The sequence below is a fragment of the Mustela nivalis genome (genome assembly GCF_964662115.1).
Source record: "Mustela nivalis genome assembly, chromosome: 8".
Lineage (NCBI taxonomy): Eukaryota > Metazoa > Chordata > Mammalia > Carnivora > Mustelidae > Mustela > Mustela nivalis.
The window spans coordinates 108,006,423-108,078,511 of NC_139027.1; the positions used below are offsets into that span (position 1 = coordinate 108,006,423).

The 72,089-nt window shown below is 39.9% G+C and overlaps 1 protein-coding gene across 3 annotated transcripts; it reads right to left on the minus strand.

Moving 5' to 3' along the window:
* Window positions 1–21,449: 21,449 nt before the first annotated feature.
* Window positions 21,450–57,068, minus strand: BTBD3 (BTB domain containing 3). 3 transcript variants are annotated; one of them, XM_082743739.1, is made up of 5 exons: window positions 56,913–57,068; window positions 30,719–31,019; window positions 30,106–30,196; window positions 29,407–29,525; window positions 21,450–25,962 (listed from the first exon to the last, which is right to left on the minus strand). In XM_082743739.1, the coding sequence occupies exons 2-5, from the start codon at window positions 30,859–30,861 to the stop codon at window positions 24,930–24,932; spliced, it is 1,386 nt and encodes a 461-aa protein (XP_082599865.1). In that variant the 5' UTR covers window positions 30,862–31,019; window positions 56,913–57,068; the 3' UTR covers window positions 21,450–24,929. The 3 variants fall into 3 exon arrangements, with proteins under 3 accessions (XP_082599865.1, XP_082599866.1, XP_082599864.1); XM_082743740.1 differs by having other exon boundaries at window positions 56,815–57,054; XM_082743738.1 differs by lacking the exon at window positions 56,913–57,068 and having other exon boundaries at window positions 30,719–31,527.
* Window positions 57,069–72,089: the final 15,021 nt, after the last annotated feature.

Below are 72,089 nucleotides of genomic sequence, written 5' to 3' on the forward strand. Positions count from 1 at the left end.
AAAGGAGTAAAATGGAGATGCCTAGGATGGGTCTTCAACACAGGCATGCAAATTACAGATGCTTATGCTGGCTCTGGAGCTTGGTTTTACTATTCTGTGGTGGGTCCCTAAGTGCTATGATCCAGGCAGGTGGCTTTAAGCCAAAGGTTCCAACCTCACAAGACTTTCACCTTAATCATAGGCCAAGTGCACACCAAGGACCAGCCCACTCTCAGTGGCCTAAGAAGCAAATACTATCCTGGACTCTGCAGCGAAAAGTCTCAGGAAAGGTAGGGCTGCATGGGTGGCCTTAGCAGGATGCTGATAGTTATACATAGCTTGTTCCAGGAGAACATCTGTGAGTCCAAGGACCACTTAGGGAAAAGACTTTGATGCCCATAGTCCAGTAGCACCCCACTGTATCAGTTATCTGGTGCTATATAGCCAATGTGAAAACTTGTGGATTAAAATAGCTGCTTATTGTTTTTCATGAGTTATGAGTAGATCTGCTGATCTGGGGCTGGTCTTGGCTTATCTCGGACTGGCTTGCTCATGTGTCCATTGTCTGCTGACCAGTCATCTGGGGGCTGGCTGCTCTAGGATGGCCTCAGCTGGAATGACTTGCTTCTGTTCCACTTGTTTCTCAGGTGCCTCCAGCTGGTTAGTCTGGACTTGTCCCAGCAGTAGCAGGGATTAAGAACAGGAGGAGAAATATACATGTGCTTTTCAAGTCCCTGCTTGTGTCTCATGTGCTACCATCCCCTTGGCCAAAGCAGAGCACATGGTTGAGTGCAGAGCCAGTGTGGACGCTTACTAGAATCAAGATATTCCTGCCACTGACCTGCCCGCCAAGGCAGGAGGACTTTTTAACCAAAGGGCTTTCATTTTGTTGAGTGGGGAGGCAGCTGGAGCTTACAGTGAAGAATTTATGACAACCAAGAAGAGATTAAGAACCTTCACCAGTGGGTTCCCACTCTCCCTTCTTCCTTAAACAGGTTCTTTTTTTTTACTTTTTTTTTTTAATTTAATTTTATTTTTTCAGTGTTCCAGGATTCATTGTTTATGCACCACACCCAGTGCTCCATGAAATACATGCTCTCCTTAATTCCCACCACCTGGCTCACCCAAACTCCACCACTCTCCCCTCCAAAACCCTCAGTTTGTTTCTCAGAGTCCACAGTCTCTCGTGGTTCATTTCTCCCTTTGATTTTCTCCAACTCCCTTCTCCACTCCTTCTCCCAATGTCCTCCATGTTATTCCTTATGCTCCACAAGTAAGTGAAACCATATGATAATTGACTCCTCTGCTTGACTTATTTCACTCAGCATAATTTCCTCCAGTCCCGTCCATGTTGATACAAAAGTTGGATATTCATTGTTTCTGATGGAGGCATAATATCCCATTGTATATATGAATCATATATTCTTTATCCATTCATCTGTTGAAGGGCGTCTTGGCTCTTTCCAAGGTTTGACGACTGTGGCTATTGCTGCTATGAACACTGGGGTACAGATGGCCCTTCTTTTCACTACATCTGTATCTTTGGAGTAAATACCCAGTAGTGCAATTACCGGAGCATAGGGTAGCTCTATTTTTAATTTCTTAAGGAATCTCCACACTGTTTTCCAAAGTGCATCAACTTGCAATCCCACCAACAGTGTAAGAGGGTTCCCCTTTCTCCACATTCTCTCCAACACATGTTGTTTGCTTTCTTGTTGATTTTGGCCATTCTAACTGGTGTAAGGTGGTATCTCAATGTGGTTTTGATTTGAATCTCCCTGATGGCTAATGATAATGAACATTTTTTTCATGTGTCTGTTAGTCATTTGTATATCTTCTTTGGAGAAGTGTCTGTTCAGGTCTTCTGCCCATTTTTTGACATGATTATCTGTTAAACAGACTCTTGATGGTGACCCCATATTTGCATAATATCACATTGAAGGAAAGACGTTAAGAGTTGGCCCCAGTGTCCACGTGTCTTGGTCCAGAGCTCGCTGTCCTCTGCCCAGGCCAGAGTCATGAAATCCCCTGTGGCGTACCTGAGAGCAAAGGCCTTGTAGATGAAACACCCTGGATCCTATGCGAGTTCTGACCTGACCTACTTAGTGTCTTCAAGTTCAAGTCCCTCTATTACAAAAGGGAAGAAAAGCATAATGGCATGCACTCAGTAAGTACTCAGTAAGTGATTGTATTTCCCATTATTATTATCTGGGAAGACAACACAAATATTTCTTAAGAGTGGATGGTATGGGGGCACCTGGGTGGCTCAGTCAGTTAAGCATCTGCCTTCAGCTCAGGTCATGATCTCAGGGTCCTGGGATCAAGTCCTGCATTGGGTCCTCTGCTCAGCAACAAGTCTGCTTCTCCCTCACCCTCTCACTTTTGCTCTCTTACAAATAAATAAAACCTTAAAAATTAAAAAAAAAAAAAAAGAGTGGATGGAATGAAAAAAAGAGCGTGGCAAGGAGACCTTATTAGCACTGACAAGTATTAATGGAGCAGATTCATTGACATGGGAAGAACTTGATGACTATGTAAGCCAACAGTCTTTACTGGAATGAAGAGACACTTTCAGGGAGGAGAGGAAGCACATGCATTTGGAAGATGGCAACCTAGGGAAGGAATGGCTGACTGGTTGATCTGAGACAGATGCTGACGCTTCCCTTTTTATTGTCATGTCCCCAGGAGAGGCTTGATAGAAAGAGACCTCAGGAACTGGGTCCTTAGGCTTGGAGGCAACTAAGGGGCAATGATATTCCAGGACCACTTTTTCCTTAATAAGGAAAGCTTATTTACCCTAGAAGACGAAACAGCCTGAGAAAGTAGATACACAGCTTCTGAAATTGGATAAAACTTGTATCAATCCAATTAACAAATGACGCAAGGGAATTAAGTGCAGGGATGCCACATATAAAGGTGTATATTGTGCCTGGCCAGAGAAAGCCATTTATACCATAGATCAGTGATCTCTGATGTGCAGTTTACTAGCTACACAGCTGTACATGGTCAGCCTGCTTAGGCAGACACTTGTAAATTATTAAGCTAAGGTGGAGATTATCAGACATTCTTTGTTCTTAGTCCTTTGTCTTTGAAACATTGGCAACTTTCTCGATGGGAAAACATTGGCAACTTTCTTGACGGTGCTTAACACAAACTGAATGTAACATTTGGGATAGTTTTTCGATCAAACTAATTTTCCCTCCTGAGAAGTAGGGCCGATCTGAGTTTCTGTATGATTTCCCATGCTCTTTGAGAATATTTCCATCCACGTTTGATTTCCCATCACAGTGGAATGAAAATGACACCCTGCACCTTCCAAGTTGGATCACAGGATTTCACGCTTCTGTTGATACTAATCCCGTACTCTCAACCTCGTGCATCTTGAGTTCAAGTCAATCAAATATGTTCCTTCTTATTCTTCATTTGAACTTGCTGAAGTCTGGTTATGACCTGTAGATGAAGATCAGAAGAGTGCTTCTGATTTAATCAACAAGGGATCTCTCCTAGGAAGTTCTTATGTTACTTGTCTAATGCTTCATGGCAATTCAGGAGCACAACTGGGTCCAGAAGCTATATCCCTGGGCTTCTTCTCAGGGTTCTTTCCCTTGGAACTCAAAATTATTAATATATCATCTAGCCAGTGGTAACCACACTAAACTTTATACATCCACTTACTGTTTAAATGTACGGTAAATAGACATTCAACACTTGAGTGAGATATGTCCCAAGGCTCTTCATGAATCCACCAATCTTCAAATGCTATTAAAGCTATTAATTCTCAAATTGGCTAAGAAGGATGTGAGTTCAATGTCCCTTAAAATTTTTTCTTGAAATCATGAAGGATTGTATTTAGTTTAAGAAAAGCATATTCAATATACCGTTAGTATTTTTAACATAAGCCATAGAACACAAAGGTCAAGAAAACTGTGGCAGAAATAGAAAATAAACTGAGAGAGCATTTCAAAAGACATAATTTAAAAAAAAAAAAAACAGCCTGAGTAACTGTCTACTAAAACATGTAATTTTTTCCATGAGAGACAGTAAATTATAACTGAAAATTTTAAGTGACCCATTCAGACTCCTGAGTATTCCATAAATATAGGATTAAAGTTATAGATGTGAACTTCTGTTGAGTAAGATATTTTGCTCTTTAATTTATAGTTAACTTTGATTTTCTGACTAAGAACTGTCTCCTACATATCTATGCATTCTTTTCATCAAAGCACTAGTAGCTGACTTTTGGGGAGGAGGTACAATTTTAAAAGAGAAACAAAGTATTGTTCTGTTGAATTGCAGTTGAATTTCTCCAACAAGAAAATTCCAATCACACAGGCTGGAATGACATCAGCATTTACTGGCTTATGCATCTATAAAGTCTAGGGGGTGGTGGATTGATCCAGATGTCCACAGGATCATGAGAGCTGGGACACATTTCTTCTGCAATTCTTTTGGTTCTGTCTTCCCTTGTATGCTGTCCTCATCCTCACACTGGCTTCTCTCGTGATAAAAAGAAGGCTGCAAGTAGCTCTAGGGGCTTCCAACCATTCCTTGTTCATATCCAGAAGTGAGACAAAGAGAGTCTTGGTCTTGACATTTCACCCTGACCCTGGGAGATGGATGGTAAAAATGGCCCCAGTTCTCCACCTCCCAGATACCATGCCTTTGTCAACTGTGAGCTTACACTTCCCCTCAACATGGAGTCTGTGTCTCTACCCCCTGAACATAGGCTGGTCTCATGGCTCCTTTTGCCGATAGAATAAGGTAGAAGTAACAAGGTGCCAGTTTGGGGCTTGGGCCTCAAATGAGTAGAACATTTTCCCTCTCACTTGGAATCCTGCTCTAAGAACAAACTTTGGCTATCCCAGTGGGCGATGAAAGACCACATGGAGCAGGAGCAAGCTATCTCGGTTGAGCCTGACCTACATTAACCTCCAGCCAGCCTAACTCCACACACATTGGAGAGCCCACCCTGGAGTAGCAAAGCCACATGCAGACTTGAAGCGGGCCACAGACACAGAGATAAGCCCAAATGAGATCAGAGAAACCATACAGCTGACTTGTAGAGCTAAAAGCAACTCTGAATTTTGGGGGTGGATGTTACATAGCAAGAGCTAAAAGGTGCCCAGATTTTCTAATGTTGCCTTGATTACATTGTTTTAAGCCACATGGTCGTTCCTAAACCAATGACAATGGTTGGATCTAATCCAATCAAGGCTCACATTGAGTTGTCATGGGGAAGCAGAAGGAGAAACTTGAAAGAACACATGAACTATTAGGAAGTGGAGAAGAATAAGGTGGGGTCAATGTCTTAGGAGCAAACAACATATCTGCGTGCATCACTGCAAAAGACTTCCCAGCTGGGTTATGGTGGAATAAGATGAGTATGATGAGGTGGCCCCGTTGATGAAGCCTCTTACCCTTCACAGCACATTCAGATTAAAAGTCCTGCCGCAACAAAATTACAAATCACGAACTTCCCTGAAATTTCCTTAAAATTCTCAAAACCACAAGGTCAGATCCACCGAAGTCAATGTATTAAGCACTAATGGTCTCATGCACTCCATGTGAAATATATTAATAGATTAAACCCCACGCTTTTAAGCTCAGATAGCCTTCAAAGAAGAGAGCTGACAGCACAAAGTAGGGCACTTTTTCCCATGAGTATCCACTGCAGGACCATAACTCATACAGCTTTTTCTCCAGGTGCTTTCTACAACAAGGGATTCCCCCTACAATACACACAGGGTAATGAAACCACTTTGTAACTCTGTTTGGAGGTAAGTTAGTACACCAAGTTTTGCTTAAAAATGCTGTTAAAATTTCATGGTCTAAAATCTTTCTGAAATGCAACTGGAAAGGGATGAAAATCATCCTTAAAAAAAAGAAATAAGAAAAACCATATGCCATAGAAACATACTAACCAACAGGTAGAAATATTGCAAAAGAACCATCGAATATAAAATGAGTAACGGCAGTTAGACTTCAAAGAGCAAAGAGCTACTACTAAGGGAAAGGGAGTATTCAATGAGGGGTAAAGATAATCATGGGTTTCTGCTAACAAACATCCCATGCTCTGCATTTTTTCATTCTTTCTTTCTTTTTTTTTTTTTTTTAAGATTTTATTTATTTGACAGAGAACACGAGTGCGGGGGGGGGGGAATAGAGGGAGAGGGAGAAGCAGGCTCTCCACTGAGTGCTGAACAGAGAGCCAGATGGGAAACTCAACCCCAGGCATCATAACCTGAGCACCAAAGGCAGACACTTAACCAACAGAGCCATCCAGGCAACCCCCATGCTTTGCATTTTATTATTATTATTATTTATTATTTATTTGAGAGAGAATGAATGAGAGAGAGAGAGAGAGCATAAGCAGGCTCAAGAGAGAGGAGAGAGAGGGAGAAGCAGACTCCTGCCAAGCAGGAAGCCCAACCTGGGGCTCGATCCCAGACCCTAGGATCATGACCGGGGCCGAAGGCAGCTGCTAAACTGACTGAGCCACCCAGGTACCCCTGCATTTTTCATTTTTATTTATTTATTTATTTATTTTTGAATCTCCCTTCTGCTTTTGTAAGGAAAAGAGCCAAGGAATATAGGTGCTTGGTGAAGTGATCTGCAGTTCTTTAAAACCCCAATTTTTTTTTTTTAAAGATTTTATTTATTTATTTGACAGACAGAGATCACAAGTAGGCAGAAAGGCAGGCAGAGAGAGAGGAAGGGAAGCAGGCTCCCTGCTGAGCAGAGAGCCCGATGCGGGGCTCGATCCCAGGACCCTGGGATCATGACCTGAGCTGAAGGCAGAGGCTTCAACCCACTGAGCCACCCGGGTGCCCCTTAAAACCCCAATTTTAACGACACTTAAAAAATAGTATTTGTAAGCTGTCAGGTTTTTATTATTAGATAGACTATCAAAGCTTAGGGGAAGCCTCTGGCAACCAATAAAAGAAGGTAACTGCACACAAGAGATATTTTGTGTGAAAACCAGCCGGATACACTGGGGAGACGTGAACACTGAAAATTTTGTGTACATTTAAGAAACCATTCGTTAAAACTCAAGGAAAATCGGGTTAGATTAAAGAGCTGTGGAAAACAAGGGCATGTGACCAAGGGGGCCGTCATCTTGAAAATATTCCTATAACTTGACATATTTAAAGCAACCTTCCTGGATTGTTGTGGTACATTAACTGTATGAATAGCCCCTGTTTATCACAACTGCCTCACCCATGCCCTTGAGTATCAGCCTCCCAGGTGATTCTGCGCTTAGACATGTGATTCTCTTTGACCAACAGGACAGTAGCAAATTTGACTCAAGTCCAGGCTTGAAAAATGCTTGTGTGTTTTTTCTTTCTCTCTTAGATTCCTGTCACCCTCCTATTTACAAGCCCGGGCCAGCCTTCGTCAGTCATGTGAAACTTGGCTAAGTCAAGCAGTCTAGAGGGGACGGAGCCCATGAGAATACTATAGCCATAGAATCTATGAGAAGACACATTCTTAAAATCTTTAAACGATCTGTTGTCTGACTTCATTTCTGGTGCCAACTCTGTATTCGCTCTCTCTCGGGGCATAAAAAATTACCCTAAAATGTGAAGGCTTAAAGAACTATAAGCATTTATTATCCTGTGCACTTTTTGTGGGTCAGAAATCTCAGTGCAGCTTAACAGGGCTGTTCTGGTTTGGGGTCTCTAAACTGGTGAAGTCATGATGTGCACAGGCTGTAGTCAGCTAAAAGCTGGACGGGGGCTGGGAGATCTGCTTCGGGATGGCCCACTCACAAGGCTATTGTCAAGACCCTTCGATTCCACACCATTTGGGAATCTCCATGGCCTGGCTCGAGTGTCGTTCTCACATGACCCGTGGCTGCGCATAGTGTGAATGATCCAAAACGTATCCCAGAAGCTATGACGTATTTTATGACCTAGCAGCTAAGATTATTACCTAGCAGCACCATTATCTGTGTGACAGCCTATTGGCTTCACAGGACAGCCTATGCAATGTGTGCAGAACCCCACAGTGCTGTGAATAGCGGGACCCGGGGATCAGTGGAAGCCATCTTGGAGGCTGACTGCCACAAATAATTTTGCAGATTTAGATCTACAAGTTAGTGCTCAGAGAACTATTTCCTTCCAGATCAGTCTTTTATTTCATCTGAATTTCCTCTTGCCCCCCAGCTTGCTGCTCCCAGGGAATGCTACTTCAGTAGTCTCTCCTAACGTCCATAGGTTCATTGACTACCACAGCCAAATGGCAGGATCTCAGCCCACCCCTTTCCTGGTATTTCTCTAGCAGTCACCAGGGTTGGAAGAGGCTGGTTTTATTTGTTTCAGGTTTTATTCCTTGCAACCTCCATTTCCGTTACCTACAGTTTTACCTCTCCTAGTTCACTAGTCCACACAGATATTTCTATGGGAACCTCTCCTGGGCACCTTTCCTATCTGAATCTACTGCTGTTGATGTTACTGCATCTGAAACTCTACCCCCAGATGCCTCCAGATGCCCTGGTGTTGAAGAGCCTTCCCAGAAGTACCACACACTCCATGAATTTGGGTGTTGAACTCTCCAGCTAATTGGAAGGAATTCTCTTTCTGCTCACGTGTGCATGCACACATGGGTGTGTCTGTGCTCACAAGTGGATGAAGATGCACAGTCCCTTAGTGAAATGTATTTTCCCATTTTAGGCTAAATCTCCCTCCTTACCATGGTGCAGAGGAACCCACACCCGTTAGAACTTTCACACTAATGTAACACTTTTGGTCCCCTCTCCCAGCCCATTCCCACTACTGAGAATGAACACTAACCTTCATTACAGTGATTTTGTTTTCCCTCTTGACCCCAATGCCACTTCCCGCAATCTGACCTCAAGCATCCCACCCTTCAGGTCTATCAGATGTATCTCTGTATGTTTGAACTTGATTGTGGCTCATAAATTCTTATTCTCTTTCTAGTGCAAGTAGATCTATCTATTTGATAGAGAGATCTTAATACTGAAAGTTCTTTGGGAAATATTTTATAAAACTGTTTAAAGCAACTGAGTTCTGGGGTGTTTTGTTTTGTTTTGTTTTTGTTTTTGTTTGTTTGTTGTTTGTTTTATTTTTACAAGCAATAACTGAACTAATACACAGATCTCCTAAGAATGAGCTTATATTCTAATGTCTTATTTTATTGTCCTTCTTAGCCCTGGATTATTTCTTGGATAGGGGGCTTTTAGTTTACAGGCTTATTTAAAATGGGAGATTCTCCCTCAACACATGCATTTTTCCTTTCATGTGTAACTCTCACTGTCTACACTACAGTTGCCTCCACCTGGATCTCCACTCACACAAGTCAGAACTCTATCTCAGATGGTGGTACAGAGCCAGTGGTGGCTTGGCTCAGCTCTTGATCTCCAGGAGGTATCTGTGTCATCCTCTCCCCCATGACTTTGTCAGGAGCTATAATCAGAGGCAGTAGTGGGGTGGTCCTTTTCCACCTCATTTTAGGACTTTGGAAGACCACATCCAGCCTATACTTCAAGCAGGGGTCTCCTTAGAAGAAATATGTCATGGAGCACATGTGCCTTTCCAGGACCTCCTGCTTGCCTTGAGACTTGAAATCTGCAAGACTGGAGCTCCCATCCCATGTGTGGGTGTGTATGTGTGTGATTGTGTGTGTCATTCCATTTCCTTTTCCTAGACTTGCTTATTCTGTATTTAATCCTAGTTTTGTTGTTTCCATTTTTTCACTTGGAATAGATAACATTCTCACTATTAGCTGTTTAGAGAACTGGGTGGTGGGGGTGAGGCGTGGTGGTTAGAAAGCACTGAGGTCATCACTCACTGCACTATCCTGGCCTGGAAACCCTAATTTATGTTTTTGAAGATCTCCCTGGCTGCTGTTTGGAAAACAGACTAGAATGGCTAGGTTTGGATGCCGGGAATGAGGTAGAAGGCTGTTCCGGGTGAGAGAAAGCGGTGATCAGGGCTAGCGTACAGGCAACAGAGTTGAGGGGAAATAGACAGATGAGAGATCTATTTTCAACATCGAAGCAGCAGGATTTGCTAACGGATTAGATGTGAGAAATGATGGAAAAAGAATCCAGGATGACCATGTCTTAAGCATTCGGACTGGAGGTCGTGACTTTTACTAAGACTAGGAAGATGAATGAATTGTTTTTGTTTGTTTGTTGTTGAGAGGGAGGGGCAGCAATGAAGACTTTCATTTTGGAAGTGGACATTTTCAGATGTCCACTTAGAAATCCAAGTGGAGTTGTGAGAAGGCAGCTGAACATGCAAACCTGGAACTCAGTTCTGGGCTGGAGACATACATTCAGAAGTCACTGTACAGGGGCGCCTGGGTGGCTCAGTGGGATAAAGCCTCTGCCTTTGGCTCAGGTCGTGATCCCAGGGTCCTGGGATCGAGCCCCACATCCGCTCTCTGCTCAGCAGGGAGCCTGCTTCCTCCTCTCTCTCTGCCTGCCTCTCTGCCTACTTGTGATCTCTGTCAAATAAATAAATAAAATCTTTAAAAAAAAAAAAAAAAAGAAGTCACTGTACATCTTGACCCAAATCTTAGTGGAGTGAACAATAACCACTTTATTCCGTTCACAGATATCATGGATGAGATTTGGAAAATGCACAGTAAGGACAGAACCTCCCTGTTCTCGAATAGGGCCTCAGTTGGGAGTGATGTAAATGGCTGAGACAGAAACAGCTGGGCTGGGAGGATCTACTTCCAAGGTAGCTTCCTTCTCCTGTCTTATGCCTTGGCTGAAGGACTGACTCAGCTGGGAATGTGGACCAGAATACCAACATGTGACCTCTCCAGCATGGTGGTCTCAGGGTAATCTAATCCCTATGTGACCATGCAGAGCTCCAGGAGTGAGCATTTCCAGTGACCAGTGTCAGGGCCTTTGATGACCTAGCCTTGGAAGTCACACAGCATCATTTCACTACGATCTATGGCCCAACCAAGTTCAAAGGAGTAGACTTTGACTCCACTTTGCATTAGATGGAATGCCAAAGAATTTAGGATCCTGATTAAAACTGCTACATCTTCCTTATCATCACTCATTAGAAAGTGGGCTCTGTGACACAGATTTTTGTCTTCTGTTTTATATGCTACTGTATCCCTAGTACCTAGAAATGTTATGTTTGTTGGATGAATGAATGAGGGATATAAAGTCATGGAACCAATGAGATCACTCAGGAAGAAAGTATGAAAGGAAAGATTACTGAGCCCTGGGTGTGAGAGCAAAAATTACCGAGTCAACATTTAGGGCCTGATGGAGAAGCAGCAGATAAAGTTCTTTTCCATGGATTTCATTAACACATGCAAATCAGTCAAGGGCACATGCCTATCTAGAACCAATGCCTCAATCTCTGCATCATGCAGTATCTGGGATCCTGGAATTCTCTGTCCTCATGACCTTCAAGGATATTTCCTCACGAGGACAGACATACCACCAGTGTGTGGTAGGCTCCAAGTGTGGCCAAGGCATAGCTCTTTGCTGCTGGATTAGGATGAAGAAAGTTGAATGTATGTGCTAAGGAGACAAAAAATCAAGGAAAGGATATGAACTACAGATAGGGACCCACAGGTTAGAGTCCTCTCAATCACCAACATTTCCCAGTAGAGAACTCTAAGAAGCCAAGAGTTTGAAATCTGAATGTGGCCTCCCAAGTTCTTTTGGAGTCATATTTGTCAAGAGACAATGCTAGAGGGGTGCCTGGGTGACTCATTTGTTTAAGTGTCAGACTCTTGATTAGCTCAGGTCATAATCTCAGGGTTGTGAGATTGACCCCATGTTAGGCTTCAGGCTGGGCCCTGAACCTACTTAAGGTTCTCTCTCTCCTTCTCCCTCTGTCCCACCCACCTTGCTCTCTCTCTCTCTTAAAAAAAAAAAAAAAAAAATGCTAGAACACATTTTATTTAGCATTTGTTAGCTTGATACATAACTTTTAAAATTTAGACACATAATATATAGGTCACCATTTGTACCATTGCCTGGGCCCTATAACTGTTAGGATCAGGCATGGTTAAATTAGTGATAGAGGCTGAGATAGAGGGGACGGTGGTGTTACTTTCAGAAGCTAGAATATCTCAGACTCAACTCCAATCCACATAAACCCTTGCTGCACTTGCAATTAAAATTTGCTAAAATTAGATTATGTTGCCACCAGGGGAACTGTAAGAATGCCCTAATTAATTCATGATCTAAACTTCCAGGCTTCTCCCAGATATGATTAACAAAGATCAAAAATTTAGAATGCCTTTCCCATTTAATTAGGAATCTTATGAAGTAGGAGTCTTGATTTAAGCAGCTAAGCATACCTGTCAATCCCTGCATTTAAACAGATGCATAATTTAAATTCTAAAATTCAGACGCCCAGCATTTGTGAAAACCTTAGTCTATGTTTATACAAATCCAGAGGTTGGTCGATCACAGAGAACCCTTTGTCCTCGTGTATGTCTCAAACAGAGTTTACTTTCAAACATGCTTTCAACTATAAGCTAGGGGAATGGGCCCCACTAGCACTGCAAATATAAATATAGAAGGAAATGGCCTCTGTCCAGGACCTACCTGACATGTATGAGCTCACTGATCCAATTCCTATCACAATTAAAGTAATTTTTTATTGTGGGAATTTTTAAACCTATGCAAATAGAGATTGTACAGTGAAACCCACGTATGCCTCAGCCAGGTCAATGGTTATCAACATTCCCTTCAATTTTTAGTTTGGTGGTAATTCTACAATAGCTTCAAATCGAATGCTTCTCTTGACTGATGGCAATGGGTTTCTTCTTAGTTTGGACTTGTTTTTATTTTACTTCTTTATTTTTTTTTACTTATCTTACTACCTGAATGAGATTCATCCTTCTCTGTGTCCTCCCAAACGATGGGATGCACAGATAAATAAATGTATTCAACCCACTTAGGGGGTTTCGTAGCATTCATGTTTGGCCACTTTTCTCCCTTGATTATTGCACAAATGTTTCCATTGTTAACCAGAAAGGAAAATGCTTCTTGGGAGAAATTGGAAAGATGACATCAATTTAACACTGCCTTTTGGGGTTAGCACAAAATGACAGGACAGCAGGAAGCAGTTAAAAAGCTTCCCTTGACAAGAGAAACTAAATGATTCTGAGAGCTGCTCCCAATCAGGCATGGTATTGACTAGAGACCTGCTCTGATAATGACCTATGAAAGACTGCATTCTGGACGCATGCAGCAATTTGTTTTTCTAACCAGGACATCTTAGGGGGAGTTTGGGAAGGCTGCACAACCCATGTGTAAATGGCAGACACAATGCAAAACCTGACCACTGGCACATTTTATTTATTCAGGGTGTAAGGAGCCACTTGTTTTTTCTTGTCCATGGGTCAGGGATCAGGTGTCAGGTGGCGTTCACCTCTTTGTTCCCACCCATTCTCATTATTGTGACAAACATGGCACCTCGGGGCTCTTCCACCGGCCTCATTCCTACCTATTCTCCTACCTCTTGTGAAGTGGTCTTTTAGCTGGGAGAGGTGAACGCAGTTCTGGAAGAGAAAATTCCCTTGCCTTTTAACATCTTTAGCAATGAATGTGGGGATGGTGAGCAGGAAATGGGACAGATTGTTCACATTCAAAAGCTGTAGCTAGAATCCAGTGAGCAGCAAGGAATGAGGCCAGTGAGACAAGAAGGGTAGAAGAGGAAGGAGGAATGCATGCAAGGCAAGAGCACCTACCCACATGGGGGCAGACTTCACCCAGCCTGTGTGTGTGGGCGGGGGGCATAGCATGCCACCATGTGACAGGACTCCCATTCACACTGAATGTTACCTCTTGCCCAAATTATGTCTACGGTCATGGAATTTTTGTAAGGGCAACAATACCCTTTTATGGGTAGATATGAAAATACTTAAAGCCTATCACAATTGTCCTATTTCAGCAATTCTTTATATAAAGTAAGTAAAGGCTGGAAGCCTAAACAAATGGAATGGCATGAGCTGCTTCTCTCTTGCTTTCTGATAAACCTATTTGGCAAGTAAATCTGAAATTTGAGGAAGGAGTGGACGGATTCAGCAAGTCTTTCAGCAGTCAAGATTCTGAGTGGTCACTAGTGGTAACCAAGCATGCCACCTCAGTATGGAGGGATCTGGGACCCTCTGGTAGTTAAAACTTTCTGTACTGTGAAACAGACACAGAGACAAAGTGGCCAGGGCTTTCCTCCAGGAGCACTAGTGAGGAAGGCATTCTTCAGAGAAGAAAGGAATGGAAGCGGCATCAGGGGCATTGGTCGTATTCCCCCAAAGACCAGTGGCAGCAAACAGCTGACTTACAAATATGCACGTGAGGTGACAAGGCAGTGCTGGGAAGGTCACATAAGCAACTAGTTCTATTGATGAGGCCTTGGTGATATGGTCACAATGTACAGAGAGATTAAGCGAGCCCTTGGCAAACAGGTATTAGAGGAGTATAAGTGATATGCCCAACCTTCTGGCTGGTAGACTCGCCCTCAACTGTCCTACCTGCTGAAGGTTCCCAGATCAAACACTGCGGGTAGGTCCCAGGTCCGGAATTCCCAAAGAGATGAGAAATGGGAGAGAGGCTCCAGGTAGAAAAGCGGGGGAGACTTCCTGCTTACCTGAGACCTCATCTTTTCTTTGTGTTCCATCCAAACCTCTTTCTCCTGTCCCTCCTGGCCCCAAGGGATGGCTAAACTGTTGTATCAACCTACAACTTCACTTTCCTTCCTGACCCTCTGAGGGCCGACACAGTCTCTCCCCATCTTCCTGTACCTGGAAGAAGCCCATAGACCATGTAAAATTTCCTAGGAATGCTGCTGTTAATGATAATGAAGAAACACACAAGGGAAATGCTCCTTCCTATCCATCTCCACTGTCTACTCCTGCTTTACTAGGGCCTGGTGTTCTGAGTTAAATTGTACAGCAATGTTAATGGGGAGGTGTATGAGAGTGGAAGTGACTTAGGAGACAATATCACATCTAACGAGTTGTCCAGTACTCCAAGTGAAGGCTCTGGTTTGAGGAGCTAAAGCTAGGGGGTGAGAAGATATAGTTGTGCCTGGAGGATTGGGACCAAGAAGCAACTTGTTAGCAGAACCAACCAACTATGTGGTGAGGACATTTGCCAAATGGATACTTGGGAAGTTTATGCTATGAGTATGAGAAAGATTCCTTCTCCTCTTCCCTATAAAATCTTCATGTTAATTAATGCTTTGGGGGCTTGCAGATTCTTTGTGGATAACTTGGAGGAGCACTGACTCTGGGGTCCAGCTTACAAAGGAGCACAGTGTCTATACTACATGTGGGCACATCCAACACTGATGACATGACTGGTCCAATAAGATACTCTTCTTTTTATCCACATCCCTTCCTAGGTGACTTTGAAGCTCATCTCAGTAAAGAGGTAGAATCCAATTGACCACCACTTTCTTCTGGGTGGTCTTGGGACTGCTTCTGGCCAACAGAATGCAGAAGTGATGGGGCACAAGTTCTGAACCCAAGCCTCAAGAGGCCAGGCATGGTTCTTCCTGTTGCAGGTGATTTTCTTGTGCCCTGGACACTGCCATAAAACCATGCCCAGACTAGCTTGCTGGAGGATGAGAGACCATCAGATCAAAGTTGCCACAGTGAAAGGCAGCCAACAGCCACACGTGAGTGAGCCTGATCCAGGATGCAGAGCTGCCAAGACAACCCACAGCTGTTCTTAGGCACCAGTGTCTAAATGTATTGCTGTGTGTTCCTGAGTTTTTGTGTTTGTTAAACATTACCCGAGCAAAGGGAAGCTGCCACAGAGGTCAGAAAAGAACTGAGAGTGGGGGGGGGCGCCTGGGTGGCTCAGTGGGTTAAGCCGCTGTCTTCGGCTCGGGTCATAATCTCAGGGTCCTGGGATCGAATCCTGTATCGGGCTCTCTGCTCAGCGGGGAGCCTGCTTCCTCCTCTCTCTATCTCTCTGCCTACTTGTGATCTCTCTCTGTCAAATAAATAAATAAAATCTTAAAAAAAAAAAAAAAAAAAAGAACTGAGAGTGGGGGCAATCAAAGAGCCTGGCTAGTAGTATCCACCTGGGAGAGGAGACCCTACAGGTTGAATGCATAGGCCAGGACATGTCTGAAGGAAGTGACATGGTTACAGAGATGGGGCTCAGAACTGGGATCCCAAACACACCCAGGCACCAAGACCGGTTGGTTAATAATGGTGATCAGAACGCTGGCAGGTGACATGGTCAACTGGATTGGAGTTAGGACCAGGGCAACACTGAACAAAATGGATCTCTGGGCTTTCGAGGTACAGACAGAGGGCTGGGGGGACACAGGGAGGCTGACCAGAGCAAAAATAACAAGCAGACATCAGGGTCAAGAAGTCAGAGAATCAGAATCCTTGGTTTATCTCATCCACTAATTCTGACCCTGGTTTTGCTTGGGGCCAGTTCCAAGCTTCATGGGTTCAGGCATAAGCATGAGACTGATTTCTGAGAGTGCAAGTTGCCAGGCTTGTCAGCAAGGACCAAGGTGCTGAAGCTATATATCCACGCAAGTGTGAGGAAAGGTTCCAGGAGGTGTGTCTATACCAGGGATTCCCAATCTGTCATGTGAATCAGGGTCTCCACACACCTGCCCTGAGCTTCAGGTAGAAGTGGCCCCAGAATGAGAATCTCTGGGGTGTGAGGCTCCTAATGGTTTATTTTGCAAAACGGAGAATCCAGCCTTGAACAAGGGATGGGAAATTCGATGATGTCAAGGCCCTTGTCCATGGAGGCCATAGCTTTGGTTCAAGGAGGTAAGTCTGCAGAGGGGAAGGCAGTGGAAAGGAGCCGAAGAGCCAGCAAGAACAAATAAACTCAGAGCTGCCAGGGCTTGGGGGACACCTGTGCTTACTTCAATAAAGACAATTAGCCATTCAATTGCCCCCTGGGATGTTCACATCCCTCAAACCAAAGGTCAAACCTGCTTTCAACATACAGCAAATAATGTCAATACTTAAACTGATTTCACTTCCCAAACATCTGGAGAAGGGGTGATACCCAAAATTGTCTAAGACTGTCAGCCAAGAATAAAGAGCTTATTTTTGACTCTAGCAGAACCCGTACAGGGGTATTTCTTCTTTTACCCGCACATAGACTCCTATTGGAAAATGTCTTCAAAGGGTGTCAAACACACGTGTAATGTACTCACAGTCAGTCTTTACAGACAAGTTTTCTGAGGAATCCTATCCAAGGGGCTAGAATCCACCACATCATTTATCTTTCATTATCATGACCAAACAGAAATACTTACAAGAAATCTGGTTAAACCAGGAGAGAATTCCTCAATAGTACAACTCTTTGTAAACTCTATAATGTTCCTTAGGTCTTGACTATTGACTTAAAAGAGCGGTAACAATGTGATGCTTTTGAACTGTCTGCACTGGCGACTTGTTAAGTCTGTGTCAACTGCAAGTAAGCTTGTTCTCATAAGGGCATAGATGAGGAAGATGGCATACACTTAATTTGTGGCCTTTCACATTTGGTTTTACTTAACACTTACATGGCACTTCCTGTTTGAGGAAATCCCTGTTATTACTGCCCTCTTTCTTGAGCAAACTGAGGTTCAGAGAGGTTAAGTGACTTGCCTGGAGTCACACACAGCCAGAGCCCTGTAGCCTTGCTCAGCGGTATTCTTAACCAGTATACGATGTTTGCTGTTTTTCCCTTCTTCCTAAAAGAATCTTAGAATCAAGGGTGGTTATCTATAGACCAATTCTCTACAGAGGAAGGTAGAGCAAAACAAAACAAAACAAAACAAAACAAAACAAACCTTTGTTCTCCTTTAGGAGAAATGCAAGGCAAGGCATTCCTTCTTCACCAAGCCCTCCTTTAACTGAATGCTACAACCAATGCACATTGGGGACCACCCTTCCACATTTCTAGAATCTTTGCCATTCTCTCCATTCCCTGGCCCTGCTGTTTGTGGGAATGCAAGTTGGTGCAGCCACTTTGGAAAACAATGGGGAGGTTCCTCAAAAAATTAAAAATAGAACTACCCTATGATCCAGCAATTGCACTACTGGGTATTTACCCCAAAGATACAGATGTAGTGAAAAGAAGTGCCATCCGTACCCCCATGTTCATAGCAGCAATGGCCATAGTCGCCAAACTATGGAAAGAACCAAGATGCCCTTCAACAGATGAATGGATCAAAAAGATATGGTCTATACATATACACAATGGAGTATTACTCAGCCATTAAAAGGACAAATACCCAACTTTTGTATCAACATGGACAGAACTGGAGGAGATTATACTAAGTGAAATAAGTCAAGCAGAGAAAGTCAATTATCATATGCTTTCACTTATTTGAGGAACATAAGGAATAGCAAGGACAACATTAGGAGAAGGAAGGGAAAAAAAAGGGGGAGAAATTGGAGGGGAAGATGAACCACGAGAGACTGTGAACTCCAAGAAACAAACTGAGGGTTTCAGAGGGGAGGGCGGTGGAGGGATGGATGAGCCTAGTGATGGGAATTAAGGAGGGTATGGATTGCACGGAGCACTGGGTGTTATATGCAAACAATAAAATCATGAAACACATCAAAAACTAATGATGTACTGTGTGTAACTAACATAACATACTAAAAACAAAAACAAAAACAAAAAAAAATTTCCTGGCCCCCTTTGGTCATCATTTGCATTACTCACAGCCCAGCCCTAATTACTTCTGACCCAGTTTATACTTCCCAGAGTTCAGAAAGATGTTTCTGTAATGAAAAGCTGTTTTCTGCTCTATCTCAAATCTCTTTCATGTCACTGGCTCATTCTGTGATAAAAGCCAGATATTCAGCCTAGCAGATGATATGCTTTGTGTACTGGTGGTCCAGTTCGTTAGCTGGCTCCATAGTTGGTACAGAGTAAGTGGCCTCGTTCCTCCACATGTTCCTTTGCTTAAGCCACACTGAGCTGTTTGCTGCTCTGATTCTCTCTGGGATTCCCTTTGCTCCCCCTGCTCCCTCAGTTGGCATCGCCAACCTCTTCACTAGATAATTCTAATGCATCCTTCAAAACCCATCTCAACATTACCTCTTCTTCCACTGATCTGGATGCCCTCTACCATGCTTGCACTAGGAGGAGCCGAGGTATTCCTCTCCTACCCTGTATGGGCCCCTCAAAATGGGAAGGACAGATGGCGGCAGCAGCCTATGGAAGCCTGTTGATGTGCAGTTTCTCAGGCTCCACCTCAGACCCACCCAATCAGATTTTCTGGAGATAGAGCTTGGCAAATCATGATTCTTCTGCATGCTAAGGGCAGAACAGCACTGCCCTGGATCTTTTGAGAGCACATACCACATTACTGGGTCTCTGACTCCCCAGGATCTCTCTTACTGACTGGGATAAAGCAAAGGATCAATAAATGATCAGTGGGTGAACAAACATTGGGTCAATCCATTGATTCATTAAACCTTAGGTCTTTGATCTAGGAAACACTGAGTCCACCAATGCCTCCAAGTATTCTTGGAATTGGAATTTGTCTTTAATTTTGAATTGGCTAGGACTCAGGTGTACTGTTTGTTTTGGCACTATTCTAAGGGGCACTGAAATATTTAAAGTTTAAAATCTGAAGTTTAGGGCTGATCAAGAGAAGCACAAAAATGAACAGAGTCTCTCTCAAAAGTACATTTTTACGTATTCTACTGTACAGCAGAAGGTGGTACCCTCTGTTTCAAGCTCTGAAAGATTATTTGTAGCTTTCCTTAAATTGTCCTCTTTGACTATTTTTTGAATATAGTAGTTTAGGAAGAAAAATGCAAATTGCACAGCTACGGTAAAGACTGCTACATATCAAAATATCTCAGATTCTCTGGTTTCTCGCAACAGTCTTTATGCTATCTGCTGCTTGGAAAGCTTTCTTGCAGCACTTCATGCTAAAATTAAGAAGGCTACTTGTAGGACTTGTTTTTCAACTTTTTTCAGGTGTAATTTTACTCCTCTAAAACAAACTGATGTAAGACATAGCTTGTTAAATATAAACTGCTCACCATCATAAATAAACAACAAAAAAAAATTCCTGAATTTTGAAATAATTTTCAGTACTATTGTTCCACAAAGGGGAAAAAAAAGACACCGTTCTTGAAGTCTAACACACAGGCCCTCCTTCCTTCATAACAGTTGGACTCGTTACTACCAAACCACCTTAAAGAGAAAGTAGCTGGGATAAATGAACACTGAAGGGTTGGTAGTTGAATAGATAACTTGAATCCCATCAGTACCCAGAATTGTTTAAAGTATAGGTTAAACAAAGTAAAGAGCAGGTGTTTTGTTTAACTATTTATCTTGAGGTTAAGGACTCTATAGATGGCAGAGTATAAAATAGCATCTGCTAGTAAAACTGCCATCCGATGGACATCAGCATGAACAAGCAGATAGAAAACAAGGGTCATAGGATAGTTAGGGTTGGCATTGGTGGCAATTTTACTTCCCCTGCCTCACTCCCTCCTTAAAAAGGCTTAAAAGAGGCAGCAGAGGAGAGATGCCCACGTGAGAACTGCACCCAAAGGTGCAGTGCCACCCAAAGGTGTGGCTTGGTGCGTGACAGGTCAACCACCATCTTCAACCTTTCCTCACAAATACTTCCATCTCACCCATAGGACAGTATCTTGATAGAGAAGGTCTTTTCACCAGTACTTACAGTGGTTATAGAGATAAGTGAGGAAATTTTATTTTAGAAACATTTCCCCAGTTTTTAGTTTTGTTAGAGGATATATTTTTTAAAATGGAGGATAACACTCAATGAAGTGTTGACCAAAGGGAGTAGTTGGTCAATAAATGTAAATGGCTCAGAAAAAAATGTTGAAATGTATTAACTGGAAATTGAAAGTGTAGTCAAATTTCACTGACACATCTCAAAGGCGCCCAGAGTCCTATTCTAATAAACACTTAGCTTAAGCACAGGTTTTCAGGACCACTTGCTTGTTTTGGCCTCCACATTTCATATGACTTAGTTCCTCAGTTTCTGTTTTTTCCTAAGTTTAAGTTCATGGCTTTTGTAGGCAAGCCAGAGCCCACAGGGAAAAGAATATAATTTCCATGACATGTTGATCCTGGATGCCAACAAAGAAAGAGTATCATCTCCAACTGTTTTGGGATATTGAAAACAAGCATATGGGGATTAAGTTTAACTAGCAACAGAGAAAACAGCTGACTTTCCTGGATTAAAGACCTTTGCAATTTAAGTTGTATCTGTAATTAAGCTGATTAGAAAGAAATTTCCAGTTTTTTTTATTCTCTGGAATAATTCCAAAAATCCTGAGTAGGTATGCTACAGAAGCTGAGCAGATAAAGTGATTAGACAAATATATAGGGTTTCATGATAAACTCTAGTATAAAACCAACAGAAAACTGCAGAGAAAAAAATATATGTACATGTATATGAATTATGTACAAGTATGTGTGCATATGTGTGTGTATATATTACTCAATATGGGCAAATATAATGGAAAACTCGTTGAACACATAAAAATTATATTTAAAATTCCCATAAGATATTTATTTTTTTCATTCAGAGACTTAAGCTATTATAACACAGCAGGAACAAGCAGCACGGGTTACATCTAAAGCTGGATGTATCCACACCCCCTTAGTACAGCCAGATCCACAGACATGTGAGCAACTATAGCATCAGAATGCCAGCAAAGCATGGGTTCCATATAGGGAATATAAACGCACCCATTCACTTCCTCTCATTACCGTCACAGTCAGGCTTTGAACAATGCAATTGATTAACATATTCATTGTTCTCTTATGCTTTTGCCTCAAATTTTTACATCTTTAGGGATCAAAGATATGTGAATACTTAGCAAACAAATACTCCTGCAAAACCATCTCTGTAAAATGTAGTGGCACCAAAAGTACCAGAATGGATTTTTTACTGTTTCAAGGGACCTACAAAAATGCTAAGGAAAACAAATCTATGAACCAATTTTATTTTTATTTGCTTTTAACATGATTATACACATTCATGTGTCTAACAAGATCTGCACTGTTACATTAAAAATACAGTACAATAACATTCAACATGAGGTACTTCATATTTATATATTTTTCCTTCATAAATAATGCTGTAAGCTACTAAATTCAAGCACTCTGATGCACAAGTGACCAGTGTCTTGAATTAGCCGAGCTTATTTTAACACCTTAAAAAAAAAAAAGACAGTTCAGTGCAATAATTATGTAGAAATTAGACCATTTACTTAAATACTATATTAAGATATGCTTAAAGAATGTTACATTAGAACCGCTAGCCTAGTTCCCCTTTATCCCCAGTATGAACAACAACAAAGACTGCCAGATATATTGGGAAAAGCATCTACAGAATATTCTGTTTAATAAAGTTGTGTTTATACACAAGAGTTGCCTGCCTTGTCAGAACAATGGTTTCTAGTTTTAAAACTACAAAATTCGAGATTACCGAAGAAAATAAAGCAAGCACATTAGCTTTCATTCCATGTTGTTGAAAATGCAAAAGGGAGAATAGGATTTAAAATACAAAATTTCTTATTCTAAATACAGTTTTCAAATTTAACCCACAGCTCTCAGCACCAGCCAATCAGGTGGTAGATGTGTCTTTTCTTTTTTAGCTAATGGTAATTAACATAAAACCAAGCTCTCATACCCCCAGTGTACAGGATCTCCTTCAGCTTTCCCCCCACAGCAGTTCCCTACCCACGTGGAGGGCATCTTGCTAACAAGAACACTGACAGTGAATGTTACCGAATGAACAATCTTCACTCAACACACCCACTTCAACAATCTGAGATGATGACATTAGTGCTAAATCAAGTTTCTTCTCCTCTGGCTTAAAAATGAGTGCCTTCTAACCAGGTATACAGCCTACCAATTTGCATGGTAGCTATGAGTTACTGAAATGTTTAATCATAATTTAAAAGCAAAATCCTTTATAGAAGTATTTTTTAAATTGAAAACATAACCTTTATTTCATAGATACTTTGCCATAACTACTCTCTATCATCTTCCTAACAAGAAATAATTGTTAGGTAATTTTGGAAAGTTGTCCTGGGAGTACTCATCTATAATCACCAGTAACAGCTTTTGATCACCTATGCTAACAGCCATAGGTAATGGCAAACATGATTAATACATTTCCCATAATCCAGTGTTCTCCTCCACCAGGGAAGCTGGCCAAAAGCAACAAGCCCAAGTCTATGGGGGAAAAGGTGGCCCAGAAGCACAGTGAATCAGTTAAGGGTAGTCACTTCCCAGGGCCTTGCTAGGGCCAGCAGGGGGACCATTTCTGTCCCACCTCTTACTGGCCAGGCAGGGAGGAGACAATTCCTGAGTCGGCAAACACACTTGCATGCACATGGACGTGCACAGACGCCCACAACGCGCACACACCCGCCCACCCCAGGACTAACCCCTGGCTCCAGACAAGTCAGCTAGGGACCTGCAGAGCAGGAGAAGGAGGTGGCCAGGGACCACACTCTGGGTGGTGGGGGAAGCCATCTCAGGATCACAGTGAGCAGAAAAACTGCCCAGAAACACATGGATACTTTAACTGGAAGTGAACAAATTGGACACTACCAGGGTCACAGGCACTAAACCATCACAAGCCATCACTGAAGGAGAATTTTGAGATGAGCTTTTCCCTCCTTTGTTTGCACGAACCATGTACAAATAAGAGGGCTGGATGTGATGCTGATGCAGTGAATATTAGGTACCATCAAGTGTATCGCTCCAGACTTTTTTTTTTTTTTTTTTAAACCCTGCAGGCATATATTGGCACTTTACAATGGCCAAAGGCCAAATTCTAGCAGTCTAGGAACAGGACATAACTATAAGTAACGAAGAAGATAGTATGTGGTCAAAGCAGATCAGGTAAAGTGTATTTTGGAATTAAAAAAAAAGAAAAATCAATGAATAAAAGTATCTTATTATATTAACGTGTAGTGCTACAAAACTAGTGGTTATTCCATACATCTGAAGAATTGTTTGGTCCTCTTTTCATGGGAAAAAGGGATTAAAGATTCCATACAGTATAACATAAAAACAAGCAAACAGTGGGGATCAGAAGCAAAGTGGGGAAAAGACTGGCTTTTTCATACGGTGTATTCTATTATGCCATTGAATAAACTATTGGTAGAATGGGACTTTTTTAGGTTTCCTTTATAAGCTGTTTTAGTTTAAATTAATAGGCCTGTGATTTTTCCCTATTGACAGTAAAAATGTGTAATTTAGTTAGTTCTAAGAGACGTGTCTGTATTGCAGGCTTGTCTCCTAAACTAAAAGAATAAAAACCTGGTTGTAGTAGAAGTCATAGCCCAAGCAAATATCCAATTTCCTGTTCTCCTATTTTACATGGATACTTTGCAGTGTTTAACATTTAACAACCGTATGAATTTAGGATTTAAGAAAAAAATAATGCCCAGAGTAAAATATTTAAAATGAAGTAAAATAAGAGCTAAACATAACTATTGCCTACTTTCTAAATTATTACTTATTACGAAGGAAAACTTCTTTCAAAATTGTGCACTGAGGTTTACCTGTAATTTGCGGGGGGCGGGGGGATAAGGGTTCTCTTTAAAAATAACTCTTTTGATTATCATTTTAAAGTCTTTATTTCTATTTGTCAAAATAAAACCCTAAAGGAAATTCAAGGTGATCTAGAAAGTTTTAAGAGGGACAAAACTGGGAGGTCAGTGGGGCAGTTGGAAAAGAGCACAAATTCTCTCCAGGTATATAGACAAACTCTAAAAACCACAAAGTCTTGATAAGAACTTGGCTCTTTTAAGCATATAGTTAGAAGCTGAATGCCGCGTTTTTGCCTGTACATAATTAAAAGGTTGAAAGAAATGAGAAACTGCCTATAGCTTCATTCATTACGAATTACCTGCGCTGATCACATCTCTGCAGATGAGCTAAGCATCAAGCAAGTGGGAACCAGATGTGCACCTCAGAGCTCACACCGCTTCGGGAGGGGTTTTCAAGCATAGAATATGAGTTCAGGGATCTGCCCACCCTGCACCCCAGTGCCATTGGTGCTATCCGAGGAGCATTGGAACTGGACAGTCACCTTGCCACACTGAACTTCCGTCATGCCTTCCTGTCCGAAGTAGCTGAGTTCATTGCCATCCAGTATCACGCTAGCTGTGTAGAAGGTGTCCGGCTCAATCTGCACCGGGTACTCGAACCACACAGGGAAGGTGTTGCTGGAGCCGTCTGAGAAGTACTTGCTCAAGTTCTGCCCTAGAACGACGCCCTGCCGCTTGAGTTCGATCTTGGCGCTGTACTCTGCAGAGCCGCAGCTGGAGCCGTAGAGCCCAAAGCCGGCAATGAACACTCTCTTATCAACCGCAAACTGGATGCTGTCACAGCGGCCCCGGTAACGCCACTGGTTGCTCCGATAGGCACAGGACTGGAAACGGTGACAGCGCTGGGGGACGAGGCCCTTGCGGGCTTTACTCACAAACTGCAGCTCGGGTTTTTTGGCTGCAGTGTACCAGAGGAAAATGTCGTTGGTCTCATTGAGAGTCAGAACTCCAGACTGGGCAGCACCATTTGCAAAATCATCCAGGGCCATCGTGGGGATGCGGATCAAGTAGAGTGCCTTTCCCAGGACCTTGCGCTTATTCTCAATGCTCAGAGCCAGATCTTGTCGCTGGCATTCCACTTCGGCCCAGTTGAGTGCTGCCTCAAAAACCACAATTTCTTTGGCATTCAGAGTTTCCCTGCGGAGGATACTTTCTAGAGTTTGGAAGTCGATATCGCAGAATCCCTCAGACTTGAGAGCTAACTCGGCCTGGGCATCGATCACCTCCCAGCAACGCTGGGTCAGGTCTGGCTCCTCAAACAGACAGCTCTGGGAGAGGAGCACACAGGCGTTCTTGGCGCTCAGGCTGGTCTCCAGGAAATTAACGCAGGCTCTGGCGAGGTGAGGGACAATGTACTTTTTGGCAGCGTAAAGAGTGGCCAGCACTGTGTCAGCAGCCAAGTCAATTTCATCACAATAGATATATCTGAAAGAGAGCACCCAGCACATAAATGGAACTTTCACAAAATGAGCGTGTCTAGCAAGAAAAGATGCAACTACTTTCAAGTTAGTTCCAAGAAAATCATCTTATGTGACAGTTATTACAAAAATGATTAGGGATTAAAGAAACATCTGAAGTATATTCATAAATTATTAATATTTCAACTCAGCAGTAAGTTTGTATAATTAAAGACATTTACTTTGTATTACCATTCTAGCTTTTACTTTATAACCTGCATTCAATGTCTTCTCAAAAAAGAGAAGATACTAGAACTGTTTGGAAAAAAGAAAAAGAAAAAAAAAACCAAAACACAAAAAACTGTGTATCGGAGTTAGTATTAGCAAAAAACAACCAAAAAAGGACAAAATTTCTATTAAATATGCCATGTTATATTTAATCAAATAATCATCTCTGGAGTGCCAGGGTGGCTCAGTCAGTTAAACATCTGTCTTTGGCTCGGGTCGTGATCCAGGGGTCCTGAGATTGAGCCTGGAAAGCCCCATGTCCTGGCTCCCTGCTGAGAAGGGAGTCTGTCACTCCCTACCCCCCTCATACTCTCTCTCTCTCATTCAAATAAATAAATAAAATATTTTAAAAAAGAATAATCTTATGTTTCAAAAGCTCTCTTTCTATATGCATAAATACATATACATAGTTTTATTTTTTAAATTTTCATATATTCAGATAGAAACAAATGCCTTTAGGGGTACCTGGGTGGCTCAGTGGGTTAAAGCCTCTGCCTTCAGCTCAGGTCATGATCCCAGGGTCCTGGGACTGAGGCCTGCATGGGGCTCTGTGCTCAGCAGGGAGCCTGCTTCCCCCTCCCCCCCCATTGCCCGCCTCTCTGCCTCCTTGTGATCTCTGTCAAATAAATAAATAAAATCTTAAAAAAAAAAAAGGAACAAATGCCTTTAATACCACGTTAGCAATGATTTACATCTTAATTCTTTTAACCAAGACCTGAATTTTTCCTAAACACAAAATAAAACCTGAGATTAAGAAAGATATTTTTCAAGTAGTTCTAAATACACTATCATATATGGATTTCAACATTATCTTCCAGATACAACATAGGCTTTGCATCTGGATTTTTTTTTTTAAACTCTAAATTCTTTCTTCTCTCCCCCATACATTTCTTCTACCTTCAGAATTAAAGAATGTACTATTTCTGAATATATTTAATTAAAAGACAAAAGCAAGAAAGCCCAAATATGCACTATTTTTATGATTCTGTGAAGTATCTCTATGTCAGGAGATAAAACACTCCTTGGTGATTTGGGGAGATGGTGGCAGTCTCCCAAGATGTTACATAAAAGCAAAAATCACCTGCTTCTTTTAGATAGCCACGAATGAGTACAAGAGTTCAATGAGAACTACATATGGGTGAAAAATACATAGTGATAAAACTTAACTTTTAATTTTTTCCAGTCAAAGCTAAGGTGTTTAGCTACTTGCTGTGAAGTTTTACTTTAGTTACTAGAGTAACTAAACACACGTAACAAAAGATTAGCAATGGCTTTTGCAAAGGAAGTTAAAAAGCCCACAGTGATAACAAGAAGAAAAATGTCCACAATCACAAATGAAACCTTCATTTTTGCTCCCAGGAAGCTCTTTCTCTTCTGATAGGCTGAGCCATATACCACTGGCCAAGATGCACTCACAAAATACTGGAAGCTCAGTGCTGCTCTGACCCTGGAACTGTCAAGTGAGCGGTCTTCCCTTTCTCTTGATGACTCCCTTTCTAGGAATACCGACTCCTCAGCCATACAACACAGCTGTCTGGAAAACCTGGCCTCCATCAGCCCTGGCAACAGTGCAGTCCTGATCAACTATGGCCTGACAGCAAACAGCACCTTATTACACTTCTGATTCTTACGACTGCTGTTGGGCTACATGTATAATTTTAAAAAGCTGTATTGAGATATATTCTAGGTGATATATTTGTAAGAAAAGATGCAACTCAAATGACTTGGGTGAAATGTAGTTCTGTAATTCTTACTTGTGTTTCCTCACCATGAATCTCTCTGGCTGAAACAACACAACACTCCACTGGACTGCAGTGCAGTCCCAATGCTGAACTAGTGTTAGTGTTCTCCTCTGAGACAGAAATGTCAAGTACACAAAGCTGACGTGATCGGAAAAGAAAAGAAAACAAAACAAAACAAAAAAAACAAAGCTAAAATTGGTTTCTGTACATTTATCTCTAAAAGATTAGAAAGGTCACTGAGTGTTGGTTGCTTCAAAGTGATGAGTTAGTTTACCTTTTGATACTTCACATGCTCACTTATCTTTAATTTCCCTATTTCCCACTGTGAAAGTTTCAGTCAGAAGCAATTAGATTTCAAAACTACAACACAAATAAAGAATTGAATACTTTTTCTACAGCTAACTGCAGTGCGTATTTTTCAATAGGAGCAGACAATAAATATATTGCAACCTTTTAACCATTTGTGGGGTTACCGTCCTATTATCATCCAACTTGTAGACACACAGAATGATATTTTTTAAACAAAGATGTTTTTTCCAGGGAACCTAAATCCCCACAGAAGTAGACAACCTTGAACTCTGAGTATACTTGGTGTGCTAGAAGAAGGATTTAACAAAAATCATAAAACGTTATTTAAAATAATCACTACAGGTTAATCACAGAGTAGACTATCACTGTCCAGCAGCAGTGCACATCAGAGGAGTAGACTCTATTTAGCTAGTCAACACGTAATGGAGTTTAAAAAAGACCCATGAGACAAAAAACTATTTTTTGAATAAGCATGTATCTTACAGCTTCACATTTGTATATTATTAATTAAAGTCTTCCTGTTAAAATACATATAAAACTATAGAAAACTATTCATCTCTCTCAAAATGTCTCCTCTACCATCAAATGCAAATGCTCTATCTTTTGAGAAATGGTATCTGATTTTATATAAGGGTATGCACATGTACATATAGGCAAAGACCAGATTATTTTAACACAGTAACTTTTACATTTACCAAGAGGAAACAGGAACTCCTAAAAAACTGAGAAATCTCTTAACTAGTGGTACTTCAAATTGTGAAACAAAATTTGTGAAACAAAAATTTAATTTATGTCTTTGGACACTTCTTCATACACAATGCTGTCAGAGAGAACATGCGCAATCAGATAATCCTACACAAGAAAGTGATTTTTCTTTGACTGTGAGTCGTTAAAAATCAAATCACTATCCATGTCACTTGCTCCCAAATCCCATGCCAAGGTGTATTATAGATGCCTGCACAGTTCCACATGCTTTCCCCTGAAAATGCACATAAGTTTTCTCCAAAAACATTTACAAGATAAGCAGCACCCTCTTTCTTCATCAGTCTCCTTTTCTTATATTTAACTGAGAAACCAGCAGAGTACAAACAGAGCATAAACAAACTCTTTCTAAACAAATGAACGATGCTTACTTCAGCATAGCGAGAAAAGCAGCAGGTTCGACATCTGGTATACGGATTTCATCTTTGTCCTCAGCAAGTTCTCCGTAAAACATTGCATGGAACACAGAGCTCCCAACAGCTAAAACATACTGTGGAGAAAGGGAAATCTTATTTCATGCACTAAACTGAAAGCATTTTCAGCAAATCAGTCCAGAAAAACAACTCTGAACAATCAGGTTTGGTGGACATGGAGCACCTACACCTGCTCTTCAAAGCCAAGGTACAGTGTGTATCTTGCTGTGAAAGCAGAAGATAGATGCTCAAGCAAGCCAGTCTTTATGCTGCTAATTACCTCAAGGCTTTAAGAGATTAATGTCTAAGTTCCCTCATTACAAAATAAATAAATCAAATAAAAGCTTACAGAACCAATTTCTAGGGGAAGAGTAAACATGACTTTCCTAACCTGTCGCAACAACTTCCCAGGACTGGAAAGTTGAGAGGGCATGTTTTTGTGTGGGATGTAAAGCAGGGTAGAAAGAAACAAAGAAAAAAAAATTAAGCGTGGCCAAGACCCTTTGGAGAGGCTTTGCCTTCTCTGTGATGGCTGAAACACGCACTGCCTGCCATCAGAAACATGCAAGCTGCTCACCCCAACCAAGTTTCAGGCTTATGAAGAGGGTCCCTCTTTGTAAATCTCAGGACTAAACCAGTAATGCAGCTGTTGCTTACTTTGTGTCCTGGCAACCGCTGAGTCCCACCTGGTGGCCCAACCACAAAATGTACATCTGCCATCAAATCATTATTGAACATCACCGCATTTCTACAAACAGAGGCAATTCATTAATGTACAGCAGCCAGCATTTTTAATACCCCTCCCCAACATACAAAACCCATGAAAGAATCACAAGCTAAGCAACAGTTTAGTAATTTCAGGGTTAAACTACAAATAAAGATTCCAACTAAACAACTGTTTGTGATCATTGCAAACACATGAGAAGTAACTAGAGTTAAATAACAAAAAAACAAAACAAAACAAAAACCCAAAAAGTAATCCAAACTTTTCATTAGACTAAGGACAAAAAAGAGGCTTCTATCTTCAAACCTTCCATGGTCCGTGGACACAAGCCTGTCACTTAAATGTTACAGCTTGCAAAAACATTTTTATCTAAGAGGAAAACAGCTGTACTGTTTTGGAAAAGATACAAGGCAGTTTTCCATTACCAATAAAGCTTCTGGGAAAAGAGGAAACACAGATTTATGTTAAAATACATTACAGGTTGTGCAAAACAGAAACTTCAACACAGGAAAACTTTTAAAGTAAATATGCTGGCTGGGAACTTACCTTTCTCTGATGGTGGGATAGAGACCCTGCCAGTTTGGGGCTGGAATGAGGTTGTTGTTACTGAGATTCTGCTGGTGGTACTGTTGGACAGTGGTGCTGCTGGAGTTGGCTGGTTTTTTACGAGGGAATATATCAGCAGCCATCTTCTTCTTCTTTTTAGTCTTCAAGGTAATTATTTCATAACAAACTGGGGGCAACTTGCTGTTGCTGCTGCTGCTGCTGCTGCTGCTGCTGCCGCCGCCGCCGCCACCGCCAGTATTTGTCTTCTTTGAGCTTTTCTTGGACCTATTCTTTACCGTCTCTGGAAGCATCAAGAAGAAGGTGAGACATTTCATGTTCTTTTCCTTGTCATCTACCATGAGTACAGTATGTCTCTCTTTACAGCTAGATATCCCAAACTGGTGCGCACATCGAGGGACAGAGGCTGGCACGAGCCAAGATGTTAACAGAAACCAACAAGCTGTTATTTTGCTTCTTTTCTCAGCCGGACAAGGTGACCTTTTCACTATGTTGAATAGAAACTGGCTTTAAGTTTTATCCAGTACTGGGTCTGCAAAATACATCTCCATCATGATTCCTATTTCTCTTATTTGCTCATAAAAATAACCCAGTTTCCTAGATCACCTGAAAAATGCTAGACTGAGCGAAGATGACAGGCAGAGAGCCGTAGCGTTTGTTTTCTGAATTAGGTTAGCAAGATGTGCTGGAGCCGTGCGAGTCTGTTCAGCCGGCTGAAGTTGTGTGGTGAATGGATCGGAGGAGAGTAGGTATTACAGCCCTGCAGATGGAGTCAGACAGCCAGTGCTCGGAGCCAATAGCTGAAGTCACCAATCATGATTGGACCAAGCAAAACAGTGACACCTATTGTAACGTGCATAGCTCTGATATTAAAGGAACAGCAGTTGCATTCTGTTGTCTCCTGTATTACTGTATATTTAAATAAAATAAACAACCTATGAAATAGATCTGCAAACAGGAAAGGAACAGTTTGTGCTCACAGACTTCTCTTCAGTAGATGTACATTTTTTATTTCCCCAGCTAAACAAGCAGGATCAATTAACAAAGGGTAGGGACTGATATCTACTCTGTATTTCTAGTAAAATCTTTATCCCAGCAGCATTTAGTTTCAAATACTTCAAACAAAATCTTCCTTTCTTCCCTCTAAAAGGGATTATTATAGCAAAACCATACTAAATAACACACTTATTACAGCTTAATGGAAAGGAATGTTGTTTTTCTTTTTGCAGTCTCTTTGAATGCAAGTTATAGTCTAGTGCAAAATAAGAGAGATGAGGTCATGTGTTCGTTTTACCTCCCAACATTTTCTAGTTCCTATGACGATCTTTGACAGGAGTCCCAGACCGGAAAATACTTTTAAATTAGACTAAGATTATACCAGTAGGTTTAGCGGCACTGAAACAGACAGATTTTAGACATAAAAAGTAAGATTCAAATTACACAAATCTGCTAATCGGCATTTAAAATTATAATTCACTAAAAATAGGTCAGATGGGCCCTGCTCAGGATCTCAAAATCCAGCCTAAATGTTATGACTACATTTAACTTGTCATGATTTTAAAGAATATAATCCACAACTTCTAACACAAAACCAGTAATAAGGCTATTCAAAATGATAAATGTTCTGATGCTGCTCAGTTAAAAATGCAAACAGGTTCTCCCTCCTTTGAATCAGAAGAATATATACTACTACGTATGAGGTTTTCATGCATGTGAATCCCCCAACAATTTCTAGCCTTTGATGAGCAAGAAAAAACACCTGCTACGGGTGCCACACATGCTTATTTATTTCTAAAGACGGACTAGTGAGGAGACTGAATCTCACCCTTATCTACCTGGATTACTCTCATTTGTTTCAAGTGCAGCAGAAATTTGCTCCCCGTGCCCCCAGCCCTTCACCTAAGGCAGTCTTCACGGCCACAGTCCTGCTTATAGCACAGGAGTCTTCAGAATAATGACTGCCTGACTAAGCGAGGGCTCTACGAATGCACGGTGATGGTTATTATAACTAATAATCTGCTGAAGAGAACACACTGAAATCAAACTTTTAATCCCTGGACCCTAAATCGTGACACTGAGCCAAGGAATATCCTCTTTATTGTCTTCATTATCACTCTTAAAACTGCAAAGCCAGGACAGGACTGACTGTAAGAGAACCAACGGTCTTTCCACAAGGTTATTCATCCCCATTTTAGAAGGACCCTGAAGTGCTGCTTATTTATTACAATTATTATGTGTTCCCAATCACAGGGCTACCCATCCTTTCAAATCACACAATGTTACAGAGAGAGATCTAGAGACCAGTTTTTTAAAAGCATGCAGTGAAAGGTATAAAGAAGGAGCACATGTGTTCTATTTGAGCTAATTACCCAGGATATGGATAAAACCAAAAGATTTCTCTCCTGCTCAACTGCTACTGAACTTCCAGACACCAGCCTCCTTAGAAAGCCCCCACAACAGGGAGGTCCTTCTGACCAGGATTAGTCCAAACATACCTGACTTTCAGGTCAGATAGCAACCAATTAGATTGCAAAGGGAAATGAGCTGCTTTACTACTAATAATTGTCATCTGTACAGACAAAATAGTCAAAGCACAAAAAGCAGATGTAAGAACTTAAGAAGGCGTTGTGGCTTTTATTCATTTCACATGCAGTTCAATACCTTTTTCCAAGAAAACCTTGAACAACCACTGCTCTTACATCATTAGAACAACAAGTGCACACAGTAGCTTAAGAAAATTATATAATATTTTAGAAAATGTTCTTCTTGAAATTCAAGGTTTTGGGTATTTGGAAAATTAAGTTCTGTGGAAAAGCCTGAACATTCTAGTTACATGAAGCACTGCTCATTCTGAATCCCCTAGAACAACGCTGCAAAGAGCATATAATGTGGGGGTTGGTAAGTATGGCTCTTTTAAAGTTATGTTCTTAAATACAAAAAGTAATACAATTAAAATTTAAATGACATTTTAATTTTTGTAGCCCATTTGAAAAGCATGAAAATGTTAATAAAAATCAAGACATGGAAAGCTTCTTGAAAGCTTTATTTTCCTACCATGGTTTAAAAGGTAACATCAAGCCCTTGCTACTAGAAGCAGCAGCACCTCCAGACAGTCTGTTAGAAATCCAGAAACTCCTCCAGATTCTGGATGAGAAGTGCATTTTTTTTTTTAAGATTTTACTTATTTGACAGAGATCATAAGTAGGCAGAGAGGCAAGTAGAGAGAGAGAGAGAGAGAGGAAGAAGCAGGCTTCTTGCCAAGCAGAGAGCCCAATGAGGGGCTCCATCCCAGGACCCTGGGATCATGTGAGCTGAAGGCAGAGGTTTTAACCCACTGAGCCACCCCGGCGCCCCCAGAAGTGCATTTTAACAAGACCCTCTAGGCAATCTGTATGACATTCAAGTTTGAGAAAGCCTCCTCTTAGATTAAAATAAAGAAGGCTACAAGGTCTCCCAGTGATCCAGTATCAAAAGTTGGAGCCACATTTTGCATTTAGTTATCAACTGAATGTAGAAATAATTCAAAATGATTAATTTGGTTTGGTCATAAAACTTAACCTTGGTGTCTTATTCTAAAATTCTTCTGATTAGGCCCTAAGTGTCAGAATTCTAGGATTCAGGTGTGTGGAGAGCCAACAGAAAGGCCTCAAAATATTTTTCAAACTCTGGAAAAGCAGCTCATGCTCATGATTATTTTATAGGACAATGACAGGTCATTTCAGTGGGAAAAATAAAGTATTAAAGAATGCCAAGTGTGAAACAGATGACCACTTAATATTTTACAATAATCTACTTCACAATTCTATTTTGAAAACTTAGTATTGTGGAACAGCAAAACTAGCAATCGAGTAATGTGGTTCAGTACTGGCTCAACCACCAAAAATTGATTGTACGTGTGTGTTGAAGGGGAGGGGAGTCTGACAAATCATTTAGCCTTTAAGGGCATCAAGTTCCTCAGCTACAATATGAACAGGTTCTCTAGAACAGCTGAGTGTTTCTCAATCTTTACCTTCAATCCTCAGTTAAGAAATGCATTTTATATCTGGACTCAGTACTAGCACACATGCACGCCACCATATGCGCCCATAAATGGAAAGATGGTTCACAAAAGAGAACTCTTAGCCCGTTATGATAGCACAGATATTTTCTATCCTATTTTTTTTCTTTTCTTTTTAATGTTGGTCTTGATTCATTCCACTGATTTCACAAGCACAGTTTAAGTAGTACTAGTTTAGATGATTTCTAATAGCTTTCAAGGTTTAACTTTCCAGGGTAACTTTCCTATCAAGTACTTGGGACTAAGGGGAAGAAGGCAATGGTTGCATCAACAAATGGCATGCACAACCGGGAGTGTGCATTTATTTTTCTGGGAAGAAGAGCCACAGTTATCATCTGTCTTTCAGGGTAATCCATGACCCAGAACACAATGAAATACTATGAAGATTTATGATTGATTTGAATACACAAAATATTTATATCATTTTTTTAAAAGATTTTATTTATTTATTTGACAGAAAGAAATTACAAGTACACTGAGAGGCAGGCAGAGAGAGAGAGAGAGAGAGAGAAGGAAGCAGGCTCCCTGCTGAGCAGAGAGCCCGATGCGGGACTCAATCCCAGGACCCTGAGATCATGACCTGAGCTGAAGGCAGCGGCTTAACCCACTGAGCCACCCAGGCGCCCTTATATCATTTTCTTCTCTGCTTCCGTATCTATAGGCTATTTCATTAAATACAAATTATGGTTCCCCCCCCCCCGCAAAATTAAGCATAGAGTTAAAATTCCATCTATTGAATCTGCAATGCAAAAACATCCCCCATTAGGTTGAAGGTTGGATAAATAAAGGATACCATCCCAAATGTATTTTTGTATTTCATTCTAATAATTCTTTTCAACTAGCATTGTATTTTTTCTTATGCCTCCTGAATTTTTTTTTTTTTTTTAATTTATTGCCTGAGAGCGAGCGAGCGAGCAAGACAGCACAAGCAGGGGAAGAAGGCAGAGGGACAGATAGAAGCAGACTCCTCTCTGAGCAAGGAGGACGGATGAGGGACTCTGTCTCAGGACCCTGGGATCATGACCTGAGCTGAAGGAGACGCCTGACTGACTGGGCCTCCCAGGCGTCCCGTCCCAGACTTCCTGAATTTTAAAGCTGTTATGAGACATGGTTAATCTGCCCTAATGAAGTAAATGGATTAAGAAGCCCATTGATCTTTTATGAAAGTACATATGTATCCCTCACTTTCTTAAAGTTCATGTTATGCACTTTGCTTTTATGAAAGACCTACATTAATGTATGTTTCCACTAGCTAAAGGAAACCCAGAGAATTTTTGCTTTCATGAAAAAAAGGAAAAAAGCAAAAATAGCATTCAGCGTGTTTTGCAGTGGAGGCAGCACACATCCTGAGAAAAGTGGCACCACCAAGCTCCTTTCTCAGGAACTACACTCAGCATCAAGCTGCCATCCCATTACTATAGCATCTATGCTTTACCTTGGTTTACTTTGTGCACCCATTAGGAAGATAGGTCCTAAAGTATCAGAAAAGCCAAAGAGAGGCTGTTTTTCGGGTCTGGGAAAACTCAAAAATTTTCCCTAATAAACTAATGGTAATTGCTTCTTTATGCCATTTTGGCTTACAAAAGATTTCACAGGTACACTGTACTTCGAATAGTAGGGAAAACCTGCACTTAAAATTCAACATGATGATCTTACAGAATGCTGGTGACTGTCACACAATAGTGAGCAAGACCAAGAACCAAACTTAAGAGGTTAGCTAGTCACTGTGGGTTTCTGATGATTTCTACAATTGTCAGAAAGTTCAACCACCTTTATCTCTTTTCATTCAATTTCCAATAACAACAAGATTATCAGCTGAATTTAAGCTCACTTAGATCATCTTTTTCACCACTGGAAGGTCTGCCAGGAATCCCTCTTTATTTAGTAGAATCCTGTATATTCAGCGCGGGGACTTGAATGAGGTTCGGAAAAGAAAGGGAATCTAGAAATTATTTAATACAATTCTGTCAACAGATAAAGAGACTAGGCGTCCAGAAGGGATTTGTGAATGGTTAAGCAGTGGGGCGATGTCTGGACTAGAATGCAGATTTCCAGATTGGCTGCCTAATTTTGTCTGTTCCACTGACTCTAATTTCCATCCACAGTTAATTACCCCATATTTTTACATAATGCTTTATCTTCATACTTCTAATCTACTTTAGAAGAAAAAAATATATGCAAAATGTACAGATAAGAAAACCGTGAACATATATATATACTCTGCACCCTGCAGGAAGAACTCTAGGACACTTTCTGGAAAGACAGGAAGGAACGTAAATGCCTAACAGCCATGAGGAAGCTGCTCAAGAACAGAAGGGGCTTGCCAGGTAAAACCAAAGTTGGAAAAACCGGGCACTTGTGATTTATATTAACAACCTATGTCAACAACTAACAATGCTGGCAAGTCTTGTTTAACTTGCTCTGATTTTGAAGTTCTTGTCTGGACTTGTGTATGGTTTACCACAAGATACCTAAACAGCTACAGAGCAAGGTTAACTGAGGCTTAAACAAGTCAGGGTAGACTGTGGAAATGAGTATCACTTCCAAAAATTACTAACAGACCATCAGAGAGGAGAATAATTTTAATTTAACCTGGTAATCACGATGGAATAGTGTTTTGCTTTTGTTTACTTTTCAATACTGAGCAGAAGTTATGTTTGTGATTAAGGAAGTAAAACAGGTAAGCAACAAAATGTTGGCAGTTTTTAAGACAGCAAGAGCTGCTGCAAAATAGGCTAGATGCTTTCTAAATTTAGAAATAAATATGGAGTCAAGCATTGGCAGCATGGTATAGTGAAAAAGACCGACAGCCAACAAAAAGTGACCTTAAGAGGTTACTTAATATCCATAAGCCTTGTTTTATTCATCTGCCAAATGGAATAATTATACCCATTCAACCCTCTCAGGTTTACTGTGAAGGCAAGATTACATGTTTGTGAAAACATTTTGATAAAAGTTGAAAACACTTTGCAAAGGTAAGCTTTCACTATTAGTAACAATTATACCCAAAGCGGGAAATATTTGTGATACAAACAACAAAACCCAAAGGTTAAAATGGCTCATCTTTCAGGCTTTGAAACTACTGACATTTCATCCCATATGCAGGCTTGCTCTGGCCTTACTCACAGGCCAAGAGGTTGCTGAGGATCTTGCTGGAATTTTGCAGGTGAGATCCAATCACTAACGATGTGTGTCACGTACTGTGATCAGGTCCCAACCTGATGCTCAAACCTGCACCTGAAACCCCTACTCTAGGCATTTTCTGCTTGACTGAAACTGAGAGCAGATGCTCTGCTGTACCCCTTTCTGAGAGCCCAAAGCTGCAAGCTGTCTATCTACGAAGCACAGAGTAATGTCTACACTATCAAGTCAACTTGGCCTCTCTCAACAATGACCTAGTTTTAATTGTGGCACCAAGGGTGATAAGCAACACAAGTAACTGGGCATGGCATACCTCAGTGCTGGCTGGAAGGATGAAGCTCATGGATAGTTTGACTAAGTCATTTCCTTTTCATCACACAGAGTTCCCATTAACATTAAACTGTACTTAAATCTTGGGAAATATGCCCAAAGGTTGAATGTGACTGTTCTCTGAAGGCAGGAAAAATGATTCTTTAAAAAATTTCATATGGTATTTAACATGATATTTGATGCTTATAAGCTCTGTCGTATGCACTTGTCATATGTCATATGGGATACTAAACAAAAATTGCTAATTTTTATATACTCTAGATGATCTCCTAGGAAATTTCCTCTTGTGTAAAAGTGTTGACTACATAATCTCTTCTTTTTTTCCAATTCTAGTTTTCTAGGATTAAAGAATCTGTGTGTGTGGCAGGAATACTGATTTATTTAATACAGTTTTCTTTACATTTTCGTATTATGATTATAACCTATACCCAACAAAAACTAGGTACATACAAATGTGCCATATTTTATCAATTATTACTCTCTCCCCCATTTAACATCTCTGAAATTGGGTTTATCTTATAATTGATGGCATCTCATGAGTATAAGTACTAGGACCTTTTCTTCCCTTTCTTCTTGGTACATAAATAATAGCATATCTTACAACTGATGGCTCCTTACGATCAGTGACGTAAGGTCGAAGATATATAATTCAACAAAAAGAAAGGGCTCTCTTCTTTAGATTGGTTAATTACTCCCTTAATCAGGCAAGATGGCAGCTCAGAATTCTGACTCAATTACATTAGAATAATTGAGCTTTTATCAAATAGTCATTTGATAAAGTATATAATCATAGTTCTCAACTGAGACTGCTACAACAATAACCAATGATGATACAGTAGAAAGTCTGGATGGAAATTCCAAAATGAGAATTTCCATTGGTAAGAGTTCCAGTATTAATACAATGCATTTCTAACACTTTCTCATGGCACACAACTATACATGTACATAAACTTGACTAACGGAAGCCTATTAATTCTCTGGGTAATATTCGCTAAGGATATTTTATCAGTCAATCAAAGATTAACTTATAACAACACTATATATAGATTAAACCTGGAGCTAAATGACCCCTTAATTATTTTCAAACAAATAGAATCTATATTAAAATGTCAGTTTAAGAGGCAGAAATATTATTATCATAATACAATGATTCCATTACATGTATGACTTTCACCTAGGTACCTAAAAAACAATTTTTCCAAAGAAAACTAAAATCAGGCTTCAGAAAGTCACTTCTAAGAAGGCTAGAAGGGAGACTGTACTGATCCAACAGGGGACATTAATTCCACTGGAAATGCTAGAATGGAGTAACTTTGCTGTTGCCTTCTCCAGGCTGGTTGGTGGCTTCAGTTGACAGAAGAAAATTGTCTGCTAGTCAAAGAAAAACTTATTTTTTAACTTTAGCAGGTGCTGTTTTTTTCCCTGATATTAGGAATACCCAAAAACATTTCTACAATCAGATCATTAAGATAAAAGCCAAAACCCTTCCTCATTAAGGGTTAACTAAACTAAAGAATCCCTGCTCTATTTGGGCAAGTCATCCTTTTCCAATAAGCACATGGAATGGGTCAATGGGAAATGTGCTCAAACCACCAGACAGTGTATAAATGGCACAAATGTCACAGATCAATTTCTCCCAACATCCACAACTCTTATTTAAAAAGCTCTACAAGATTAAAGAAAAAAAGTTTACCAAACACAAGTCATCTAAATATATATTTATATTTATATTTATCACTACAGAATGCTTAGAAATGAATACTGCTCTCCTATCAATGCACCAACTGCGTCCTAAAACATCTTAAGTAATGATATGCATTAACTTAGGTTAAAATTTTTTATCACTGTAAAGTGAACAGGATAGGTTTGGTAAAGGCAAGGCCAGGGGAGGTGGGGGTGGGGGCTTTTATTTCTTATTTTAACAAAATCATGTAGAAAAAAAACAGTTACCAATTCTACAATTTGGTCATCATAATAAACACATCCACAAGGATCTCTAATAATGAAATGCCTTCTTTCCCTTTTACAATGTACGTGACTAGCATGAAATATAGTTATATTAAGCAAACAGTGCAAGATCTAAAAATAAGAAATCTGCTCCACTGAGAGAAATCGTGCTATGGGAAAATACAAATACATGTGAAGTTATACAAGGCATCTTCACACCCAATCTCTAACCTAACTTTTCTGGAGTAGAGACTATCAAATGAAAATTAAAAAGGCACAAACAGTTCTAAACTAAGTCACAAAAATGTTTCCTAACAAAAAATTCAAGTAGAATTAGAAACCTGTGACAAAAGATTATTATAGCAACCAACTTCTGGCAAAAACTCAAAGTAAAATCTGTTCTAAATCCAAATTTAAAAAATAGGTTTTATCCTACATTTAATTAGCTTTAAAGTATACAATGTTCCATGACTGTTGAGAAGGACACAATATAAAGGTACACTGTCCTATAAAGGTTGGCAAAACCTTCACTATATCAACACCAAGTAACATTCAGAGATGGCTTCCATTTGCTGCAGAAAATAATTATTTGGCATTGATAAAGTACTCCCTTGTTGTTTCCATCCCTCATGCTGCCGTCATCAGAATAAAAGTTGAGACGATTCTGTACTTAGTTTCACTGCATATGCCAGAACTAAGAAAATAAGGTATTTCAAGCGAAAATTCAAATTCTAATATATATTCAGCAAGCATTTCTTTTTTTATTTAAGAGCTACTATGTAAGTAGGTCAGTACTTGAACTGCCCAGATGTATAGAATAAGATAATTTAATTGCTCATAAAATAATGCCCAAATAAGTCTCACTTAGGAAGTCAAAAGTATTCATAAAAATGTTTTTAAATTTGGGTTTCCCTAATTTCTGCATCATAAAACAACAGGCAGACAGTATTTATGTGTGTACCTTAAGTATAAAGAGCAGATTAAAGATTAATAAATATCCAAACCTAAATATATCCTCAATGAGTGGCAATTCAATTGTTACTTTTTTTAAATAACAGAACTACCATTTCACCATAGTTGAGAGCTACATGCACCTATTCAAGGTCTACGGTAATGATGATAACTGGAACCAAAGGAAAAGCAGTCTCTGAAAATGGTGATCACAATTTACAGGCGTTAGAGTTCTGCATAAGCATTTTACTAGCTGGCCACAGCAAGGCCATGGATCCACCAGGAATTCAGTAGAGGAGACTTGGTTGATATCAGCATTTAAGGTAAAACTCTCTCATAAAATGTAAAAGACAGGAGTGCCTCGGTGGCTCAGCGGGTTAAAGCCTCTGCCTTCGGCTCAGGTCATGATCATGATCCCAGAGTCCTGGGATAAGCCCCACATCACATCGGGCTCTCTGCTCAGCGGGGAGCCTGCTTCCTCATCTCTCTCTCTGCCTGCCTCTCTGACTGCTTGTGATCTTTGTCTGTCAAATAAATAAATAAAAATCCTTAAAAATTTTTTTTAATGTAAAAGATAGCATCAAAAGGGAAACAAAAAGGAAAATTTAGTAGGTGGTGTGTGGCCAAGTTTTAACCAACGACTCTGTGCCACTCTTCCTGAAGAGGTACAATGTGAAACAAGGATGGCTCAGTCTCTCCTGCTCCACCAGCATGATAGGACTGCAGACCAAGAGTCCATCCAGGAAGAAAAGAAATTCTCTCTCACCCTTCTCACATGGTTTGCAATGCATTTTGAATTGCCATGACCTGGCTGTGAGCTCTTTATCTTGTCCTCTTCATGAGCTCACCTAGCAAAGAAGACTGTTCCCATACTGCAAATGAGCCTATTGCCTCTTGCCATCCTCACTGCTCCTTCTTCCTGGCAAATCTACCTACCAGAAGCCTACCCATCCTTCCTAATGCACCCCCCCAACCCCTCAACAAGGAAGATTTCCTGGTGCTTAGAGACTCTTCATGCAGCACTCTCTCACATTTCCTCCTGCCCTACGTGGTCTAATGAGTCGGAGTTCTCTGAGGGCTCCATTTCCACATCTCCCAATAAGAGCTAACAGCACCACACCCACGTCTGGCTTCCAATCACTGTCTAACAGGGAGGACCGTGTCCAACACATCCAAGTCCATCTAGAACCCTACAGTGCATTTATGGAGTGCAACTGATTCTGGGTTTAAAATGGTCTGAAACTGAGGTTTATGATGTTTTTAGCTGCCTGAGCTGGTTTATGTGAGGTACAATGGTAAAGAACTTAGACATCTTTTAAATGTCCCGAGGCTCTCTTGAACATGTCTAAGCACAAATGTGGTCTTGTAATATTGCATTCATCTTGCAGCTAGGTCAACTGACAATGCTAAAGCTCTACTTAAAGCAAGTCCCCACATGTGCCTAAACCAAGGCTTTCTTCATCAGAAGTCTAAAATTTATTGTAGTACAGATAGTCACATATTCAAAGTTAGAATAATGCAAGCAAGACCCAGTTACTAGGACAAAGCTGCCTTTATCAACTAGTCTCAATTCATGGTCTGGCATATTTATTTATAGCACCAATAGAGAATTTTAGTGATTTAATGAACTGGAAGGGATAATAAATTCTCAGCAATTCACATGAAAAGAAGAAAGCAGTCATATGAATAATCTAAAAAAATAGATAATTACAGAGACTTTTGCTTTGAAATGCGTTTTGTCTATACTTAACACTGAATGGATAAATTTCCACTACATTAGACACACCCAATCTTCAAACAAAGTAATAAAACAGGCTTGTGTGTACAGGGTGCAGTATATGAACAGTCTGGAAACTCACACCTACGTGGCAAACATACCACAGTGCCCGGATGGGCAATTCACAACAGGATTACTGAAGAGCATGAGCACAAGTAGAAAAGTACACTTTTTACACATGTGTGTTTCCACATCATCCTTTACCAAGAAGAACTAAAATAGTGTTTGATTTTTGTTCCACCAAAAATAAAGAATTCTCAACTTGTCTATATGTTCTCTTACAACACTGGAGTAAGAATAAATGAAGACGGTAATATCAGTACCTTCCCCATGGCTGCAAAGTCTCTTGCATGTTAATAAAGGAAACTTACCACCAGCAATGATTTTAAAAACCATAAGTAGGGTTGATAATGTTAATAAACTGTTATAAAGCAATGGTTTGAATTGTGCACTAGCAAAAAAAATAAAATAAAAGTAACATGGATTTCCAAGTAACTTAAAATGGCTATAAGATTTATTTTTTTGGAAGGTGGGATAAGGTAAATATGTTGTTCTGTGCCTGTTGTTAAAAGTATGCATGACTTTAAGGTATGAAGCATGTTAAGCAGTTTTGAAATGAACCGGTTAAGAAATATCTGAAGTAGGTTGAAGTGACTGCAGCCCTCTGAAACCTCCTAATAACATCTGGTAGTGGTGATGCATAACCAAAAGCCCTCATGAGAAGAGCCACCTGCTCCAAATCAGAAGAGGGAGAGTTCGCTCCAGAAGCTCTTAAAGAACTGGTCCATAGCCTGGCTCTGCGACTCTTATCACTGCTGATGCTGCTGGTTCCTAAGCCACCTGAAGTGAAGATCACTCCAGTGGGTCCTGAACAGCCAAAGGGAACATGCACTGAAGGACAAGTCAAATTGCCTTTCTCTCCCCATTCCTCCCTGCCCACATCTGGGGAACTGGAGGATTTAGCAACAGTGGTAAAACAGCTTCGATGAATAGAGATTAGCTACTGTTCCTTCCTTTGCCATAGTCAAAGTACTATTTCGTGGGGGAATCTCTGGGAGATGCAGCAGTAAAAACTGTTGGATTTAATTAAACCTTGACCCTTGAGTACATATCTTTTTAATATTCTTTGTGATGAAATGGGAAGTACCCTTAAAGCATATATAGTGAAACAGAGATAGAATGGTTGCCTTGAGAAAAAAAACAACTCATACAATTGTTTGTGTTAGAGCTGAACGAGCCACTTTCTTCATGGAATACCATTGTACTGGAGAAAATTTGCCAAATATGCTTTATGACACTTAAATATCTAGCTGACATCTTCTCAAAAATGAATAAAGTGAGAGTGTCACTTCAAACAAAACAAATTAAAAAAAAAAAACTACTGCCAATGATAAAATTCTAATATTTAAGGAAATTAAAATTTCAGAAATCTTGATTATACCACCATGAGTTTGAGTTTGATAGCTTCCCAACACTTACTTTAAGACTGTTTCTAATGAGATTGGTGATGATATTAAATGAATGTAGTTTTAAAATACTGTATAATGAAACATAACATTTGAGAGATTTGCATAACTCACTGAACCAATATTTTCTAATAACAGTGCAATTACATTACAAAATCATGCAGAGGGGGAAAAAATGGTCGATTTGAAGTACAAGACAGACCAATGGACTTTAGTGTAACAGAAGTACAACAAGTTCACTGATAGTTTCAGATTTCACATGGCAATTAACCTTTAAAAAAACTAACATTCAAATTTTGACAAGGCAGCAAAGAATATTCACAATAATCTGAAAAGGCTATTAAAATATCATTCCTTTCCCAGCTACCTGTCTGGGAGACGAGATTTCCGTCATACAAACATACATTCATACATACATTTATTTAAAAGATTTTATTTATTTGTCAGAGAGCGAGAGCACACACAAGCAGGGGTAGTGGTAGTGGGAGAAATGGGCTCCCCAATGAGCAAAGACCCGGATGGAGAACTTGATCCCAGGACCCTGGGATCATGACCTAAGCCGAAGGCAGACACTTACTTGACTAAGACACCCAAGAGTCCCAAATTTATTTATTTTTAAACACATAATACATAATTTTTTTCTCTGCTTTCATTTCTACTCTAATAAATAACAAGAGAGAAAACCCCTATAAACAAAACTTCCCTGTGTTTCTCAAAATAGGAGTATAAGAATCCTGAGACCAAAAAGTATGAAAATCACTGATATCTGCCTAGCATTATAAGGATTAAGAGTTTGGATTTTATTGTAAGCATGAATTGTGGTCAGCTCTTACGTGTTGTTTTGTTTTGCTTTAATTGTATTTACTTATTTGACAGAAAGAGAGAGAGGTCACAAGTAGGCAGAGAGGCAGGCAGAAAGGGGGAAGTAGGCTCCCTACTGAGCAGAGCCCGATTGGGGGGCTCAATCCCAGGGCCCTGAGGGACCCTGAGATCATGACCTGAGCTGAAAGCAGAGGCTCAACTCACTGAGCCACCCAGGTGCCCAGCCCTTAAGGGTTTTTAACAAAGGTTCTTTTAACACAACAGGCTTTTGGTTTTATTCTTCTAGAAAACAATAATTCCCAGAGCATAATTCTCAACTACTCAATCCAAAAAAAAAAATTTTTTTTGCACATTAGGTAAGTAGAATAGAGACCACAAGAGAAACAAGACAAACTGCCACAAAAATTAACAGCAGTCAAAGAACTAATATTCTATTTGTTCTATGACCCTGTATGGTATCTTACTAGCTTTGCCCCAACCTCACAAAATTCACAGAACATGAGGTACAAGATTCTCAGAAGACTTAAAATGAGAAAAATTTAAACAAATTTTGAGTTGACAACTGTCCTTAGAAATTTCACATAAATTTTAGCACTAAGAATGAAGTAGATGTTTCTCCCTGATAATCTGCTTTCTCTTATACCACATTTCCTTAGAAGAATTAGAAGTAGCAGCCCCATGGTTCATCTTCCCCTCTGATTTCCAAACCATGAGAGACTACGGACTCTGGGGAAACGAACTGAGGGTTTCGGAGATAGGGAGAGTTAAGGAAATGGGTTAAGATGGTGATGGGTATTAAGGAGGGCACGTACTGCATGGAGCACTGGGTGTTATGCAAACAATGAATCATGGAACACAACATCAAAACCTAATGATGTACTGTATGGTGACTTACATAGCATAAACAAATAAATATATACATACATACAAAAAGAAAAAGTAGCAACCTCTGCTGTCCCCCCAAAGTAAGCATGGCTGCCAACATAAAGAGAATTTGCTGTTCACTTTCTCCCTTCATTTAGAGACACACAATTAGTTAAACCTGTCTCTCTCACACTTATTTAATACAGTCCTATGAACTATGTATACACAGTACAATATATTTGGTTCTACATAATAACCAAAATCTTTGTAACATATTAAGTAGAAAATAGTTTGCTGGAAATAAAGTTCAGGTTAGGACTTTGCTGAAGTCCAAAGGAAATACTTCATCTACAAGCAGTAATTTCTCATTTAAAAACAGCCTTTACTGGGGCACCTGGCTGGCTCAGTTGGTGGAGCATGCAACTCCTGATGTCAGGGTTGTGAGTCTGAGCCCCTTGTCGGGTATAAAGAGTACTTAAAAATAAAATCTTTAAAAAAGGAAAAAAAAAAAAAAAAACCTTTTACTGAAGACCTGGTGTTCAAATACTTTCTTAGCTTCACTTATAAAAGGATTTTAGAGGTTGTGTATGTTGGTACAATTGTAATCCTCATAATTACTTTATACCCAATAATTATATGTTATTATAGAAAGACAGTAAAATCAAAATACAGGTTGTCCCAAACTTGAGCATCTGATTTTCCTATTACTCAAGCCAGACACTATTATATATTGACATCCCTAACCAACACCCATTTCGCAGAATGTATCAATGCCTTGTGATGATTTTGAGTACCTGCCAGCAGCTGTATGCTAGCAAGAGTTCAGGATCAAATTTGGCACTTTGAGGAGTCTTTCATGACACTGACAAGAAAAAATAGGTAATAAAGTAACCCAGTATCTCAGGTAAGTATAGGCTGTCGGTCCCACAGAGATACTGTCGAGTAGAACTAAATTAACTAGAAAACCCACTAATTCACATAAATAATTCTATATATTGAAAGATGTGGAAACCATGTGGGGGAGGGGTGGGGAGTCTGCTGAAGAACGATCAGAAGGGACCAGAAGTGACCGGACCACACACTTACCTCCACTGCTGACTGCCCTCCAACAAACAGGTGTCAGTTTCTAGTACTTACTTACCCTATCTCCTAAGGCCCCAGGAAAGGGAGAGAGAAGAAACCATGGAAAGGGTGGGGATGCTCTGGGATGCACCCCTGCCAGAATGGGTGTCTGACATGGGGACATGGAGAGAGAGGGGACATGGGGGTGAGGGGATGTGGCCTGTGGGAAGGGCTATACAAGAGAAAGCAACAGCTGGCAACAGCTGTTTGGAGCTTTAACTTACATCTTAAGCAAGAGGTGCTTCTGAGTAGCTTTTCACGATTTTTAATGATGACAATATTATTATTTCAGAAAGAGAAGCCTGCTGTAACACTAATTAAAAATTTTACCATTTTCTAGACTTTCTAGGAATGTAGATCATTCCCCAAAAAGCCCCCCAATAACACATCTAAATGTAGTTTACTACTATACCTGACTTTTTAACTACATTTTTCATGAACAGAGATATGAAAGTAAGTAGGACCTTGGTAATCCCTTGTCTATCCAGAGACCTAAAGTGCAATAATGCCGAAAGGACAAAATTAGTCCCTCACTATAGAGCAGGTATGTTTGCTGGTGTTGGGTAGGCAAGATTACCACTTCCAAAAACACTGGATGAATATAAAAAGAGGTGGCAATTTAAAAAAGAAAAAAACAAAACAAAAAAATAACTTTACAAAGAAAACAATTGCTACATATGTCCCCAAACCAAGTGTAGAACTATAAAAACAAGGTATATTCTCCAACTGAGCTATCAATTAATAAATAGCCTAATCTAAGGGTTATTTTGTGATTCAGCAGCAAGAAGACAGGTCAATGCTTTCTGTTCCAACTTGGCCAATAACACTGTTTGGGGTTCAAAATAAAATAAATTATAACAGTGATATTTGCAAAAGAATGAATCCTGACAATAACTAAACCCAGATATAATGCTAATCTGAGTTTCAAAGGCAAATCAAACTTTTCAGGCAAATGTACTCAGAATAGTGGTGCTTCAGAAATTCTATTCCAAATGTGTTCGGTAATCATGTCTAAAACACTTAACACCCTCTAACTGAATATGGGGATTGCTCTTGCTCATATACTACTACAGAAAAATTCAGGAGGTAAAAAATAAGGAACTATACATGCCTAGAGGAAAAGAAAGCACATACTTAAGAAAAATGTCACAGATTTTGTGTTTAGGTAATAGCTGTTGAGCTTAACGCATTTCTAGAATTACATACATTTTGGTTTATTCTTTGGTTGCTTATATGATCTCTAAAAAAATCATCTTTTTCTTGTATTTGACATCACTTATTTGCACAGCAACTACAACAGGACAAACCATACACATAGCTCTTACTCTACCAAAAGAGAAGGGAAGGGAGTCTGATGTTTTTGCCATACTCTGGATTTGAAGAACCTAAGAGGAGACTCTAGAAACACTGTAAGCAAAACTCTAAAATGACTGCAGCAGACTGCAGTCTGGGAAGCTGAAGGTAAAGGACTGAGATGCCTGGATTTTGTGGATTTAGTACCATGTTCAATTACATAATTGAACATGTACTGTGGCTCTGAGTGGTTTCAAAATCACTTTATGAAAGAACTTATTTATTGCAACCTCGGAGGAAAAAAGTTTAAAGGGAACATGAGATGGAGGATGTCCTTAACAGCAAGCAAGCACAAAAAGAGAAAAAAAAAATGGTCGCATTCCACTTTGAGGGAGTGGTTAAAAAATTTAGTAACAGTGTATCACTGATATTTACCAGGGAGCTGAGACATGATTTTGAAAAGTTTCCAAAGTGAAGCCAGGGTACCCTTGGTTAAACGCTGAAATCCAGAGAGCAGGTTCTAGAACCTAATTCACATCATTCAAATGCGAATCAAGGCAGAGCGCTGGGCTTTTCTGACAGTTAAGCAACTTGTCCCCACACACTGGCACAATTCAGCACTTTACAGTCTCTGACTTAATCCTCATAGCCAGTCTACATATTATTACATCCACTGTAAATCCCACGTTCTAGAACTTCTCCCTTGCTGGTGGGATGTTAAATAATTAATGTTGGACCCAACGATGCCAAGGTTTATACTACTTTATAAGAAATTTATTGAAAAAGAAAAAAAAAAGATAAGGCAGACTACATTTATTCATTCAAAAATATTTACTGAACACCTACATACCAGACACATGGGGCAAATTAATGAACAGACATAAAATATTTGCCCACAAAGAACTTATAGCCTAGCAGGGGTAGGGAAAGAGACAATTCACTATCAATCAATTAACCAGTCAGGTAGTATTTTAGAATGTTAATAGATGCTACAGAAAAAGAAAATAATGCAGAGCTCTGTAAGAGGGATACAGAGCTTAACATGCACTTACAAATGGGGCAGACCACACTGACAAAGTGATATTCAGGTAAAGTCTGGAAGGAGATGAGGAAACTGGCCATGAATATACTTGGGGAGAAAATATTACAGGCAGAGGGAAAACCCAACACAAAGACCTCAAATTGGGAATGAGTCTATTATATTTCTGGATCAACAAGGAGGTAAAGATGACTGGAATGGAGGGAAAGAGAGGGAGAGAAGTGAGGAAAAGGGCAGAGTTAGTGGTAGGAAGATTTGTATTGGGCTTTATGAAGCTTTATGAGAAAACAGACTTTAATCTGAGTAAGGTGGAAAGCCACAGCACAGTTTTAATTTAACCTGAATCCTGTTTTAAAAAGATTACTCTGGTTATTATGCTGATAACATATTAAAAGGAAGCTAAGGAATGAAAAAAAGAGGGGCCACTGTAATAATCCAGTCAAGAGGTGCTGGAAACTTGGACAAGGGTGTGAGGAGTAGATAGAGGTGGGGAAAGGGGCAGAGATCCTGGATTTATGTGGACAACAGGATTGTGGATACATTTTGAAGATATAGGAGCAGGATCTGCCGACAGCCTTGATGTGGAAAGAAGAGAATAAGGATGATTCCAAGGGTTTTAGTTTGAATAACCTGAGAAATGAACCTACCACCCACCAAAATGGGCCAGGCTGGAGGAACAGCAGGTTTGTAAAGAAAAATAAAAACTCAGCTTTAATCCTGTTAAAACTGAGGTATCTCTTATGTATTTAAGATTTCAAAAAAGTAGTTGACATGTGCTTCAGAAGTTTCAGAGCACTTTCTGGAAATACACATTTGGGAGTCTTATGCAGCTACATGCTTTTTTACTGAGGTCTTATAACTGTTTGTGACAAGAGTCTTACAGGAACTGAGCCCCGAAGCATTCCAAATTAATAGGCTAGTGAGAAAAAAGCAGTGCAAATTTTAAAAAATGACTGAAAAAGTGAAACCAGTGGCCAAGGAAAAGCAGCAGCATGTGAAGTCCTTGAAATCAAGTGATGTATGTAAAAAAAGAAAACGACTAATTTTATCAATGCTGCCAATAGATGAAGATGAGAACCGAAGGTTTAGCAACTTGGAATCTCTTTAGAAAATGTCCTAGTAATCGCTTCTCGGCCTTTTGGCTAAGATCAAGTGAAAATGTCCTAGTGACAGTATGGATTGAATATGATGTTATCACTTCAATTTGCATATGAACTGAATGTTTTTCTAAAGAATTACCCATAAGAAAGGATTTACTACAATTTAATATTTGGGACTCAAATCAGTTGATCTGTTAAGAAATACTGTTAAGAAAGTGATAATCTGGGACTCCTGGGTGGCTCAGTTGGTTAAGCAGCTGCCTTCAGCTCAAGTCATGATCCCAGCATCCTGGGATGGAGTCCCACATCGGGTTCCTTGCTTGGCAGGGAGCCTGCTTCTCCCTCTGCCTCTGCCTGCCACTCTGTCTGCCTATGCTCGCTCTCACTCCAAATATTAAAAAAAAAAAAAAAAAAAAAAGAAAGAAAGTGATAATCTATAAATTCTATCAGTAATTTGTCAGTAATTGAATAACTGAATCAGAAATTTAATTCCTATCATTTAACAAAACAGAACAGGGGCGCCTGGGTGGCTCAGTGGGTTGAGCCGCTGCCTTCGGCTCAGGTCAAGATCTCAGGGTCCTGGGGCATCGGGCTCTCTGCTCACCAGGAAGCCTACTTCCCCCTCTCTTTCTCTGTCTGCCTGCCTCTCTGTCTACCTGTAATCTCTGTCAAATGAATAAATGAAATCTTTAAAAAAAAAAAAAAAACAGAACAAAAAAACCTTTAGGTAAATTGGAAATAAAATATATATTTTGTCCTGGTGAAGAATTATGACAAACCAAAAGCCACTATCACACTCTTGTTTTTCCTATTAAATAAAGAACAACACAAGTTTGCACATTACCACCAATACTATTTGATAATGTTCCAGAATCATTTTATCATATTCTAGGAATCTTAACATTAGTGCAGCATGCCATAAAACCAAAATAAAAAGTATAATTATTAGAAAGAAGTAGAAACAAGTGTCATTATTGGCAACTGATTATGTAAGTAGGAAACCCAAGAGGATAAACTGCTCTTAGAGTAAAAGCCAGCTATAAAATAAATATACAAAAATCAACGACTATCTTATACTAGCAGTAGCCAATTTGAAGAACTCATCATAATAGCTACAAAAACATAAATACCAAAGAACCCTAATAAGACATGTTATGACGTAAATGAAACAAATCAAAAAACAAAAACAAAAAAACTCTTCTAGGAGAGCTAGAAGGTCTAGATAAACTTCTAAGTCTCTTAAGAGAGACAGTGACTACATGTAGATGACAGTCCTTGCCAAAGAACAAGAATACTCGTTACCGTAGTGGAAAACTGCAACAAAACCAGGAAAGGGGAAAGCAGATAAGACAAGCAGCAACTTAGCCCACCTAAAAAGAATGAAATGTTACACCTTAAGTGAGGAAAACTGAGAAGTACTCCAGTTTACTCAAACTGGAGAAGAAAGGATGTCAGGCTAAAATAAGGTTAGTAAAAGCTGGTTATGGAGCCCTACATCCCAGGATGCTCTTCCAAGTTAACTTGCTGCAAAGGTCTGGCTGACAGTCACAGAGCTCAGTAAGACTGGAGACTGATTCATAGGAGAGTAGATAAATCAGTTAAGTCTCTGGGCTGTGAGAGCCCAGGAACCTTCCCCCAAAGTGACTCTATACAAAGAGAATGCTGAGACTCCTGCCAGATGCCTCCGGGAACATGGCAGCTAGATCCTTTCCACAGCTCAGGATGCTGGAAGACCACACTCTCTGAGCAGCCCAAGAGGAAAGACCCTACAAAAGGCTCCAGTGAACAATTCCGAAGAAACAGTAAACAGTCAAAAGGCTGTCACTGGGGAGGGAGACTCAGGGGAATGGGGGAGAGGTAGAAAAGAGAGGGGCAAGGAACCATTTATTTTACAGTAAGCCTTTTGGTACTCTTAGACTTAAACTATGTGCAAGTATTAGTTTAACAATAATAAAATAATTATCTTTATCTGCAAGGACAAATGAATGTAATTGTTTTTCTAAGGAGTATCCTGACTTGCTCTACCAGGTTATTTCTATGTATTCTAAATATACATTAATGTATATTAATTATGTATTAATATTAATACATAATTAATATATTAATATATTAAATATGTATTTAAAAGAATTGGCATTAAGTTTAGAGATCAACACATAGTTGAGTAAGACCTAAAACAGAAGCAAACCCAAGCTAGCCAATATCTTAATATGTAATAAAGGAAAGACCACAACCAACAAGGAAAGGATGGACTATTTAACAAATGCTGTTGGTGGAACTGACCAGCTGGTGAGGAGATGGTATAAGACAATTCACATCCATACATTAATACAGAATTAAATGTGAAAATCTAATATATTTCCAAATTTTCTGTTACATTTATCTCACCTCTACACTTTTCAAACATAAATGTTTACAAGGAAAAATCATAAAGGACAAGATAGAGCTTGAATACATAAAACTATTTTGCTGTTTGGAAAATACCATCAAGTAAATAAGAAAGACAAATCACTGCAAATATGATAAAGGCATAATACTCTTTATATGAAACAGGTATTTAAAATCATTTTTTAAAATCATCAGTAAAGAGTAAAGGGGGCAAAGTACCTGAACAATCACCTTTCAAAGGTAAAACAAGAAGCAAATCACTAATTTCACTAGTTACCAAAGAGTATAAGTTAAGACCACATTTTCATAGAAAATTAGGAAAGATTAAACACTGGAATGCCGCCACAGTGGGGAAACCATTAGGTGCATAAGGGAACCAATGCGTCTTGGCATAAGCAGTTTGGCAACATGCCTTAAGAGTCCTAAAAAGAGTTCACCTCTGCCCTAGGAATTCTGCTATAAATCTAGCCCAAGCAAGTCTGAGATACCAAGAATTTAAGGCATAGGCATTTATCCCAGTTCTGCCTGCGAGTCTGCTCTTAACTTTCTGAGCCTACTAACTCTCTTGCCAGATTCTGTTGAAGGCCTTCCTCTATTTGGCTCATTCCATCTTTCCAAAACTCTGTGTTACAGGCACCGTTATTACCCTGAATCCACAGATAAAGCAAACCCAATAAAAGAATTGGGTAACTAATAAAGACCACTTAGATCTGAGGTGGCGGAAGTAGGACTTACAATAGCATTTAACACCATTTTTTTCAACTACTAAAAAAAGGAAATGTCAGACAACAGAAAACTACTTAAATAAAGTTTGACATATCCATCATTAGAAATCTTACATCCAGTGGGTTGGGCCTCTGCCTTTGGGTCAGGTCGTGGTCTCCAGGTCCTGGGATCAAGCCCCACATGGGGCTCTCTGCTCAGCAGGGAGCCTGCTTCCTCCTCTCTCTCTCTCTCTCTCTCTGCCTGCCTCTCTGCCTACTTGTGATCTCTATCTGTCAAATAAATAAATGAAATCATTAAAAAAAAAAAAGGGCAGTATTTAAAATTGCAGATGAAATTAAAATTGCCAATTTTAAAATATTCAGACAAATAAGGCACAAGTGGATGCATGCCATTTCATGAACAGTTTATTTCTGATGATGTGATTTTAATTTTAATTTGGGGGGGGGGGGGTAATTCCCTAAATGTCTACAACAGGGACAATTTCTTTTTATTTCAAAATGTTTAGAAGCCATAAAACCAACAGATTCTCTCAAATGTAGGTGCTTTGAAGGCCTCAATTTTGAAATGTGATGAAAAAAGGAAAGAGGAGGTGAGAGTTTATGATCTTAGCAGCAAAGTATTACTGTTGAACTACAAGGTACATCAAATGAGAAAGATTTCCATCATTATTTTGAGTAAGATGGGGGAAAAAATGATCCTTTCAGAATTTGCTTGATAGTCCAGTTAATGGATATTTAATTAGCACCTAAGACAGGAGATAGTTGCAGGAGAAAACCTCTTCAACTCCCAAAGCATGCTCAGAAACACTGGTCTACTAAAAACATTTTGGAATTGATGGACCGAATTCTGATTATTATTTACACAGTAAAGTTTGAAAGGTTTCAAAAAGCAAAAGCCTAAGACATGTAAATGACAGATTTCTGTACTACTTTGTTCAGAGCTGCATCAACAGTTCCTTGCAATCCAAACCGGAATTAGAATACCTGTTTTGAGAGTGAACATTTTCAAAAATTATCTTTGGATGTGTGTATGTTGGGAAGGAAAGGAGTGGGCAAATTTGCAGATTTAAAAAAAAAAAAAAAAAAAAACCTTTCCTTTATTAAAGTATAACACTACAAGTCATTTAACTTTTTGTAAAGAATCAAAGCAAAGCACTTTCTAAGAACAAAACAAGTTAAGGCTGATGACGACTTCTTTCTTGCTTTTTGGCCACAAATTACCAGAAGATTTTTTGGCTGTGGAATTGTATTTCAATTTTAAAATTTCTGAAATGCCTTAGGACTTTGCAGAAATTAAATATATAATATTTAGGTTTCTGTGCCCCCAAAAGACAACTGTTTAAAAAAGAAACACCGTCTCCACTACATTTTAGAACTTTGTTAAACAAGTTCTCTGCGCAAAGACTTGGATAATGAATATCCTCATAGCTGCGAGCTGTATCACCCCATACAACAGCATTAATAATTCTGTAATCACTTAGAAAGAAAAACTGGAACTGTATGAGCTCACCCTTACCTGAGCGGAGGCCAAGAACTGAAAAGGGTGATTCAAATTCTTCGGAAAAGGAAGAGTCCTATTCTGAAACCCAAAGGTAAGAGGACCCGCCCACTTCCCCTGGAGGACTCGTTGCTATAGGAACCCGCAGTAACCCTTCAGAGCCAGTACAGTCTGGGGGAGGGGGATTCTCCCAGAGGTTGGGGGATGGTTAAAAGAAGGGAAAGGGGAGAGGGTAAAGAAAGGGGGGTGGGTTGAGAGATTAAAAGACAATGAAACTCCTTGGCTGTGGCAGGGGTCAGAGAAGGAGGGCTGCGTGACCCCAAAGGAAATTCAAAACATCAGTGAGAACAATGACCTGGACGCTGGAGTCACAGTATAGTTAAAACTTAAGTTTGAACCATTAGACACTTCCCTCCCTACCCGGTGGGAAACAAAATACCCTTTGTCAGTTCCTGTCTCTGCAAATTGAAGCTAGACTTTTATCTCCACTACAAACAGAATGCTACTTGGTAAAATTGAAATCTTGACTTTCTTTTATTAAACCAGCGTTTCCCAAACTCTGTTGCAAATTAGAAAAACCTAGGGATCTTTAAAATATACATTGTTTTAATTTGTCTGGGGTGCTATTTAAACTGAAGAGTTTTAAAACTCTCCAGTGATTCTCTTCTGCGGGCAATTTTGAAAACTACTATAGTCCGTGATTTGGCGAGGTGGTAGAGTGTTTAAAAAAAAAAAAAAGAGAAAAAAGGCGGCACAATTATCTCCCTTTGTCTTTTTAAGGCTAATAATAGAATTAGCTGGCTTTCTCCAAGCACACACAGGACAATAGGTTTCTTGACAAACAGGAATCCCCAGCATGCTCTAACAGTACTTTCTTTGAGATAAAAAGACTAGGTAGTATAACCTTTCTCTTCCCAAGATAGCAAACATCCTTCCGACCCAAACACTAAACTTTTACACCGATTTTTCGAGCGAATGTACCACGAATGCTTCTCAGAATTTGGAAGGACGAGTTCCAGCACCAGAAGGAAATAGAACTCCCGTAAGACCACCATCATTCGACGAGGTTCTGAGGCGACCAGGTCTGGGAAAGGCCGGAATGTACGTCCCTGGAGCCCCCAATGCGGGCCCCGCTGGCAGCGCCTCAATAAAGTTACTCAGGGAAGTTTGCTCCGGTTTCCAACCATGCGCCTCCCCGACCCAGGGGCGCGGCCCCCGCCACCTGCTCGGCGCCAATGCTGCCCAGCCGCGCCCCCTCCCTGGACCTCCGCCACCTCCGCGGGTCGCGCACTCTGCGGGCGGCCGTGTGGTCAACTGGAACCCGGGCGGGCTAGCTTCGCCCCTCCCCGGCGCCCCTTGGCTGCAGCTGGCCCTGCCCCTCGGGCCACGGCGCCGGGACCCCCCACGCGGGCCCCGCACCTTCCCGCCTGGAACCCCTCGGGAAGCCCGCTCGTGCAGCCAGTGTCTCTCCAGCCTAGGCTGGGGATCCCGGCGCCCCCACAACCCCCGGCCGGGTGCCTGCCCCGCGGCCCCGTCCCGGCCCAGAAGCGCTCCGCACCTTCGGCCCGGGGTCGGGAGCGCGCCCCTGGCCGGGCGGTCCGGTGCTGCGCACGCGCGGAGGCGCCTGCCAGCTCACCCGCGGCGCCCTCCACTCACCGTCCGCGCTCTTCGTCACCTCCGGCGTAGCCGCCGCCTGCGCTGCTCGCCGCTCGACGCCCCGGCCCGGTGCCCACTCCTCAGGCCCCGGCCCGGGCACTCGGGGATCCAGCGCCCGGCGGGCTTTGGCGGGCACCCGCACGCAGGGCACGCTTTCGCGGGACCGCGCGCGCGCGCCCGAGCGCCGGGAGGGGGCGGGGCCAAGCAGGCCGCGCGCCCGGAGGCAGCCCTGGATAAGGGGCATGCGCAGTCCCTGTCCTTTCCTAGGGTCCAGTTGCGAGGAGGGCGGTGACCCTGGAACTGGGAATGGGGGCAAAGTGGAAAAGGGGTAGGATTCCTCCTCCCTGAGAGGCAAGTTCACCCTTTTCCCGCAGACCGCAGGGTTTTTTTCTCTGGTTCCTTCAAGTCATGTGTTCAGCACTTATTGAGCACCTACTTTTGCAGAGCTTTTGTTCAGGATACAGGGCATTCTCCGATAACGGGGAACCATTGGCTTGAAATTCCTTTTTCCTGCACTGATTGCGTCCTTCTCTTTGAACAGATACAACACTCTTAAGTGGTTTGGGAAAGGAGAGTTGCTTCTGGGTTGCGGTGATGCGGAAAACTTCATTGAGAAGCCTGGAAGAATAAGAACTGGTATCAGAAGTTCACCTAGAGAGAAAGGTGGACACAAGGGAATTAAGTTGCAAAAACTTACACACACACACACACCCCATGGAGACAAGTTTAACCAGAGTGTATTGTTCATAATGAAGGGCAAATAGAATGGCTGAAAGGGCACTTGAAACTCATCTGGAAAATATTTTTAATGATTAACCTCAAACTTACCTTTTTTCAGTGGGTGACTGAAAAATGCTAAAGATGGTGGGAAGGAGGAGGTGAGGTCTGATTAAATGCAGAATTTAGAAATACAAAGACAAGAGACGTACAATGTGTATATTAGTAGGAAGTGGTAGGGTCCTAATTCCAGTGTTGGCACCAGGCATAGAAAGCATGGAGTAGTTTTCAAAGATTGTGAAGGACAGGAGAATTCCTAAGCTTATGTCACTGCCTTTTTGCATATACAGGGCAGTTTATTAAAGATACCAACTTCATTAGATTAGATCATCATCCTTGGTAAGTATTTATTAGTGGATAAATTAGACTTCTAAAATACTTAGCCGCAGTCACTAAATGTTTCTTCTAACTGGAATTGGGCCTTGGTTGGGCCCTTACTTGCCCACAATTGAAAAACTTAAATTCGAGAGACTGTGTGTGTTTGTGTATAGACACATGGGCTTTGGGAAACAAAAACCCCTTTTCTAAAGCCCAAATATTCTATAACAAACCGTTTGATATTGTTCAAATAACTAATATCTCTGAGTCTTAACTGTGCTCATCTGCAGAATGGAATCATGATGGTTAATTTTAATGTGTCAATTTGGCTCTGCCACAGCTCTGAGATATTTCATCAGACATGTCCTAGATGTTTCCAGGAAGGTATTTTTTCAAAGTAAGGAAAACATTTCAGCCAGTGACCTTTGAGTGAAGTATATTGTCCTCCATAATGTAAGTAGTCATCATACAAGGTTGAAGGCCCTAATAGAAAAGTACTGACATCCCCTGAGTAAGAAGGAATTCTGCCAGCAGACTGCAATTTTTCCTTTGGGTCTCCACCGAGCCAGCCAACCCTCCAGATTTTGGACTTGCCAGCCTCCACAATCATGTGAGTCATGTGAGACTTGAAATAAGTCTCTCAGTTCACTCCCTTTTGATAGGTAAGTAGGTAGGTAGACAGACAAATTGTTCTGTTTTTCTGGAGGGCCCTGACTAGTATACTTTGCAAGTTTATGAAAATTACATAAGTCAATTACCATCTGAATCTGAAACATGGAGATGCTAATCTTTAACTTGAGAGGTTATGAAAAATTAAATGAAAGTAGGTAAACAGGCAGCATATGTTAGGGTCTGAATTAGTGGCAACTACTGTTGCTTGTGAATTGAATAGCAAAGGCAAAACCAAAAGAGGAGAAAAGATGGATATTGGCACTGAAAAGCATTTTCTCAGTTCACTGAGTAATAATATTAAATGTAATAAATTTAAGAAGTAACAAAATTTTGATCCTCCTAACTCAGACATGCTAAAAGGTGATACATATGAATATTTTAATTTTGCAAATAAACGCCAAATGAGCTATTAAGTAAAGATAGACTTTAGGTGTACTTTTACTTCATTTGAGAGAGGGAGAGTGCCCGTGCATCTGCACGCACATGCGCACACACGCACAAGTAGGGAAGGGAGGAGAAGCCAAAGAGAGAACATCTTAAGCAGGCTCCCTGTCCAGCTCAGAGCCCAACCCAGGCTGGACCGTGATTTGTGACCTGGGCCGAAATCAAGAGTCAGATGCTTCACTGACTGTGCCACCCAGGCACCCCTTAGCTGTACTTTTTAAAACACCAAACATGCAAAGCAGAGATATGAATTCACATCTGAACTTTTTATTCCAACTCAAGCCTCAGTTCGGTTCACTCTACTTGCTACTTGGAGGGAGAAACCAAAGAGGAGGTTACTTTTGAAATAATTCCCAGTCTCAGAGTAGGTACATGATAAAGAACTCAGTGTATTTATTAAATTCCTTTTGGGGCGGGCCCATAGCTACTGGGAGCATGCAAAAAATGGATAAAATATTCCATTTAATCTACAAATACTGCCACTTACTATGTACTAGGCAACATCCCTACCCTCAGGGAATTTATCAGAAAGCCTAGGAAAAAATGAATAATCATAACTGTAATTTAAGGTAGGATGTGGCAAGTTCCTTTGGAAGGATGTGAATGATTGGGCCAATTACATTTTGTTCAGGAACTTGATGCTGCGGACTCATTCTCCTAAACCTGTCTCCATTGTGGCCCCCAACTTTGCATAGCCTAAGGGGTAGAGAAGCAGGCATCTTTTAAAACTGTTTTGAGCAAAGCTGATAAATATCAACTAAAATAACATTCCACTGACTCACTTCTGAGCTACCAGAAAAAGAGATGGCGGGGTAGGGCAAACATTTACTGGTCATTCAAGATGTAAAAGCTCCAGTTTTCTTTATTTTCTCTTTATTATCAAGCCTGTTATCTTTAAGGGAGAATGTAACTTTAGAGTTAAAAAACAAAAAGACTGAGATAAATTTTCCCTGACCTAATGGAGATTTATTAGGAAAATACATAAAAACCAAAATGAAAATAACAAAAGGTGGGGGTTTGGGTTTATAAAAAGACAGGAATGATTCAGTTGGAAACCGTTACACAGGTGGACAAAGATGACCATCATGTTTGTCCTGTAACCAGTGCTGTCATAACGTGCCCTCCTTTTTCCTTTTGGCCGAGAAAAAAATATTCCACCATGGGAGAAGGTGAACCAACTCCAGCATTTACAAAAGCAAGTGATTTGGGGGAAATAACCTAGCATTTTAGTAACTGTTAATACTCAGGATATTTTATTTTGAGAATTTGTGAATATATTCATTTCAGGAACTTTGCCATGGTGAATGGGAAATAAATTAATCTGGGATTAAAGAAAACCCTATAGTAGAAAAGGAAGAGTTTTAATAAAAATCAAAAGGAATGGCCTCCAGCCATGGATGTTAATTATCATCTGATGAATAATAATGATAATAGGAGATGTGAAATAAGTTAAAATACATCCTGGGCCAGATTTTTTTTTTTTTTTTTTCAATTACAAACCCTGGAATGTTGCCTTGAAAATTTAACCAGTGTGCTAGCATTAAATGGTTTAAAATTAGACTTAAAACACAATTAGCTCTACACTATTCATATGTAGAGTCTCCATGATTTTTTAGTAATGCTATTCAAATGAATTCAGTTTGCTCAGTATCACAAGTAGAATGTTGATCACCAGTAGAGAGAATGGCAATATAAATGTTTCTTCCTACAAGTATGTTTGATCATGAAAAATCAAAATTTAATAACATGGCACAATATTGGTTATTCTTTACCTCCTTCTAATAGTTTATCCCACTGACAAAATGTGATTGATTGACACAACTTTCCAATTAGCTGACTTTTACACATTTTAATTATACCTTTAATTAAAATTATCCTATTGCATAAGAGTTAACGCACATTCATGACAAATATTTTCCATCTTGTTTTCTATTCCAGCAATTACTGACCATCCGCACCTAATATATTGGGTACATCTAACTTTTTTCAGTGACAAACCACTCTAAGACTTACTGACTTTAAAGTTGAATATTAAACTTTATATCAGAGTGACATTTAAAATATCAAATTAAGTATAATCATAAAAATTAAATGCATATAAATTGTTTTGTATAAGCAATGAATAAAAAACAGTATGACAAATCCAGTATTGGGGTACAGAGGGGTTTTTTCCTTTAAAAATGAACCTCTAACAGAGCATTATATCCAGTTTTGAAGGAAGTAAACACATACATTAAGCAAGGTTTTGTTAAGTCATATGAATATTAAAATAATTATTTCTATACCTTATATTCTACTTTAGTGGGACAGCCTAGGTCTCAGTGGCACTTCTGTATATGTTGTCTGGATTTTTTACATTGTGTTTATTTAGTGAATGTCCTCATAGAGAAACCACCTCTGACAACCGGGTCTTAAAACTTTTCTATGATGCCTACATTTATTTGATATGTTTAACTCTTGTGTCCAGTATCCTATTGCATAAGAGTTAACGCACATTCATGACAAATATTTTCCATCTTGTTTTCTATTCCAGCAATTACTGACCATCCGCACCTAATATATTGGGTACATCTAACTTTTTTCAGTGACAAACCACTCTAAGACTTACTGACTTTAAAAATGCAACCTTTGTTTTTTCCAAGTCTGCCAGTCTGTCTGGGCTGTTCTGTGTCTGGGCCAGGCTTGGCTAATTTTGTCCGTACTCTCTCAAGCACCCACATTTAGTGGATGGGGTGCCTGAGGCTGGTTGATCTAGGATGGTCTCAGCTAGAACAGATTTTCAAGCCTCTGATTGTATCAAGTTGGCACTGTTTTATTGGCCAGCGCAAGGCACCTGGGCAAGCCCAGAGTCCGTGCAGGAGGGCACTCCCGAAGGATGTGGATACAGACATTAGTGCATTCAATCTGCCATGTTTAGTGTTTTGTTTGATTAGTCCTATCATATTTTATTCTCTTCATTTCCAGTTCTTACTCTACAATGATTTTTTAATCTATCTTGGCTATGGGGTTGAATATTTCTGCCTGTTGTAAAAGAAATCTTTCTCTAAGTTTTATTAGCATCTGTCTTTTAGAACTCTTCTTTGTGGTTTAGTCATTTTTACACCTTTTTGAAGCCTCTTTTTAAAATATAATTGTAGGATTAAATAATGTAATGAACTGGGGAATGATTTTACTTGATAAATTAAGGTATCCATTGTAAGGAAATGCAGCGGATAATGCTTGTGTTAAGTACAATGTACTTAATGCTTGTGTTAAGTACAATGTTCATTAATGTAAATAAATAGGATGTTTGATCAATTAATCAGTAAACAGATATAATGTGTTTAAAAGACTACATTATCTTGAGTTCAAAAAAGTTTTTTTCCCAAAAAAGGGGTTTTTTGGTTTGTTTTATTTTGTTTTTTAAAGGTTCTATGTATTTATTCGACAGAGATACAAGTAGGCAGAGAGGCAGGCAGAGAAACAGGGAAGCAGGCCCCTGCTGAGCAGAGAGCCAGATGTGGGGTTCCATCCTAGGACCCTGGGAGCATGAAGACAGAGGCTTTAACCCACTGAGCCACCCAGGCACCCTCCAAAAAAGGTTTAAAATGCTCTATATTTTGTCTAAATTCTCAACCAAATTTCAGAAAGATTAAATAAGTAAAAATGTTCATATGCATATAATATTGGTAAATACTTCCTGCTTGTTCAGTACCCATTTAACTTTTGTACTTAACACAAGCATTATCCGCTGCATTTCCTTACAATGGATACCTTAATTTATCAAGTAAAATCATTCCCCAGTTCATCATATAAAACCATTTCTGGTTGAATTTTGAGGAAAATATCCTGAAGGGTTATGTATGGAGAGATTCATAAACCCAGACATGAGATAAAAGCCATCGTTTTTCATCAGTTGGGTATATGACTAGGCTCTGCTTTAAGAACTAGAACAACTATGTTTCCATCTCTGGGGTTACTTCTTTGGTGGAGATTCAAAGTCCTATGGAAACCTTTTTTCTTTTTCCCTGTAAACAGGCATTATAAATTATTTGTTACTGGATTATAACCTTATAAGAGTAAATTACAGTTCATAGAGCTTTGAATTGCCATGCAACATTTTGTGCCTACATGAGTAAATGACAAAAAATAGCCTAAGAAAACACCACATACTTATGTTGTGCTGTTTGCCCTTTTAAAAACGGTTATTACTGTGTAACTCCTCATAAAGCTGGATAACTTATACTTTCTAATAAAATAAGTTGGACCAGGGGAGGCCTTATAGATTCTGATTCTCCCAAGGTTAGTTTTGTGGATTTGAAATATTCTGGAACTTAATATGACAGCATAAAGCTGTATCTCACCCAACCCCCTACCTCTTGCTCTGATTTTCCTTAGAACCAAACCTCCAAACAGAATTCAAGTGCAAGTAGTTTATTTGGAGGTGATCCAAGGAAACGCTGGTGGTGAAGTGGGAAAGTAAAAACAATGAAGGGGAAGCAGCCAAGTTACAGGCTGAAGTTCAATCATGCAAGGAAAACTCTGGGACCCAGCACAGAGCACGTGCCTCAGGGATATTTCAGTCAAGAGTCCAGGGAGCTGGGATCATTATCCACTAACTACCATTCATCAAGGGACACGAGAGCTGGAATCATTACCCACCCATCTAGTCTATCCAAGATAGAGGGCTGCTCCCAGGGAAGCTATTCCCTACACTTTGATTTACCCTTGCTTATAAACTAAAGGTGTTTCTGTGGCCAGAAAAAAAGTCAAAAACTATCAGTTGCTGGCAGTTGTAAGCCAGGCATCTTGAACCAGTACATGTAAGGAAATAAGAGCTGGGTAGCACCAGTATGCACCAGGTACAGAGGGACACAAAGTGGCATCATCATACAGTCCCTTCCAAGGCAGACCTGAATTTTATCTTCATTTCCTTTAATACCTCCTTCCCCATATTTTCTATTTTCTTGTCCTCTTTGATACTCTCAGAATTCAATACTCTCAATAAAGTTATATTCTAAAGATACACATACTAAAGGCTCCTGAGTCAGTTGAGCATCTGATTCTTGGTTTTGGCTCAGGTCATGATCTCGGGATCCTGAGAGGGAGCCCCAGGCCACCGGGCCCTGCACTAGGTGGGGAGTCTGCTGGAGAGTCTCTCCTTCCTCTTAAGTAAATAACTAGACCTTAAAAAAAAAAATCTAGGGCGCCTAAGTGGCTCAGTGGATTAAGCCGCTGCCTTAGGCTCAGGTCATGATCTCAGGGTCCTGGGATCGAGTCCCGCATCAGGCTCTCTGTTCAGCAGGGAGCCTGCTTCCTCCTCTCTCTGACTGCGTACCTCTCTGCCTACTTGTGATCTCTCTCTGTCAAAGAAATAAATAAATAAATAAATAAATAAATAAATAAATAAATAAAATCTTAAAAAAAAAATCTTCATACCAGATGGTGACCCACTATGCCAATGGGACAACATGGGTTTGTCAAACTACCAGGCTATTTACACACCCTTGGTGCAGGCACTTTACTTCTAGACTGTTTCTAGAAAGGTTGGAAGAACTTGTACAAAGGTTTAGGCATCTTGGAGAAGACCTGAAGACTACAGTGTTAGCTGATATCCATCAGAAGCACACTGGAGGAAAATTTGCCCCCCACTTCCCTCCTTGAAGATATTTGCAGTGGCTGGAGATGTTTTTGTTTGTCACCGATGTTGGGGAGGGAGGGAACTGTTGGCATCAGGTGGTTCCAGATCAGGAATGCTGCTAAACATTTTACCACGTACAGAACAATACCCTTCCACCCCACAAAGAATTAGCCATCCTAAAAGTTCGGTTATGACCCTGTTGAGATATTCTGATCTAGAGAAACAACATCAGTGGGAAAAGAAGCTATAGGTCATGCCTTCCAATTTCCTTTTCTAATCTTTACTCCCAAATTTTACATTGACAAAGTTTCCATTGATTTCTAAAGGTGTTGCTAAGCACGTTGGGAGGCAGAGAAAGGCAGCTCATTTTGTTTTATGAAACTTTACTAAACTGAATAAGGGAGTAGCAATCTGACCTTAAATGTTGCCAGATGCTGAGTGCAGGATTGAAATGCTAAATCCAGAGAACCAACTATTACTCATTAGTAAGGGTATGGCAAAAAGGGCAGCTTTCTTTTGACAAACCAAGTCATGAAGGACGGAAGGATACTGACACTCAGTGATTAATTTCTGGAAATGTAGTTGAACGAATCAAATTATGTATCATTTGATGCCATTAAATTTGAGTTCCTGCATTATATGTGGACCTTTCGTTTTTCAAACATTCTCAGTGTGTGAAATTGAATGTGCCATTTACAAGCTATCATGTAATTTTCTGTTTTCTGAAACAAAAGCAACAATCTGGGTACATTAAAGACCATTATATAATTGACAAACCTGCTTTTTAAAACTTGATCCAAAACACTTAAAATTACTATCATTTGTCAAAGGGAGTTATTCTTTAACAGTGTAAAATCATTTAAAAATTAGAATTAAAACCTCGTTTTGCTTTGTTCCAACAAGGATATCTTCCATGTGTACAGTTTCACCATTTACAAAGTTTCTTTTCATGCCCACTAACTCACTTGACTTTTAAATCAACCTTATGAACAGAACAGATACCATTTCCCCCACTTTTAAAAGGAGGAAGCTAAAACTCAGAGATGGTAATTTACTGATTCAGCTATGAAGACCGTTTTGACTATTTGTAAACAAACAAACAAAACTGAATTTTTATCACATCATGTTACTTTGACTCGATGCTTAATATCAAGATTTAAAATTTTTATCAAACTAGTACATGTAAAAAGGCATACAAATCATTAGTATGAAACTAAGGAAATTTTCCCAACTTCAAAATATCCATGCAACCATCACTCAAACCCTCATCCGAAAGGCCTACTTCAGACGTCTTATGGACAATATTGCCCATTTACCCCAGATTAACACTATCCTTTGTTTTGACACCATTCGTTTATTTTGCCTTTTTGAACTTTACATAAGCGGAATCATATGGTATATATCTTTTGTGTCTTTCTTCACTCAATATTAAGTTTGTGAGCTCCATCCAGACTATGAAGTATGGTGGTAGCTTGTTCATCCTTATCATTGCATTGTATCCTGTATATGAATATTTCAAAATTTAATCATCCATATGATCGTTGGTGGGCATTTGGTCACGTCTACTTTTTTCCTATTAGAAGCAGTGGTACTGTGAATTTCTTATAGATGTCTTTTGATAAACATAGGTACATGCTTCTGTTGAACTTGCACCTACATGTGGGATTGCTGGGTCAGAGGATTTGTATATATTCAGCTCTGGTACACATCACCCAACAGTAGTTGTACAAATTTATACTCCCACCAGCATCATTTGAGAGTTCTCGTCATTTCATAATCTCACCAAAATGTCACATTATCCGTCTTTTTCATCGTATTCATTCCTTTAGGTGCAGTATCATCATGGAGATACGAATAGTTGGAACCTGAGCCTCTTGTTATCACTAGCTTGTAGGTTAAACACTGATTTTATTTTATTTATTTATTTTTAAAGATGTTATTTATTTATTTGACAGAGAGAGACACAGCAAGAGAGGGAACACAAGCAGGGGGAGTGGGAGAGGGAGAAGCAGGCTTCCCGCCGAGCAGGAAGCCGGATGCGTAGCTCAATCCCAGGACCCGGAATCATGACCTGTGCCAAAAGCAGACGCCTGACGACTGAGCCACCCAGGCACCCCTAAACACTGATTTTAACACTGAAATATGCTTTGTTGTTCCTTGTCCCCAACTACATAAACGCAGGGTCTTAATACCCACTTCGGAGCCATGCAATTATTTCCAACTGTCCATTTAGCTCAGAGGGACTTTCTTCTGGATTTTGTCTATGACCATTCATTAGTGTTTGGTGTCCAAGAGGTGTGTGGTGGGTGGTTCAATCAGTACCATGGATGCCAAGCCTTTTAAGTAGGTACTATGTCTCTACCAAGAGGGATTTTGCCCAGTATTTCAGATGCTATCAAAATCCAGGGTGACTGAAAAACATCTGCTGTGTTTCATTCACAAGAGTCCGAGTCTGTGTTCCATCATAAAAGTCTTTGTCATCTGGGCTTCAAAGTACTGTCTCTGCTTCCACTTCTATCACCTCCTTGATCCAAGTGGCCAAATCCCTCATCCCAGCTCATGTCTCATGACCTTCCTCTCTCTCTCTAGAGCCATTATACTTGATAGCCAGAGAGATCTTGGAAAAAGCATCCACCACTGACCTCTACCTACCCCTTCATCCATCCCATTTCTGACCCAGAAACTTACATAGACAATTTCTCTCTAACATACCCCTGGCTCCCATGAGTGGGTAGCCTCATCTAACAGTTCACATCAGTCACAACTAGTCTTCAAATCGCAGTTTACCTTAGCATGGGATAATGTGCTATGAAAATATTTCCTCTCGGGGCGCCTGGGTGGCATTGTTGGTTAAGCATTTTACTCTTGATTTCAGCTCATGTCGTGACCTCGGGATCCTGAGACTGAGCTCCGCATTGGGCTCCATGTTCAGTGCAGAGTCTGCTTGAGATTCTTTCTGTCTCTCCATCTGCCCCTCCTGCTTGTGTTCTTTCTCTCTCTCTTTCTAAAATAAATGTTACAAAAATATTTTTTTCTCATTAAAAATGATTTTTTCTACTAGGAAGGATACTTTGGAAGTCATAAAATCATGAGCCATTTATGATATAAAGAAGTATATCTAAACTTTCACCGATAAGTCACAGAACTACTCAGGGTGGATAATACCTAGGAAATGAAGAGAATTCTGACTCCTTACATGGGATATGTTCAGCCTTCAAATACCTAGGCCCCTAATGTCTTTTAGGGCTGCCAATATCTGCAAAGGGTGACTACAGTAACAAAATTTTGCTCATTATTTTATCTAGTGCTAGTTTTTTATTAACTGCATGAATTATCACAATAATGCTTTATACAAAACCACCTCCAAATTCAGTGATTTAGAACAATAAGTTCTGTTGTCAGTAAATTGAAGATGATCATAATCCAGAACCCAACCCTCCTCTCAGATATTTCTAATGATTTAAAATGTGATAAATAGTTTGCAAACACCTGAGTGCTTCATAAACTCCTCAATGATGTTACATATGAGATGCCATAATTATCGTGTACGTTGTGTATTATTATTCTCTTTATTATATTTACATTGTGACCCTAATAATTGGGACATGTTGGCCCTAAGCAGAATTCTGAGGTGGGTTAACTTGGCGTTCAGTGCCTCTGGCCCTGACAAATGAAGTGGCCTCATTTTATTAAGCTTCCATTACAATAGTCTACTCATTTATAGCAAGCACCCAATGAATGGATGAATAAATGAATGAATGAATGAATGAATGAAGTTTTCAAGGAATCGACTAGTCAGGGTTGTCCGTTCTTCCATTCAGTCAAAATGAATTGAATGCCTTCCTTGTGCTCACCTCCCTTAACTTGTCAGTAACAAGTACCAAGGATGCAAAGAAAAAAAGAGATAGCTGCCTCCCTTGGAGGAATTCACAGTGTAGGGGTGAGAAACACTTCCCAACAAGTTTTATTACAATGTGAGGAATACTCTATTGGAGGTATGTACCAGATGAGGTGAGGTCCTTTTAGAGAAGGGAGGATCGGTTTCAGAGAAGGCTCTTAGGAGCTGAGAGGAATGAGTCGGAGCTACCCAGGCCTTCAGACAGAAGTACCCATTCCAGGCCAAGGAAACAGCCTATGTAAAGAAAGGGTCTGAAGAGATAGCATGTTTGGATTGTCCAGTAACACTGGAATTTATAATTGGATCATAGGTGGAATGGTAAATGAAGTTAGACAGGTAGGCATGTGTTAGAGCATTCCTGAAGGTTATCATTTTGTAGGGAGGGAAGGGCACTGAAGAATTTAAAGGGGAGTGGTATGTTCAGAATTTGATATTAGAAAGACCACAGGGGCAGGGAGGACTATAAGGGTGATATTGTAAGAGTCCTAGTGAGAGATGAACAGTTCCTGATTGTGGGCCATAGAGGGAGAGGTGGGGAGAGAAAGATGGATATGACAGAAGGTCACTAATGCTATTGTGAATATTGTGATTGACTCGAGGGATGAAAGGGATATACCTGCCCACAGTAGGAGCATGAAAAATATTCAGTCAGGCTCTGTGTAAGTCAGTGGATTGGCATTTACTGAGCGCTTACTTTGGGCAGAGGAAGGAACTATTCACTGTATTACATCTATAAAGATGAGAAAGATATAGACCTCTGACAGTGAACAAGTAGCTATAGTAAGTCATAGAATTAAAAAAAAAAACTTTTATCAAGGATCAATCAATATACTTTGATATCCTCAAGATAGGAATAAATGGCCCTGATTAGTCAGCTTTTCTTTTAAGGAGCTGGTAAGTATCATTCTGAGCTTGAATTGTTGTGTCTCTATTCTTTGCCAAAATAGATTCTATTCCTTCACTGGAAAACCAGCTAAATGCTTTTCATTCTCTCTTTCTAATGTTTGAAAATGAATTAGACTCAAAAGTACAGTTCTTCTAGAATCTTTACAGAAGCAGCTGAGCCAGCACTATGCTATGCCCATCTTTGCTAGGCAATGGTTGTAAGATGTAAGTAGGTAAACTTACTTATCTAAAACATTTTGAGAATTTTATTGTTAGGCAAGTCAATTATGAAACAAATCATTTACAGTTAGAGTGTAAGAATATAACCCTTCTCAGAAGGCATTGAAATTTGCCCACAAATACTAAGAGTGACTTCAGACAGATTAGAGACTTTTCTTAGAGAAAAGTGGACTAGAATTAGTGGGGATGATAAATGAAAGGGCTAGGTTTCTCAGCTACAAAGCAGATCACACTGGCACCAAGTCTGATAAGTGCTTCCATTAGGACCGAGGAAAATTCAGTGGAAATCTATGTAACCCCTAAATGGTACATTAACTCACAGTGTTTCGGCATTAGGTTATCTATTTGGACAGGTAGTCCAAAAGAACATAACAGAGCAATATTAAAGAAAAAATCATTCCCTGAAATAAAATGTCTGAAAAGAGTGATAAAATTATTTGCTGTCCCTTTCAAGTATAATGGATATGCTAATCAGAATCCATAATAAGTTTTCATTTCTTTCCTCTAGTAATATAAATTTATGAGGAAATTCAAGATTGATTTACTTTCTCAAGCAAAAGGTAGGCAGGCAATATAAATGAATAAAAAAGGTGAGCTAGAGACTATGAAATTTGCCCCTTTGTAAAAGAACCTGCTACTTTTGAGCCCCTTTCTATAGTTGCCATGTAGGAATGAGAGGTCTCATGTTATCAGGCCTTCTGAGGATTCAGAAAAAAATGGGAAATTTGAACACTTCCAGTAGTCAAGTTTTGTCAATTATTAAAAACTACTATGCTCATACCAAGTTTCATACAGATAGCAAGGACATCATTTCCCAACAGAATAAACTATGAATGTACTCCTTAACGTTGCAGTTTTCATATTGAAGTTTATAATTTAACATTTTGATATGGAAATAAGCTTGAGGAGCACCTGGCTGGCATAGTTGTTGGAGTTTGTGACTCTTGATCTCGGGGTTGTGAGTTCAAGGACCACACTGGGTATGGAGATACTTAATGTCTTTTTTTTTTTTTTTTAAAGCAGAAGTTTAATTTCTTGTGTAGTTCAATAATTGGTTCAATAATGTTACCAACTTATTAAATACAAAACACCTGCCCTTACTTTGATTTAGCAATTCTACTTTCAGAAAGCACATTGTATACTCCTCAAAATGGTAAAGCAAAAACAACAATTTATATGTTTTTTAAGAGTAGAATCATTATATGAATGTTGAAACAGCCAGTCACTGGAATATTTTGCATCCAGTAAATGCGAAATGGTGTATATTTCTATGTGTTGACAGGGAAATAATATATGTGAAGCAAAAAAGTAGGATTCAAAATGTTACCATTATGGTACCATTTTTGTTAAAGTACATGTACTGATATGAAACGGAAATAGAGAAGAAAACAGAAAGAGTGAATAAACAAGGGAGATACAGGCAGTCCTTGCCTTGCGTGGTGGTGGAACTCTACAACCAGCAGTGCAAAGTCTTACTATCTGTTGTATGTGTCTACAAAAATGAAAATAATAGTAAAATTAATATCTATGTAAGACACTAATATAATACATTAGCTGTATTGGACTTAAGCTGTTTTATTTCTTAATAAAAAATTATCAAGAGTAGTTTAGGGCTTGGCTTCTTCTTATCATATAATATGGAGTCAGCATCCCTTTCCTCGGTGAATTGCATACTCCTTTTATAAATTTTTATAAAAGATTTTTAAAAAATTTATTAGAGAGAGAACGTATGTGCATGATTGGGTGGGGCAGGGGGAAAAGAAGAGGGGGAATTGGGCTCCATCCTAGGACCTTGAGAACATGACCTGAGCTGAAGGCAGGTTTTTAACTGACCCAGCAACCCAGATACCCCTGTGATACTCCTTTTTAAGTGTGGGTTCTCTTCCAACACTTTCTCTTTTGCACTGTTATGTCCTCAGATATCTCTCTGAGAGTTTTTTAATGTGTGAATATCAGCAATTTCTTTTATAACTTTTTTTATAACAGCGATTTCTTTTATACTCTGAATTTCACTTTTAATGCTAACACTTTGTAGGATTTCTTTTCTTTTTTCTTTGTTTTTTGTTTGCTGAGCTTTCATTTTGTTGGCCAATTTCCTCTTTCCATTGTTTATTTTTCTAAAATGTCACATGGATTTATTCCTAGGAAACAAGGAGGTAACACAGTTCCACGTTTCACTGTCTGTGTTTGAATAGAATAACCTTGTGCAATGATCAATCACTGACAGACTTCAAAAGAAGTTGAGTTTAAGCCACTCATGAGCTTCTCTGGTTGGCAAAGCTTCACTCGTGTTGTGGGTATTTAATGCATTCTTTGTAACTCT

Excerpts from the sequence above, each read along its gene's own strand:
- BTBD3 (XM_082743738.1), bottom strand. The coding sequence starts at position 31,077 with ATGGTAGATGACAAGGAAAAGAACATGAAATGTCTCACCTTCTTCTTG. Across the intron at positions 30,197-30,718 it reads TATCCCACCATCAGAGAAAG|AAATGCGGTGATGTTCAATA; the intron begins GTAAGTTCCCAG and ends CTCTGTTTGTAG. Across the intron at positions 25,963-29,406 it reads GCTTTTCTCGCTATGCTGAA|ATATATCTATTGTGATGAAA; the intron begins GTAAGCATCGTT and ends GCTCTCTTTCAG.